This window comes from Primulina tabacum, chromosome 16, assembly GCF_025594145.1.
Source record: "Primulina tabacum isolate GXHZ01 chromosome 16, ASM2559414v2, whole genome shotgun sequence".
Taxonomy (NCBI): domain Eukaryota; kingdom Viridiplantae; phylum Streptophyta; class Magnoliopsida; order Lamiales; family Gesneriaceae; genus Primulina; species Primulina tabacum.
The window spans coordinates 31,403,062-31,456,659 of record NC_134565.1 but is presented as its reverse complement, the minus strand read 5'-3'; the positions used below and the strand labels follow the sequence as shown (position 1 = coordinate 31,456,659).

At 36.3% G+C, this 53,598-nt stretch overlaps 3 protein-coding genes across 10 annotated transcripts; 2 read left to right on the top strand and 1 right to left on the bottom strand.

Moving 5' to 3' along the window:
• Positions 1-8,823: 8,823 nt before the first annotated feature.
• Positions 8,824-10,667, bottom strand: LOC142529799 (putative receptor-like protein kinase At5g20050). Its single transcript, XM_075635440.1, has one exon. It carries the CDS (start codon positions 10,561-10,563, stop codon positions 9,196-9,198), a length of 1,368 nt encoding a protein of 455 aa, XP_075491555.1. The 5' UTR covers positions 10,564-10,667; the 3' UTR covers positions 8,824-9,195.
• Positions 10,668-21,964: 11,297 nt separating this feature from the next.
• On the top strand, positions 21,965-44,593 carry LOC142530056 (golgin candidate 1-like). 8 transcript variants are annotated; one of them, XM_075635811.1, is made up of 21 exons: positions 21,965-22,238; positions 22,566-22,643; positions 23,712-23,761; positions 23,850-24,446; positions 24,550-24,612; positions 29,364-29,441; positions 29,553-29,756; positions 30,232-30,288; positions 30,368-30,442; positions 30,571-30,642; positions 31,154-31,216; positions 31,362-31,460; positions 32,473-32,544; positions 32,746-32,814; positions 40,393-40,440; positions 40,532-40,627; positions 40,734-40,810; positions 42,969-43,014; positions 43,087-43,191; positions 43,538-43,582; positions 44,244-44,593. In XM_075635811.1, exons 1-21 carry the CDS (start codon positions 22,211-22,213, stop codon positions 44,313-44,315), a joined length of 2,094 nt encoding a protein of 697 aa, XP_075491926.1. In that variant the 5' UTR covers positions 21,965-22,210; the 3' UTR covers positions 44,316-44,593. The 8 variants fall into 8 exon arrangements, with proteins under 8 accessions (XP_075491926.1, XP_075491927.1, XP_075491932.1 ...); XM_075635812.1 differs by having other exon boundaries at positions 32,467-32,544; positions 40,532-40,621; XM_075635814.1 differs by having other exon boundaries at positions 21,966-22,238; positions 32,467-32,544; positions 40,532-40,621; positions 43,093-43,191.
• Positions 44,594-48,541: 3,948 nt separating this feature from the next.
• LOC142528494 (uncharacterized) lies at positions 48,542-51,793 on the top strand. Its single transcript, XM_075633541.1, has 5 exons — positions 48,542-48,896; positions 49,155-49,580; positions 49,767-50,434; positions 50,771-51,061; positions 51,671-51,793. Exons 1-5 carry the CDS (start codon positions 48,542-48,544, stop codon positions 51,791-51,793), a joined length of 1,863 nt encoding a protein of 620 aa, XP_075489656.1.
• The last annotated feature ends 1,805 nt before the right edge of the window (positions 51,794-53,598 follow it).

The window sequence follows — 53,598 nt, the reverse complement described above, 5'->3', positions numbered from 1 at the left end:
ATGACAATTTATATATTAAAAATAAATGAAAAAATTCATTCTTCATACCCAATAAATTGATGTCACCCAACAGTTATGGCCCCGCCCCATACCCATAGCATTCTTGTGAACAGCTGAGCTAAGGTCGGAAAGGTAGAATTATTCGGCTTACAAGCTACGTATTTCCTCAGTCGATAAGAGATTTTGTCTTCAGTACACATCGAGCCTTGAAGTATCTATCCAACGGCAACAACTCCACCCATGACAAAAAGAGAAGAATCATGCTCACGTAGGTACCCACAAGTTGGTAAAAATTTGTGAGACGGTCTTATGGTTCGTATTTTGTGAGACGGATCTCTTATTTGTGTCATCCAACAATTTTTTGTTCTATGAGTATTACTTTTATCGTGAATATCAGTAGGTTTAACTCGTCTCACATATAAAGATTCGTAAGAATGTACAAGAGACATACTCCCACCAATGGATGTCTAGAAGATGAAAAATCTATATATTAAATGTATGTATGTGTACGTATGCTTTAAAGATGGAAAGAGACGAGCCTTCCGTTTTTTGATATCCCGCATGATGCGTAGCACCAAACACAAAGATTGAGTTTGACTTTGCCAGATTTTACAGATATACAGTAGTGTACGTATTTATATAACTTTTTCTTTTAATTTTAAATATGAAACTATGATATTATATAATAAATATTTTATTCAAATTGTGGAAAACTTTCCAAAAAATTCAATTATATCCCTCTCTAAGATGTATAACAAAGTAAAGATACATCTTTTTATTATTATTAAAAACATATAATGAAAATCTATGATGATATACCGCTTAATGTGTTCAACCATTTAAAGAAACAACAAGTTTTATCCTTTGCAAATTTGAAATATTGAACATCATTTATTTTTATTTTTCCCTTTGTTTGTACTTAGATTTTGATATAAGAATATGTAATATATGTTTTATTCTCGTCATATGAGCCACATTATATATGAGAATATTTGGGTCACGTAAGCAATATTTGATGGTTTACTGACTTCTGCTTAAAAAATACCTCAAAAAATAATAATCCAAGTTATCATATTAAAATCAAAATTTGAGAAGTTACATAAATAAAATACAAAATGTCAACTTATAGAACAAAAATTGTTCTAATATCCAATTATCATCAAATTTATTTTCCTACTATTTTTTTTTTCAATTTTCCAATGATATCTAATTTATTTCTCTTTCCCCTCTATCTTTTTCAACATGAATTTCTTTTATCCAAACGTTTTAAAATTTTATTTTTTAAATAAATATAAGAATTTATAAATTATGAAATATTTTGAAATTGCCGAGAACATTTGAGAAATTTAAAATAAATTAAAGTCAAATAAAGCTGTTTATTTTTCTGCCAACCTAATAAAAGGAGTCGATTTTCAGCCGCTACAGCCTACAAATAGAATCAATGAATCGAATGGAGACATTGACTTGTGTGAGTCGATGCACGCAACCATGTCTTTGGCAGCTGGTTGTTAGCCTCATTTATTTCTGTTTACCTTTTTTAATTGTAATGTTTAGTGAGTAGTTCGACTCTCGCTCGGTCAAAATTCGAGTTCGATTTCGATTTTATCAGAGTTGAGTTGAGTTGAGTTGAGTTGAGTTGTACGAACTCGTAATCGAGCTCGAGTATTTGATCGGTCTAATGAGTAGCTCGCGAGCTATTCGACTACACATATACATTTAATTATATATATTTATTTTTATATATTTAATTGATTGAATTGAAACATGTTTTGTGTCATTTTATTTCTCTCAGCTTATCTATAATGGATACGATTATAGATAAATTCCGAATCGAATTGAGTATGATATAATGTGTTTTTTTTAAAAAAAAAAAAAAATCATCCTACATTCATGCCATTTTTAATTTTATTGCAATTCACGAGTTTCGTAAATTATTAAATAAAATGAGAATAATTATCAACTTATCGCTCGAATATGATATATTTAATTTCAGAAAAAATCATATGAGAAATTATCACGTGTCAATTTTGTGAGATATATATTTTATTTGGATCACTCATGAAAAAATGTTACTTTTTATATCAAAAATATTAATTTTTATTGTAAATATAGACAAAATTGATTTGTCACGTGAACAAAGATATGTGTGGAATTTATTTATTTATTTTATTTTTATTTAGATGCCGAAAAGGCTCCTTTTGTCGTTAAGGCATTAATTGGGGTATTTGGGCGAAGACATACAACGAACCCCTTTTTTCCAAGGGGCCCTACCATGTTAATCAGAGGACAAAAGAAATGTTCATGAATCATGTTTGCCTATAAAACTAAAATTCGGCCTGCATGTTTATCTTCTCCTCATTGAATTATTCAATCTTGTTAGGATTTTTGGTTTGGGAAGTGATTCGGTGAGTTGGTGATCCAGTGGAAGGATGTATATATTTTTCCGATATGATCAGATTTTTAAGTATGTGTTTGACTCGATGAATTTGATTTGAAAGAAAATGATTGAATTTTTTTAATGATTTGACGAGTGAATTTCAAAAGACCTGATATTTAGTGGTTTGGAAATCCACTACATTGATAAATAATGAATTTGAAATTACTTGAATGTTGTCATTCAAACAAATCAAGGAATTTAGTGAAATTCATCTTTTAGTGAAGTATCGATCAAAATCTTTAAAAAAAAAAATCCAATGAAATCAAATTAGTCGACCTGTTAAAATGGGTTGGACAAATGAAATCGGTCCGACCCGCTTAATATAACTAAAAATATAACTCGTCTATAGGTGGTTTGGGTCGACAATTTTTTAGACTTGCCTAAATAAAGGACTACGGTAGGTTGCGTGATGGTTCGTCTCACTAACATGTTTTGACCTAAACCTTTGTAAATTTGGACGGCTAGTCCATGGATTTAATATTTAACTTGGCTGTCCAGTTTATGAACTAATTGGACTATCGGGTTTTATCGACGTTTATAAATTAATAATTGGGCTCCAGTATTACAGGTGGCCGGCTATTCTTTTTTTTTTTTTAAATAAAAAAATAGGAATCCGGTAACCCAGTGTGGCATGGGGACGTAATACTAGAGATGACAAAGTGTTCAGTTAACCTAAGTAGAATGGGAACGACCCAAACTCGACCCGAAACCGACCAAAACTCTGCTAGTTTGGGTCGGGTTTGAGTATTATTAATTGGGTATTTATCGGATAATTGGTAATCAATTTTTGTACCTTGATGAGTATGGATCGGATAACGGGTTTGGATCGGGCAACAAGTTTAATAATACCACACCCGTTCAGATTTGAATATATTCATTTATTTTATACATTTCCTTCTACTCTTCAAGATTGTCTTTTATGTGGCCTTTTGTGAAATATATTGGTTGGATTCAATATGTTGGTTGGATTCTTGAGGTGAACAGTTATTAAATTAATTTATTCTAGAAATTAAAAAATAGAAATAAATGTTGGAGAAATTATATAATCAAATATTAATATATGTAAAAGTAAAAAAAATAGAGAAATATAAATTATTCCTTAATATTCCTTCAATAGCTCATTTCCTTGCCCTTCAATAAATTTTTTATTACATTTTATTCAATAATTTAGGTACACATATACCTTGCAAAAACAAAATAATGAAAAGGAAAAAGAAGGAAATTATACACATAGTATTTTAAACATGTTTACATGTGTATATATACCACACTAATTCAATAATTCATATAATGATAAATAAATTTGTTGTATTCTAAAAAATTCAATTTCAATCCCTAAATCCATGAACGTTCTTGTTATCCAATATAATTTAATTTGCTCGTATTTGTAATTAAAGATAAAAGATGATAAATCATAGTAGATGATGAATATATATGGACAAACACCCAACATTAATTTTATATCATAAATGATAACAAAAAGACAAATATATTTATACATCTAATAATTGACACATATGACACAAAATTTAGTAAATTAAAAATGAAGACTCATACTTTTATAATAATAAAAATAATAATAATAGATAAGAAAAATGTACGTGTATTGCACACGTGTAACTAAATGTTGAGAACATGTGTATAAAATTTAGTAATTGAAAGATGTTCGAATAACTTCATGTCTATGAACACTTATCAATTGAAACAAAGTAAACCATAATAAATAAAATCATGACTATTTACAATTCGTATTTTGCTTGATTTTAACAACTTGAGAACTCCTTGTATAGTTTGTTATATTATCCATATTTACCCTTTTGATATAATCACTAAGTATCTCATTGTCAATAAATATATGAGCGTCTTCAACATTTATTATATACTTCTTTCTTCATCATCCTCCGGGAGACATTTTTCTCTCACATGTCCAAAGTTTGCTTCTCTATTACCACATTTTTTGTATGTACACTACAAATTTATGATTTTAGTTAGCATTTTACAGGACATTCATGTGTCACAAAATCATGAAATAATAACATATTCATTATATAACCTTTAAAGATTTAACCTTTAAAGATTTACACATAATTCTTCTTCACTATGCATCATAGAAATTTAAATATGGTTATTCTTGATCTTAATTATCATTTACTTTGATTATGATATCCATGTTTCATATCACTTTCTTAAACATAACTGCAAAGATAAATAAAGAATGCGCTTGAATTATATTACACCCAAATGTGGACCTAGTAACAATAGGTCACAACGTTAAATTGCATTTAACATGACCTTTTTTTGTCAACCATTTAACAAAGAAATTATATAATTCACGAAAACTTATGATTATCTTTTTCGTAGAAATGAAAACCCAATATTTGTGTTTTGGTTGAGATGCTCTCACATCCAGATTCACATACAATAAAACAAGCCATAGAATGTCAAAATCAATTAACAACACCAACCAAATAAATAAAAAGTAGGTCTCTTGTGAGACGGTCTCATGAATCTTTATCTGTTAGACGGGTCAACCCTACCGATATTCACAATAAAAATTAATACTCTTAACATAAAAAATAATATTTTTTCATGGATGACCCAAATAAGAGATCCGTCTCACAAAATATGACTCGTGAGATCATTTCACACAAGTTTTTACTATAAAAAATCATACAATAAGAAGAAAACTTGAAACTCAAAGTTCTAGAATCATTTATTGTGTACAACCACAAAGCAATTGAAGTAGACGGGATCGGAGCAACCAAAAGCAAAGACCACCAAGAAGATCTATAATATTACACGTAATCAACATATTCTTTATGTCAAATAACAACTCTGGTAATTAGGATTTAGTTTTCTGCTACGATTATTTAATTTCATGATGATGAATCATCTTTATTTATAATTTTATATTTTAATTTTTTTAAGGAGAAAACGAAAATTCTTACAACCATCATCATAATTTATTTCATTGCTCGATCATTGATATAATATCATTTAATTATTGAGAAACCGAACTTGAAATATAGTCTTTGTTACATGAATGGCCCCATGGATTACACATGTGTAGTCTTGTGGATTCCAAATGTGTAGTCTTGTAGGACTGTTTACGGTTCGGTTAACCGCTCGAACGGAACCGAAATTGAAGATTTGGGTTTTGGTTTTTAAATTTTTGGTTTTTGGCTCGGTTCGTTTTTTTCGGTTAACCGAATCAAACCGAAAAAAACAGTCCTTTTTTATTTTTCAGACATGAAATTCATGATTATGTATTTTATAAATTTTTTTATTTATTGAATTATTTATAGTAAATTTTATTATGGTATTACTATGAATAATTTGGATTTTTTTGTGCCAAACATTTAATACCATGAATTTCATAATGACAAATAGAGGTTAAGAAAATAAATTCTTATAAATTTTCTTATTATTTATTTATTATTTATAAAAAATTTAAAATTTATTATGTTATTACTTATTACTATGAATAATTTGGAATTTTTTTGCTATGTATTTCATAAATTTTCTTATTATTTATTCTATTATTTATAATAATTTGTTTATATTATTATTATTATCCATTTTGGTGTTATCGAATCTTTCTAGATTGCAAATAATACAAAAAATATCTATTTTAAAATAGATTTATATTATTATTATTATTTATTTTAAAATTTCTTTTTAAATTATTATTATTTATTTTCAATTCAAATTTACGTTGATAAGTTTTATTTTATTTAATATTTAAATCGTATGAGTTGCGCACACAAAAAATCGGTTGTACTATTCTACATGGTTCGTACTGTACACATTGACTTCCAAATTTTACTTACACCAGATACTTTGCACACGCATCGCGTGTGTGTACAGTCTTTTTTATCATTATCGATAGACTAAAGTGAAATTTGACAAATTATGGATGGACTAAATTGATATTTGAATTGTTGATATAAAAATATTAAAAATAAAAGTGTGTGTTGAAATTAAAACAAAAAAAAAAAACAAAAGTGTAATATTAATATCATATAAGGATAAAGTTGAAAGAAAAATTTGGTGTTCCTAGATGATTACTATCATGCTCTCATACTTAATAAAATAGAATAGACATGAGACAGAACAAGTTTTTTAGGTAATTTCCGAAAACTAAGTAAATTAACATAAAAAAATTTCAATGGTACCAAGCAACTTCTTCTCCAATTTGATCAAATCATCAATAGTACGTTGATATCGAAATAAAGCGAATGAATTTTGCCATACAACCAACTATCATAATCAATTCTTTTTCTTTGTCATTAATATCTTCGAGACAAATATGGTCGTCACACTCTGATGGTGTCATAGATCCTTGTACAATTCCTACTCTTATGATTCTTTACCCTTAGGCTAAGTTTGGTTCGAAAGATAGGATAAACTAATGATTAGTACGTAAATGATAAAGAAAATGATTGTGGTAGGAGGGGTTAATATGTGGTAAAATAATATTATGTTTGGTAAGATTTTTAAGTGTAGGATAATTTTGAATTTTTTGATGAAAAGACGAAATTGCCCTTCTCCTTCGCGGCGGCCGGCCGGAAATGGTCCGCCGGAAACGGCTGGCGGGGGCTGCGGCCGGAAACGGCCGACCGGAAATTTCGGCCGGCGCCGGAAAAGGTCGGCGCCGACGGTCGGCCGGTGCTCGGCCGGCGGCGGTCGTTGAGGCGGCGGGCGGCGGCGGGAAGTGGTGGTGAGTTTGAATTTAGGCGGGAAGTGGTGGTGAGTTTGAATTTAGGAGAAGGGTAAAATTGGAAAAATAGGATGGATTAAGAGTAGGATAAATAATCCTAGAGAGTGAGGAGGTATTATTTTAACCTACCTAATATAACCTAATTATTCATAGGAGGGATAAAGTGGGTTAAATAATCACGCGTACCAAACGAGGGATAAAGTAGGTTAAATAATATAAACTTACTTTATCCCTCAAACCAAACGGGGCCTTACAGTACTAGGACCGACTAGTGGTTCCCTCGCGCGATTCAATTCCCAAGATGAATCATTAGTTGAAATGCAACATATAAACTGAAAATTTTGCAATTTCGTAAGGTTCTAATTTTTCGGTTACTTAGACGGAGGAGACCAACATTTTTTTTTATATGAACACATATCATAGATGGTAAATAAAAAAAATACAAAATACACTGGACATATCCAGGGATCACAAAATCAATGTTCAAAAACCATAATCGAAGAAAATTGTTATATCAAAAAAATAGATACATCCGAAGAATGAAATCCAAATACTGGGAGACAAAATATGAACATCATCCAGCAGCCAGCGTTCGATGAACGTGAATTAAAATCTTCCGAAAGATAGCTTCCACAGCCGGCCTCTAACCGTCAAAAAGTGCCCTGTTACGAGCAGTCCAAATGTGATAAACCAATGCATCTATCCCCGAGTTGCACCTCCGTGCACGCATGGTAGTACCTCTGAATCTCCTGCGGAGAAGACGAAGTAAACCTGTCATAGAACGCGCCATACACTGAACTTCCAACCACTCCCACAATCTAACCCAAAGCTGTGTAGAAGCTGTACACTCAAAGAAAACATGATGTGCAATTTCATTTACAGTACCACAAAGACCACAAGACTTGTCTAGGATATACGGCTGTTTGTCCTTTGTCAAGCATTTCCCATGAGCAAAAATCCAAAGGACGAAACGGTGTTTGGGTAAGATGTGTTGTCTCCATATAAATGGTTTCCACGGCCATCTATCTGCCCCTGGTAAGAAACTCCTGTAGGCCTTCGACACACCCCTCGCCGTACCAAACCAAATCGAAAATATGATCTAGCTTCCCCTGGAAAAGTGGGTTCAACTTTACTTCTCTTTGCTCATCATCTCGTTCAGAACAGCCATTCATACACAAAGAGTACACAAAAAGTTTTATGAGATGATCTCACTAGTTAATTTTGTGAAACAGATATGTTAATTGAGTAATATTTGAAAAAATATTATTTTTTATGCCAAAAATATTACTTATTATGGTAAATATAGACATAATTGACTAGTCTCATAGATAAATATATGTTGTATTGTCTTACAAGAGTTCTATATATTTTATGTGATTTACGTTAAAAAATACTTATGAGCAATGATAGGGTCGAATGAGTCGATGATCAGTGCAACGTAAAATGGCCTCGAACGGTTAGATATGGAGTGTCCTTTAGTTTGCATGAAGTTGATGGTTATTCAAAAGTATCTTTGTCTTGTTGTTTCACCTTGGATTTTTGCACGGAAAAAAGCATGGAGTTGGATCGTAGCGGGACTGCCAATCAAGTTCGAGACATTATTTAATCTAACAACAATCGAAAAACAACTCAAATAATTTTTGGCAGACTCCAAGTAAATCCATCATTCTACTACTATAAATATTGACTGGCTTTTACTGCTCTTAAATGTCGATTTGACATGTGTTTGCCAAGTTGACAAGTACACGCTATTTTATGACATTTATCTTCAGCAAAGACAAGGACCCGACGGCCGACACCATACAACAATCGGATCCGCCTACGGTGGATGCTGCTACACCGGGTGATCAAGAATGGTCCATCCCAATAGAAACAGCGAAAAAATTGTGCCCAAACACTCATGTTACACCGCCGGATCGACCGAGTTACATTCCGTGCAACACAAACGTTGGACTGTTAATTATACATCTACAAAAACTACACGAAATGGCGTTACATGATCAAACAATTCAATGGCTTAGCCCAACCTACGTAGCTATTATCGACCCGTGAGTCTGGAGAAAGTAAAAGAGCAACCGATGGATGTAGAGGGATTTTCACGATCCAGTTGAGCAAATCTTGGCCTACGATCATTAGCAGCTGCTCCATCCTCATTTTGACGGATTGTTGAAAGATCAACAAGGAACATTTGTGTGTGCGGAGGCTCTTCGATAGCCATACGGCCTTCGAGCATTTCCACAACTTGTCTCATGCTAGGCCTGATCTTAGGCTTCTCTTGTATGCACCATAATGCTAGGAACACCATTTTCTTCACCTCAAGCTCCTCCATGCTCGGCCCGTTTTCGGTTAACCTTTCATCCACGATCTCCATGATCTTCCCCTCTCTCAATTTCTCCACCACGATCTTTGGAAAATACTGGAATTTTCTCTTCGAATGACCGTTCTTTCCCTCTTCATGCAGCACACAAACACATCTTCTCCCACCAATGATTTCTAACAACACCACTCCGTAGCTGTAAACATCGCACTTCTCGGACACCCCGTTTTCGAGTAGCCATTCGGGAGCCACGTACCCTTGCGTTCCTCGAATGGTCGTCACCACTCTGCTCTCTTCTCTACCTTTGAGCTTCGATAGCCCGAAATCCGACAGAAAGGCCCGGTGATCTGCATCTAACAATATGTTTTCCGGCTTCACATCGAGGTGTAGTATACAGGACCGACAATCATGATGCAGGTATGATAGGGCCTTAGCCACGTCAAGGGTCACTCTACATCTCAAATCCCATGATAAACAGCCACTCGGTATAGTGTAATTATAAGCTCTCGTTATTGGGAAGATCCAACGAGATAAAGACCCGTTGGGGATAAAGTCGTAGACAAGAAAACGAGGGCCTGAGGAGGATACAGAGCAGTAGCCTAAAAGGCGCACCAGATTCACATGCTGCACGCTGGCGATTGCCATGACTTCAGCCTTGAACACCTTCTCGCCGCCACGATCCTCGCTATCGATTCGCTTCACAGCTACTTCGGTTCTGTCGGATAGCGTCCCTTTATATACAGAACCCGAACCTCCTCGGCCTATAACGGATCGGAAACCGTCCGTCGCTTCTTCCAGTTCCCGTTGCCTGAACTTGGTTGGAACCATAGCAACTTTCCTCAGAAAGCTGTACTCGATACGAAGTTCGCGGCCCTCGGAATCGATCTGGTTCTCGAGCTGTTTTCTTCGAGTGTTGAACCGACTCCGAATGATGATGACCGTGAATACAGCGAATATGGCCGCTAATGAAGCTCCCAGCACCAGGAAAAAAGATTTCGACAGCTTGAGAGAGACCCGAGAAACGATGATCAAGATGATGAGAACTATGGTTGTGGAGAGGCCAACCAAGTTCGCTCTTTTGTCCTCCATTAAAATTTCATAGCTGTCTCTGAGATTGGAAGGAAGAGAAGATGATTATGGCTAATTGTTTATTGGCATATTTTTAATTGACTTTCGCAAGTGGAAAGCGATGTTGACTATGTCAATACTTTATTCACTGCCCCAGAATACATAAACTTTTATCTTATGATTGTTATGTGAGAGGGAGATGATATTGCACACATCATGTTGAAATATTAATTATTTATGTTGAAATATTATTTTTTTAATTTCATTAAATATATTAGTATTTAAACACAAATTAAAATTACATATAATTGAAGAGATAGTAGGTCTTTTGTGAGACGATCTCACGAATTTTTATCTGTGAGACAGGTCAATCCTACCGATATTCACAATAAAAAGTAATAATTTTTCATGAAAAACCCAAATAAAAGATCCGTCGCACAATTTTTTACTTTGAAATAAAATTGAATTAAATATTATTAAAATTAAAAAGCTTACACATAATCTAAAAATATAATCAAAAAAGCAACACACATAATTAAAAACACACAATTTAAGTTTTTATTATTAGTTTTAATAATTTAAAACGACCAAATTTTGTACACCCCTCTATCTCAACTACTAAATTTATCATCTATTTTAATATATGATTTTTTTTTTCAAAACCATGCTATTTTGTTCAAATATAAATAAATAAATAATGGATATGATATAGTCAACCCGGTTAGTTAAATTCAACATCATATACCTCACCACGATTCAGTCTCCTGCATTATATTAGTGATTATGAGTAGACTTTGTTTGTATTGAAAATTGGTGAAGTTTGTTTATATTTTGAAAAGGTTTGAATTTGACACTTGTGTTTTCATAATAGATACATTATAACGTCCCGAAAATTTGAAAGTCCACGTAGATCATATGTATAAAAATTATTAAATTACTAAAATATTTTATTTAAATGATTTTTCAAAGATTTATATGTTTAATTATTTTAAGCAAATTAAAATGTTTTCTAGAGTTTTAGTTTTTCAGACGAATATTCAATGTCGACCTGGAGAAAGGAGATCTGAGACGACTAATGTGCTAAGATTAAAAGTTATATTTTTATTTTAAGTCAATAAATTATTTATTTTAAATGATTTATGAACTTTATCATTTTAAAGTCTCATTAGATGATTTAAAAGATTTTAAACATTAAAGTGTAAATATTTGAAAATTAAGGATTTAATCATTCAAATTTTTGTGAAATATTTTACAATGATTAATATGCCTTAATTAATTTACTTAATTAGTATTTAAGTTGAATCTAAGATTTTTATTATTTTAAATGACAATTTTTGAAAATAGAAATCTTAATATTTTAAATTGGAGTTTATCTTTATCCTGGTATTTAAATTTTAAATAAATGTTTCGGGTTAATTTAATTACCTAGCTATTGTTTTAATTATATATTAAAGGTTTATTTAACCCTAAACTAACCTAAACTAATCACCTACAAACCTACGCCACTTTCACTCCCGTAACACACACTTATAAACACACGTGGTCGTGAGCTTCAAGGAACCTTTTTTTTTTTTTCCTAATATTTTCTTGACTCTACCTTCACCGATCCCTTACCCCAAATTAAATTTCCTCAAGATTTTTACGTCCTTCGGAAACAAGAAAATTCAGCCTCAAATGCCTCTCCGATCAACTCCCGTGTTCACCGCTTCGGTATTCGTATTTCGAGCGTTTTAAAAGCAAGGCACGCCTTAATCTTCTTTCACTCATCTTTCACACTATATTATATGTTTGATACATATTTACATGAAAACATGATACACTTTTTTTATTTCGTTTTTATGGCATAAACATGATAAAACTAGAGTTTTCATCTTTTAAAGATCTTGCTTATTATGCACAAAGGAGCTGCCATGGACGTTTTTCGAAATATTCAAGGGTCCTTAGGTGCACGTTTAAGGGCTGTACAGGTAGGGCAAAAATATTGAACGGAAATTTGGGTTCTAAGGAACTACGGTTTTCGAATTGGAGTTCTAGAAAGGCACGGCTGTGGGCTACTGTTGGGGCATATTTAGGGATCCTAATAAGGTCTAGTCATGGCCCTAGATCGCTTGTGGGAAGGCTGGTATGAAGAGAAAGGGGCTATAGCATGAGGCATGGGCGCGCAAGGCTTCTAGGGTCGGGTTTGAGGGGCTGTGGGTTCTAGGTCCTTTAAGCTCGGTCCAGCAGGGTCTCAAGGGGGTCATTCATGGTCCTAAGAGGGTTGGTTATGGTCTGGACATGATGATTAGGGCTAGGATCGAAGGACATGAGGGTTGGTTAGGGCTAGGGCTTGATAAATTGATGCAGAAAAATTCAGTAGGCTGTTAGAGTTGTTCAAGGGTTCTAAATGGCCTGAATTGGGTGGAAAAGGGTATGGTTAGGTGTTAATAAGCTATGGTTCAAGTTTGGTAAAGTTTCCAATCAATCCGGGTTAAAACTGAGATGTACGTCTAAGTTTTAAATACGAATTGGGAAATTAGTCGAGAATCTTAAGTTTACGTCTAAGAAATATATCGTCGTTTTGAGGTCTAAGGATAAATTGGGAAATTTAGGGTTTCAGGGGCAAAACGATCATTTTATACCTAAAAATGTGTGAGGAAATTATTGTGTTCCTTGAACTTCTAGCATGTTCTTTATTTGTGGAGGAAATTATTGTGTTCACTTAGTTATGAAAGTAATGAAAGCTTCATGTACATATATATGTATACATATATATTTGTGTGTGGTGTATCTATGCTATACTACAGTTTACTGGGCACTTCATGTATTCTTTGGTCTATTTTGTGCGTAACCAATTAAATTAAATCTATCAAAATGACCACCTTTTTAATAAAATCATCTAGATGAAGTTTTAGTTTAGATCTTAATTTTTATATTTTATTATTCGAATTCGATAAAAGATTCTATTTTTTTATAAAAACTTTTCCTAGTTTATTGATGACAGATATAAACGATAAAAATTTAAAACGGTGACTAGAGATCCACACAAGATAAGGTAAAAGCCGAGTCATCTTAGGGGGATACAAGGATGTGGGTGTCAAATGCATAAAATGCAAGAGAGGTGCTTATACGTATGTATGTTCACAGCATTTTGCAGTCTTATAAAAAGTCTGCAGCTCGAGCTGTTGACATGCTATAGCTTCACAAAACTTGTGCGATGTATATTTTACCATCATAACATAGATTACAAGTCTGGATGAATCTGAAATTTTATGCCGACTATCATCTATTCATTCAACTATTTTGTGACGATACATAACATTACGCTACCCTCTGTAGGTTCTCACCGGTTACAGCTGATGTGGAAGAGAGATCTGTCATTATTGGCGAGAGAAACAGAGCCGCTACCCAAGCACTTGATAGAGAAATTAATGCCGGGCACAAAAAGATTGCAATACTATATGGGGGTGGACACATGCCAGATTTGGGACGACGCCTGCGAAAAGAATTCAACCTTGTTCCTTCCCAGGTGCATTGGGTAACAGCTTGGTCGATCAGAAATAAAAATCTTGGTAGTGATTCTTTTCCTTTCTTGAGAACATTAGCTGAAATCTCTGGTTGGCCTTTAAACCGATACCAGACTCTTGCATTGCTCATCTTTTCTTCTGTCCTTGCATTGGATCTCTGGTTCTGGAAACTCCTTTTTGGTACTGCAGTAAGTTGGATTTCACAAGTTGCTACAGACTTTATTCAATATGTGGACGCCACTCCATCAATCTAATGTCGTATGTTTCCGAAAATGCCTTCATGTTAGTTCTTGGTACAAAATTATTGGGCTGGTCATATGCCTTGGCGAATTGATACTTCTATATGACTCTTCCTGTGTAGTCCGAAGATGCAAGATTTTTTAGAACTTCAATTCTCCTAAGTTGTATGAACATGAAGGATGGTGTACGTTCTTCTGATTTTATAATTCTATCACAACTTATGATTAAGGCACAAGAGTAGCAGCCGTGGGTTAGTTTTCGAATCCTAACGATGTGGTTCGAGCCCAATTTTTTTTTTTTTAATTTTTTTAAAATTGTTTTAAGTGTAAATCTATAAAACTTTTCTGCAAATCCATTGTTCTATTTAATTTGCTGATTTTATCTTCTATTACAAATATAGACTAGTGCTAATGGGAGTATGAGAATATAATTATAATGCACGAGTATTTATTAAAATTTTTAATTCGATTAAACATTGGATTTTTATGCATCGTGTTTGTAATTACATGTGATATTGTTAATATAAATTAATTTAATTACATATGAGGTTGAAATGTTTTCGCGGATATTTATATTGTGAGCGGATCAATATTATTTTCACACGAACTTTTGTGAGATTGTATAACATATCAGTTTTGTCCAACAAATAATAAATTCATTGAGGGTTCGAGGGATTTGAAGCCACATATTTCAATATACTATAATCTTGAAAATATTTCAAAAAGGAAAGAAAAAAAATCTTGAAGACGAGAAATGTACGTATGAATTAAGTTTGAAAAAGTCAAAAGAAATGAAAATCAGATGATTTTTAATACAAATTTAAAGCTGCTTGTTTCGAGGATTTTAGGTGGACTGGGATTCCATGCCTATGGATAAGAATCAAAAAAATTTGGTCGTCTGAGCCAAACATGCTTCCATCGCTTGTATGGGAAATTCGATCGAAACTTTCGTTATTGGGTTAGTCATACACTCGCAAGGCTCGTAACCTTGAGGTTGCGGGTTCAAATCCTGTCTCCAATACCTAATCCCCAATGAAAATAAAAAAAACGATCACCCTAGCCGGTGTTCTCTTCTAGACGTAGGGTGCAGCTGGGCCATCCTGGACTTGAACCAGCGACATCGCTCGTGAAGTAAATCATAGCTCCTTGGATTGGTAACGAAAGCTGCTTTTAGCTGTTGTAACGACTCGGTTGCATGAGTTCATTCTGATAAAAGACATTTGTTTATGTTGAATCCCTCTCCATTATAAGTACATTTAACATATATATTCTGTGACTGGTATTAAATATGTTGTGAAAAAGTAAAAATTTATGGTAAAAAGTAAAAATCTCAAAGTCTCAAAATTTACCAAACTACACACTTTATAATATTTTTCTCTCTACTCAATTGTGATTTTCTTCACAAATAAGAGATCTATTTATAGGAAATCTTTACAAATAATCCAAAAATAAAATACATCATTACCTACATCATCACACATTAATTTTCAATATTTACAACTCTTATTTTCAACATTCAAATATTCAATACTCACATTTTAAATATATTTTTCAACACTCCCCCTTGTGATGATGATCATAATGATTGTCTTCATTACGTGTTTTTATACTGCCTCGTTAAAAACCTTACTAGGAAAAACCCATTGGGATAAAAACCATAGTAAGGGAAAAAGAGTGCAGTCACGTAAACTCCCCCCCATGTTGACACGAACAATTCTTCACAAATTTCGTAGATTGCGCATCCCAATATTATATATGTGCTTTCTGAATATTGACGTAGGAAGTGCCTTTGTGAAGAGATCTGATGAGTTTTCACTTGATTGAATGTGACGAACATCAATATATTTATTCTTCTCTAGCTCCTTAGTGAATGCGAAGAACTTAGGAGGAATATGTTTAGTTCTGTCGCTTTTTATGTATCCTTCTTTCATTTGAGCAACACATGCAGCATTATCTTCATATAGTATCACAGGCTTCTCATCAGATGATAATCCGCATGAAATTTGGATATGTTGGGTCATTGATTTTAACCACACACATTCACGACTTGCTTCATGTAGTGCAATAATCTCGGCATGATTTGATGAAGTTGTTACGAGCGTTTGTTTCTGAGAACGCCAAGATATTGCAGTGCCTCCACGAGTAAATACATATCCAGTTTGGGAACGTGCCTTGTGTGGATCAGATAAGTATCCAGCATCAGCATAACCAATTATACTTGGATTAGCATCTTTTGAATACAAAAGTCCCAAGTCTGTCGTTTCTCGTAGATAACGGAATATATGTTTAATTCCGTTCCAGTGTCTCTTTGTTGGATATGTGCTAAATCTTGCCAACAGATTCACGGCAAAAGATATATCAGGCCTTGTACAATTTGTAAGGTACATAAGGGCACCGATGGCACTTAGATATGGTACTTCTGGACCAAGAATATATTCATCATCTTCACATGGACGGAATGGATCCTTTTCTATGTTTAATGATCTAACAACCATTGGAGTACTTAAAGGATTTGCTTTATCCATATTAAAACGTTTAAGGATCTTTTCTGTATAATTTGTCTGGTGAACAAACATTCCACATTCTTTTTGTTCAATTTGTAAACCCAGACAATACTTGGTTTTTCCAAGATCCTTCATTTCAAATTCTTCCTTCAAGTATGACACAACTTCTTGAATTTCTTAATTCGTTCCAATGATGTTTAAATCATCAACATATACAGCAATAATTACGCATCCGGATGTTGTTTTCTTAATGAAAACACAAGGGCATATTGAATTATTTACATATCCCTTTTTCATCAAGTGATCACTTAGTCGATTATACCACATTCGACCTGATTGCTTTAACCCATATAATGATCTTTGTAATTTCACAGAATAACATTCCCTGGGTTTTGAACTTTGTGCTTCAGGCATCTTAAATCCTTCAGGGATTTTCATATATATATTACTATCAAGTGATCCATATAAGTAAGCTGTAACAACATCCATAAGACGCATTTCTAAATTTTCAGATACCGCCAAGCTAATCAAATACCGAAACGTAATTGCATCCATCACAGGAGAATACGTTTCTTCATAATCAATTCCAGGCCTTTGAGAAAAACCTTGTGCAACAAGTCGAGCTTTATATCTTACTATTTCATTTTTCTCATTTCGCTTTCGAATAAAAACCCATTTGTATCCAACAGGTTTTACACCTTCAGGTGTAAGGACTATAGGTCCAAAAACATTACGTTTATTTAGCGAATTTAATTCAACCTGGATGGCATCTTTCCATTTTATCCAATCCTGCCGATTTTTACATTCACCAAAAGATTTTGGTTCATGATCTTCGTTATCATTTATGATGTCGATTGCCACATTATAAGAAAATATATCATCAATTTCATCTATATCTTTTCGGTTCCATATTTTTCCAGTATTAATATAATTGATAGAGATTTCATGATTCTCGTCAGTTTGTGGTTCTGACAGAACATTTTCATCATCATGTGTTTCTTCAGGAACACCATTCTCTATTTTGTGATCATCATGTGTTTCTTCAGAAACGTCATTCTTTATTTTGTGATCATCGTGTTTCTCTATGAATTTTCTTTTTCGAGGATTTTTATCCTTGGAACCGACTGGCCTTCCACGCTTCAGGCGTTTAATGACATCATGAGTATCTTCCATTTGTTTCTTTGGAATTTCAATTCGAGCAGGGGCATTTGCAGCATGTATATATGATTTAGTTACCCCTTTTGTGTCTGCAAATGCATCTGGTATTTGATTTGCTATTCTTTGCAAGTGTACAATTTGTTGTACATCTTTTTCACATTGTTTTGTTCTTGGATCCAGATGTAACAATGATGATACATAACATGTAATTTCTTTTTCGGTATGTTTATGTTCTCCCCCTAACATTGGGAAGATTTCCTCATTAAAATGACAATCAGCAAAACGTGCTGTGAACACGTCGCCTGTCTGAGGTTCAATATATCGAATGATTGATGGACTATCATAACCGATATAAATTCCAACCTTTCTTTGAGGTCCCATTTTCTTTCGTTGCGGTGGTGCAATAGGCACATACACCATACATCCAAAAATTCTCAGATGAGAAATGTCTGGTTCTTTACCAAATGCAAGCTGCAATGGGGAGTATTTATGATATGCACTTGGTCTGATGCGAATTAATGAAGCAGCGTGTAAAATTGCATGTCCCCATATAGAAATAGGGAGCTTTGTTTTCATTATCATTGGTCTAGCAATCATTTGCAGACGTTTAATCAATGATTCAGCCAATCCATTCTGTGTATGTACATGAGCAACATGATGCTCAACAATGATTCCCATAGACATACAATAATCATTGAAAGTTTGGGAAGTAAATTCACCAGCATTATCAAGTCTAATTTTCTTGATTGTATAATCGGGAAATTGATTCCTCAATTTTATTATTTGAGCAAGTAATCTTGCAAATGCAACATTTCGAGTTGATAATAAACATACATGTGACCATCTGCTGGAGGCATCAATCAATACCATAAAGTATCTGAATGGTCCACATGGTGGATGGATTGGTCCACAAATATCACCCTGAATACTTTCAAGAAACATTGGTGATTCAGTTTGGATTTTGACTGGTGATGGTCTTATAATAAGTTTTCCAAGAGAACATGCTTTACATTGAAACTTATTATTCTGAAAGATCTTCTGGTCTTTCAGTGGATGACCATGTGTATTTTCTATAATTCTTCGCATCATTGTTGAACCAGGATGTCCCAATCGATCATGCCAATTGGTTAATATCGAAGAATTATCAACTACCATGTTTGATTCAATGGGACTTATATGTGTATAATGCAATCCAGTAGGGAGCATTGGTAGTTTTTCAATCACATATTTCTTTCCTGATTTATATGTGATAAGACACATATATTTCTCATTCCCTTCATTCATTGTTTGAGTATCATACCCATGGGAATATATATCATTAAAACTCAACAAATTTCTTTTCGATTGTGGTGAATATAAAGCATCATTGATCAAAAATTTTGTACCATTAGGTAACAAAAATTGTGCTTTACCACATCCTTTAATCAAGTCTACAGGACCTGATATTGTATTCACCGTTGTTTTTGTTGGTTTTAGTTCCAAGAAATATCTTTTATCTCGGAGGATAGTGTGCGTTGTACCACTATCGGGTATGCAAATTTCAGCTTTGCTCATAGCATTTTCCATATTTGAACTTCAAAAAAATATGCAATGAAATAAATTACTTGCAATATATATTTAAATATAACACAAATCATAATTATACAATAAAACATTATTCTATGAATACATGAAAAATAGATTATTGTACATTTATATTCTACCATTATATTGTTCATTTTCAGAGAAATCGTTGAGAAAATCTGCAGCATCAATATTGTTCATTTTTATCCCACCAACATATTGATCATTTCCAGAGAAATCATTCATAAAATCACCAGCATCAAAATGAGTTGAATCACTCAAACGGTCACTGCGTTCAGTGAAGTTGGTCTCCTTTTCTTTCCCCTTTAATGATTCTTTATAAAGTTTACAAAGGTGCTCAGGGGCTCGACAAACTTTGGACCAATGTCCTGGAGTACCACATCTGTAACAAGAACTTTCATATCTTTTTGAGTGCTTCTCATTAACACTTGTATTCTCATGATGCCTTTTCTGTGGATGGTTTGGGACGTTCTTTTGAGATGAGTTATAAAAATAACTATCTCGATTATTTTCAAAACCACGGCCTTGACCACGACCACGGCCAATTCCACGTCCACGTCCACGTCCACGTCCACGACCTCGACCTCGACCTCGACCAAAACCTTGTCTTTGAATTTGATTTTGGTTTCCAGGTTTAAATTCATTTTTACTTACAGCATTTACTTCTGGAAATGCTGTTGATCCAGTGGGTCGGGACTGATGATTTCTCATTAATAGCTCGTTGTTTTTTTTCCGCCACAAGAAGACAGGCGATGAGTTCAGAATATCTCGCGAATCCACGTACTCTATATTGTTGCTGTAGAGTAATATTTGATGCATGAAACGTGGAAAATGTTTTTTCAAGCATCTCAGATTCTGTGACCTCATGTCCACAAAATTTTAATTGCGAGATTATTCTATACATCGCCGAATTGTAATCACTGACTTTTTTAAAGTCTTGGAATCTCAATGTATTCCATTCATCCCGGGCGGTCGGAAGTATAACTTCTCTTATATGTTCGAATCTTTCTTTTAATCCCTTCCACAAAGCCATGGGATTTTTTTCAGTCAGATATTCACATTTCAATCCATCGTCGAGATGTCGACGCAAAAATATCATGGCTCTTGCCTTTTCTTGTGACGTGCATATGCCATTTTCTTTAATGGTCTCGCTTAGACCCAATGACTTAAGATGCATTTCTACATCTAGAGTCCATGTCATATAATTCTTTCCCGTGATGTCGAGCGCAACAAATTCGAGCTTTGTTAAATTTGACATGGTGGTACTAAAAAATTACGATGCATTTTATTAGTTAATAATTATTGCAATACAAAGTAACGGATAAACAACAAGTACAAGTATTTGTAAAAATAAAGAAAACACACGAGGAGGATATTCTCCGATAAATAAAAGACTCGTGAGTATGATAACCAAAATAATTAAAAATAACCTTGAGAAAGCCATCTTCTTTTTTCTTCGAAAAATTTGATGATGAGTAATTTTTAGAGAAGAAGAGAAAGTTGGAGTGATGGAATGTGTTTGTGAGATCATATTTATAGGGCAAAAAATAGCCGTTGTTTACCATTTATGACCGTTGGGGTACAAAAAAAAAATAAAGGTATGTATTTGTATAATTTTATGATAATAATATGATATATATAATATTAGACATGTTTAAATAATTATGTATATCATATCATAATATTATAATGAGTGTCATAATTTATTTTGTTTAAAAACCTTATAGGCTTTTATACTTGTCGTATCCCTTACCGGGAGTGTGGGATGTCGTCTTAACATCCTCCCAGGATTTATAACAAGTTTATGAAAAATTTATTTTTATTATTTCTAATAATAACATTATATTGTATATTAAATAAATACACAATAAATAAATAACAGTAAAATAAATATAATTATTTTTGTTACCTTTTTCTTCTGTTTGGAGCTTGGAAAAGTATGTAGGACTTTTAGAGCCTCGTGCTGATAACGTGTTGTGAAAAAGTAAAAATTTATGGTAAAAAGTAAAAATCTCAAACTCTCAAAATTTACCAAACTACACACTTTATAATATTTTTCTCTCTACTCAATTGTGATTTTCTTCACAAATGAGAGATCTATTTATAGGAAATCTTTACAAATAATCCAAAAATAAAATACATCATTACCTACATCATCACACATTAATTTTCAATATTTACAACTCTTATTTTCAACATTCAAATATTCAACATTCAAATATTCAATACTCACATTTTAAATATATTTTTCAACAAAATATATATTATTTTGTTTTTCCTCTATTTATTGGATTGGTCGTTGGAATACATGGACAGGTGACTTTCTTCAAGCCCAGTAGTTTTTTCGAAGAAGGCCCATTTGCGCCATCGACTGTCGGGCCCAAGATCTTCGGAGGCCTCTAAACGACGGCGTATCGTTGTCGTCCCGTTGCTTGTATCACACACAGCTTCTAACCAACAACTGACAGCGATACACTGAACGTTAAATCCACGAGTCATTCTTCATACCATTTCATTTCAACATTAATCCTCAAATTATTTACGGATATCATCTCATTCATCCCCAAAAACTTGCCATGCGATCGTTCATAACAAGATCACATGTTGATTTGATCTGCGTCTTTATTCGATGATTCGAAAGTGCAGGACGTTTACGTTTCAGGAATAAGGTGATTCGATGGCATCGTGGCTGAAAGCGGCTGAAGGTACGATTCTCTTCCTTTGCGCTGTTCTGGAATATGATTTGATCTGATTTTAGCGTTTCTTGCGACTCTGAGCAAGTAAAACTTTGATATACCGTTTGTTTTCCTGTCGTATGATTGTTTGGAAATGTAGACACGTGAACATTATCGCACGCATTTGAACTCGTTCCTAAGGGCTGCGAACTTAGTTTTACTGAAGGGGAAAATTTTGTAGTTTGTTGAATTGTTTATTTGTTAAAATCATGCCGAAGGCTTGTTCATTGAATCAAAATATCGTGATGAACCTTATAATGTTTAGGTTTGATAATTCGTGTAAGAATCTTGTGCTAGATTTATTTGAAGTAGTGGACCGTAGGGCAAAGCTTGTGGTTGGTGAGCAATTGGACGAGCTGCCTGTTACTACCTCAGGTATGTGTTTGAGAATTTACATCTCTCTTTTATGACAGAATTATTACACTGTCTTTGAGAATTTACAACTCTCTTTTATGACATAATTATTACTGGTCAATCACAGACAATTACTTTGAACTAGATTGTCCCTAGTGAAGAAAGTAGTAATTTTAATTCATCTTTCGCCAAAGCCATGACAGATTTTAAGTCCTTACTGTTTCGCAACATCATTATGTGTTCCTATCATTCTAGCAAAGGCCTCTCCAGTTGAAGGTCATGGATTTCTCACAAAGATTCAGCCTCTGACTTTGTACTGATATTGGATTAATCCCTCCAGAAAATCATATAACATTTATTTATCATATAACATCACATAATTTATAATGCAAAATCCCCAACTTCTCAAATTCTAATAAATAATTTCTAAGAAGTTAGAAAATTTAGAGGTAGTGCAGATACATGTAATGAGTTTTCTTATTACTGTTTTCAATACCTGCAGCAAAAGGTTTTACGAAATATCTGGATGTTTGAGTTCATTTTGCTGTCAATATTTTAACTAACTGCGTGAGATTGGGTAGCCATTAATTTGGTTGGTTATTTTTTTGACTTTAAAAAAAGTGAAAAAGATAGATGGGTAGATCAAACAAAATGCAGCAAAAATATAGTGTTACGTCATAGTGCTTCAAATCATGCTTGTGCAAAATAAGAACTGGTAAGCGCTAAACCATAAAGCATAGAACTCCACAAGTGGCCTATTATCTCTGTTTTCTTATGAATTAAAAAGTCACTGTTTAAAAGATAAGCAGAACTTAAAATATCCCAATTTAGAATCGAGGAGAAGTAACAAAGTTTTGTACATACCTATGCAAAATGAGTTACATAGAAATTCAACTCATCAAGACATTGGTAAACAAGCACCTTATCTCTCTTTCTCAAGGGAAGCATCACAGTTATCTTAAATTGATAAGATTCGATATACATAGTTAAATTGAGATTATTAACAAGGAATTTTCTTCTGGAAAAAAAATTATTTGAATCGAGTTGAAAAGGTGCCTCTTGGTGTTTTGTTTCTTTTCCCCTTTACAGGTTCCAATGAACGTGCTTCTCAAGGAAAGAGGACGAGGTCTAAAACACAGGTACTTTCTCCTGCCATTTACCATTAGATTTTTCATAGATCTATCTGTCATCTCAGACACCACAGCTCTTATGTTGATATAATCCCAGAGGAAGCGTTCTGCCAAAGAAGATCCAGCATCTGTAAGTAATTTACAGGAGCAGGCCACCCCTGAAACATCTGAATCACATGCAGAATCTGATGGGAATATTTCCGTGCCTTCTGTTCAAAATCACGGGAGTAATTCATTTATTTCCATTGGCAAAGTTGACAGCAGTGAGCGAAAAACTGTCGATACAGAAAGTCCCATAACTGACACTTCTATATCTGGAATGATATCTAATGATGCAATAAAATCAGTTGATGGTCATTCCGTAGCAGAAAATTCTTCTAATGTGGAATCAGTGGCTTCAAATTCAAATGGCAATCTCAGGATGGAAGATTTTGCAGATATAAGAAATCCATCAAATTCTTCCAAATTTGTTGAGATTGGGAATAGAAAAGCTCCGGTTGACTCCAATCAAAATACGACGGAGGAAAATGAAGGGTCATATAGAAATATTGAATTTTCAGAATCTCAAACTCTAAATGAAAATACCCCTAGTATATCTAATGCTCAGTCAAAGGATGTGGCTTTAGTGACTGAACCTGGTAATCAAGGAAATAATAATCAAGAACAAGAAACTATTACAGAGCAACTAGATGAGGTAAAGTATGCTTGAGCAGGAAATTTTTTGGTCCCTTTTCAACTTTAGGATCTTCTAATTGTTAGAATAGTTGTTTTGTTGAGTAATTTTTTCAGTTCAACAGGCTCAAGGATTACTTGAAACTGCAATTTCAACAGGTCAATCAAAAGAAGCTAGGCTAGCCCGGGTAAGCAGTTTTTATACATTCCCTGCCTGGTCAGATATAATGCATTAGAATGTTAGCATCTTTTGTTTTTTTTTACTTTTTAAAACAAACTCGACAGGTTTTGTCATCTTTTTTCTATTTTCTCATTTCGGAAATCGTAAATATTTTATGAAACACGATGAAACAAGGACGTGCTCTGTATTAAAATTTGCATTTACGACCTGCATCTAGGATAATTATTTAGTAACTGTTGTCTGGTCCTAGGTATATAAAAAAGAGAGATTACAGCTATTATGTTTAAATTGGATGTTACAAGAGGCAAATTTACTGTTTTTTCCCTCTTCTTTTTGAGACAGATGCTTGTGAGGTATGGGTATTAAATAATGAAACCACATATCATATGGAACTAAATAGGTGTGACAGAACCTATATAAAAAAAGGTGCAATATAGCTTTACAAAATGTAGGTTTGAACAGACTGTGCATTGTGCTCAAGGACAAAATTCTCTCAACTATATTCCTAAGCTAAGAGCAGCTGATTGTGAATGTTATCGGGAAGATGCTTAAATACATTTATTTGTCAGATAACTGTGTACAACTTATTATTTTTTTTTTCTAAAGAAAACTAATTTTATTATAATACTTGGATAGTACAATTTGTGCGTGGATGAGCATTCCACGACAACATTACAGCAACATTAACTTGAAAATACACCAGAATTACAAGGAGACAGTTTTCATGACCAAATAAATTTCAAGTCCCTCACTAAATCTGAAATGCATAAATGGTTGAACTTTTGCAAGGCAGTTGTCCAAGATGCGACTCTAAATTTGATGTTTTCCCATACTTGGTCAACAGAGTCCGATTCGTCTTCAAAAATTCTGCGATTTCTCTCCAACCAAATGGACCAATATATGCCGTGAATGATCATGTACCAGAATTCGCTGTATTTTTTGTTGAATGTGCACCCTGAATTCAAATGAAAGAGATCTTTAGCATGCCTCGGCATAACCCATTGTATTCCCAGCTCGTTGCAAACTTCAATCCAAATCCTTGTGGTGAAGGAGCAGTGTAGAAGTATATGATCTTGATTCTCCTCGTGCTCTCGACACAAGCAACACCACTGCAGTCTTAAAACACAATTCTTCCACCTTGTTTGCACTGAATCACACGTAGGCAACTTCCCCAAGGCCACGATCCACGAGAAAATCTTAATCTTTTGTGGGACATGTACTTTCCAAATGGTATTAAAGAAATCGAATAATGGAAAGTTGGAAATAGGGAAGAAAGAGCAATAAAAAGAATTAACAGAGAATAAATCTTTCGTTGACTTCGGCATCACCCAAACCAAACCCAATTATTTCAAAGCTCTAGCTCACAAGCCGTTCGTGAATGCACAATGAATGAGCATATGGTCCTGTGTTTCCCTCTCATTCCGACACAACACACACCAATTTGGGCACATAGCACATGAGAGCCACTTCTTTTGCATCATCTCCGAGGTCGGCAACATACCCAGAATCGATGTCTACGAGAATACCTGGATCTTTGTTGGAACTGGAACCTTCCAAATAACATAGAAATAGGGAAAAACGGGAAAGCTACTGTCGGCAAAGAATGGCGCAAAAAAAGATTTAACTGAGAAAAATCCAGAAGGATCCCCGCTCCACACTCGGATATAATCTATCCCTTCCATCAACCTATTCTATTAACTCACCTAATAACTCAGTCAAACTAATGACTCCTCATCCCTCAAAACCCTTCGAAAATGCAAGTCCCATGATTGGGAAGACGACGAATTGTCAAAGTGAGCAAAATAGGATAGAGGCATATTATGAACTACGGAAAGCTGAAATAAAGACGGGTAAAGATCTCTAAAGGAAGAATCCCCCCGCCATCTATTTATTTTTATCTCATTTACAAAGATATTTGAGGTCCTTCTATTGTACATAATATTTCTTGGGCAAGATGGTTTCATCGATGATTGTACTCGAGTTTGGATTTTGTTCCATGTTAAAAATAAATATGGGGCTCATATAAAGAGAATTGGGTTTGATAATGCCAAGGATTACTTCAATAATGTCTTTACTCATTACTTTGAAAAAGAAGGGATAGTTCACGATCCTTCCGTTTATATACACCACACATCCACAAGAGCCTTGTTATTTCAAAAAGGGCTGCCAAAATCCTTTTGGGGGAAGCCGTTCTTACACATGTTCACCTTATAAATCGTTTACCTACCCGAGTCTTGGGGCTCAAAAATCCAATGGAAACATTCTCAACCTTTTATCCATATCTTCGTATCACAAATAATCTCGTTCCATGAATTTTCGGAAGTGTCTCATTTGTCCATATTCATGGACAAAACAAGGGGGAAATTGGACCCAAGAGCATTGAAATGTGTCTTTGTGGGATATTCTTCAACTCAAAAAGGGTGTAAGTGTTACCAACCCCATCAAAGAAATTTTATGTCTCTCTAGATGTTACTTTCATTGAAGACGAATCTTACTTTACCATACCTTATCTTCAGGGGGAGAATTCAGTACTTGAAGATAAGGATGGGGAACTCTTACTTGAGTTAACACCTGTCCTTTCCACTAGATTATCCGTATTGCCTAATTCCAGCTTAACAGATTCTGAAAAATCAGCCTCTATGCCTGAACCAATCGTGCTTGAAAAATCTAATTTTGAGAATAATAAGTTTGGTAAAGGTAAGGTGTATGCAAGGAAGAAGATGGCTGCTCCTGGATCTCTACACTGTCCAACATCCAGCCTAGATCAATCACATGAGGTAACAACTTTTGACCCTTCATTGCAGGCTGAAACTGAAAATGAAACCCATGAGTGCACTAAACGACCTACGTACCCACTTTCTAATTTTCTATCCTTCAAGCAATTTTCACCTTCCCATAGAGCCTTCCTTGTTAACCTAAATACCATTGATATTCACAAAAATGTATATGAGGTTTTATCCAAAAATGGAAACAAGCTATGAATGAGGAACTTAGCACATTAGAGAAAATGATGGGTTTATATTCTGAAGTATAGGGCTGATGGATTATTGGAAAACTATAGGGAATGGCTTGTACTCAAACTTACGGCATCGATTATTTAGAAAACTTTTGTTCTGGTTGCAAAGATGAATATTGCTAGAATAATATTATCATTAGCAGCTACTTATGGGTGGGAATTGCAACAATTTGATGTAAAAAATTCCTTTTGTTGATACAATGTGTAAGCTTAAGAAAGCTTTGTATGGACTTCAGCAATCACCACGATCTTGGTTTGGCAGATTTGCGAGAGTTATGTTTGCTATTGGGTATAAACAAAGCCAAGGAGAGCATACATTGTATATTAAACACCCATCTTCAGGAAAAATCACAGCCCTCTTGGTATATGTCGATATTATTGTAACAAAAGATGATGATAAAGAGAAAGAAGCTCTAAGGCTGCGATTGACAAAAGAATTTGAAATTAAAGCATTGGGGACAGCTGAAATATTTCTTGGCATTTAAGTAACTCACTCTAGACAGGGTATTTTCATCTCCCAACAAAAGTATGTAACAGATCTTCTCAAAGAAACAGGCCAGGCAACATGCAAACAAGCTAGCACTCCTATTGACCCAAATATAAAGTTAGGAAAGGCAGAAGAAGATGCTGCAATAGATAAGGGAATGTATCAATGACTAGTTGGGAGACTCATTTATTTATCTCATACACGACCGAACATAGCTTATGCAGTGGATATAATTAGCCAGTTCATGCAAGACCCCAAAGAAGTTCATATACCTCAAAGAAATACCAAGAAAAAGGTATATTGTTTAAACGAAGTGACAAATTGTTTCTTGAAGGCTACACAGATGCTGATTATGCCGGATCTATTATTGATAGAAGATCAACTCAAGGTATTGTGCCTTTCTTGGTGAGAATCTATTGACATGGATAAGTAAGAAACAAAGGGTGGTAGCACGATCTAGTGCAGATGTTGAATTTGCAAACGGAGTGTGTGAACTACTGTTGATAAAGATCGTCTTAGATGATTTGAAGATTAAGTGGGATGACCCAATGGATCTTTACTTTAACAATAAAGCTACAATTATCATAGCTCACAATCCAGTTCAACATGGTCAAACAAAACATATCAAAATTGATAGACATTTCATTAAAGAAAAACTAGAAAGTGGGTTCATTTGTACACCATATGTGTCTACGCATGACCAGCTGGCAGATGTACTTAATAAAGGATTGAGTAGTTCAAACTTCCAAAACATTATCTCCAAGGTGGGAATGGAAACATCTATTCCCCAGCTTGAGGAGGAGTGTTCAAAGTTATATATTGGTTTGTATTTTATTGTGTGATTCATAGCGTAAATTAGAAAGATTGTGATCATTATCTAAGATTTCTATATAACCATGTAGTTATATATTTTCTGAAGATAGAAAAGATATATGAAATTTCTATTCTGCATAATAAATTTGACCTTCTGAATACTTCAATTTATTTATCTTGGCCAAGAAAGGGAAGCTTGAATTGATCTCTGTTTTCTTTACAATATTTTTGGCTAATTGTTCATTGATGCATGAATTTGGTTATGCTAACATAGGAAAACCTTGGCATGGATAGATATTCTTCCAGTTCGAAGTACTTCAAACCATTTGTTTGTACCAAATTAATCAAGATCCATTTTTTAAGGCAAAGAGTACCTTTTTCTTTGTAAATTGTGCTCATTCTTTTTTCTGCTTGTCATTAAGCTTAATGTTATTATTACTAGGTTTGCGCTGGACTTTCATCACGCCTTCAAGAGTATAAATCTGAAAATACTCAATTGGAAGAGCTTCTCATGGCAGAGGTGAACAACGAGCTGGCCCTTGTACACGATCTAAATAAAAAATTTAAATAACCTTGGCAAGTATGTCATCGGAAAAATAGGCGTTCATTTGGTTATGCTCTACCGTGACAGAGAGAATTGAGTAAATCATACGAGGCTCGGATAAAACAACTTCAGAAAGATCTATCTGCATCCAAAAGTGAGGTGAGCAGAGCGGGGTCCAACATGGTTGAAGCATTAGCTGCAAAGAATGCTGAAATTGAGGCCCTTGCGAGCTCTGTTGATGCACTGAAGAAGCAAGCTGCTCTATCCGAAGGAAATTCTGCATCACTCCAGGTCATTAGACATTCAGTGGATGCTTATTATCATTATTCACGTTTTTGTTAAAGTAATTGGTTTTAATCGAATTTGGTCTTTGAGCAAGAGATGCATCTTATACTAACTTACCAAAAAAGGTGATAAAGGAAATGAAGGGCATGATTTATTTGGGCTCTCAGGAGGTTTATATCACTCAAAAGCTCATCGTTGATTTGTTTTCAGCTTCCAAAATCAATTACTAAATGTCTCTTGCCAAACAAGCGTTCTAAAAATCTTCTGAAAATGACATTCAGAACTTTTGGATTGGAAATAATGGAGAACCCAAGAAACCTGCACCAATTTTTTTGTGAGATGCTAACTTGATTCCTGAAAATGGCATATTTTCTTTGTTTTTGGTCTTTATAATTTCCTCCTGTAGAGGATGTCCATTGTCCTCGGAAAGATATAGAGAAGCGTTTTTTTCCTTTCTGATTTTACTTATTTAAAATTTCAGGCAAACATGGAGTCGATGATAAGAAATAGAGAACTAACTGAAACAAGGATGATGCAAGTAAGCCCTTTGTTCCTTATTGTGTAAGGATTCTGGTTATAGTAGAATAATAATGTCGTTAAGGTTGGTGCGACATCAGGCTTTGAGGGAGGAACTGGCTGCCGCTGAACGGAGAGCTGAAGAAGAGCATGCTGCCCATAACGCTTTCAAGCAGGTTAGTGTATGGAAATTCATTTAATTTACTTCCTTGGATGTGTGTTTCTTATGAATTCATTTTTTGCTGTCTGGTTTCTTTCTCATTGCTTCCAGATATTATTTGCTTTGATTTCAATGATGATTTAGGCTGCTAGAGAAAGGGAAGTTGAATTGGGACAGAAAGCAATTGAGGCATCCACAGCATTAGCCAAAATCCAGGTAACGAGCGGACGCATATTTTTTAACTCCCTGTAGTTTTTTGTCTTAACCTGCTCCCTATTTCATTCGCTATAATTACATGCTCCCTATTATTCTTAATATTTTATCTGATTAAATAATTGTGTAAATGTTACTTAAACCAATTATTTGTTTGTTATATCTCATTAAATTAATTTATTTATTATTATATCTAAATATGAATTTGTTTATTACTATAATTTGATGAATTATTGGTGATTTTATTTTATTAAAAATGTTATCTAGATAAAGTTAATTCAGTGCCCATTGCGTTATTTTGAAAATCATATACCATGTTCGAGTCTTTATGCTTCTAATCAATAAACCTTTTTAGTTTGAAACAAACATCTATTTGTATTTGGTTTAATGAAAGAACTACTTTAAACACAGAAACAAGAATCAAATAAGTAATAAAAAAAGTCCATTGTTCAAAAGTGGCACTCATTGTACGTGGATAGTTAATCATTAATATTCACATACATTACTTGTGCAGAGAACAGCAGATGATAGAGCTGCAAAGGCAGCAGAGTTTGAGCAGAAGGTTGCACTACTTGAGGTAATACTTTTCTTTCTTGAAAGAGTTGATGTCTCTACCCTTCTGTGTACTCTCCACCAACCCATTCCCATCTCTCTTCAGATTGAAAGAAGAATTGCATGAAGGATATTGATAACATTATTAAATGTTTTCCTTACTTCACCAGGTTGAGTGTGCATCATTAAATGAAGAACTGCAAGATGTGGAAGCTCGTGTTCGCCGTGGTCAAAAGAAGTCCCCTGAAGATGCCAATCAAGCGATCCAGGTGCTAAAATAAAAGAACAAAAAATGAGAATTTTTCTTACTACATAAAATAGAGAAATCAAATATTTGTCTGAGATGCTGTAGTTCAAAATACATGCATCGACCATATTTTTAAAAAAACATTGTTTGCGGTCCCGTTCTCCATTGGAGCCGACCATCATTATTTTCTTGATGCTTCTGTCTCTTTATATATATTCTGTCTGTCTCTATGAGTTGGGCTTTGTAGTTTCATAATTTTTTTTATTTCTCATCCCTCTGTCCCCTTCCTAGCTTTCTTTTGTTGAGATAGGTAATATTAGTTGTCTTTTCTGTTATAACTCCGTGTGTGTGTGTGTGTGTGTGTATAGATATCTTTATTTACATATGCATATCTATGTATTTCTGTGAATGGGCATACCCTGTTGGACCTCAGTTGTTAGGCTCCTTGACTGTGGAACGGAACAGCAAACTATATATATATTTTTAACAGAACAGGAGACAATGTTGTTCAGAAGATTAATTGGTCGGGTCCATTGGATTAGTACCATGGTTGAATGTCAAATAACAGATTGTAGTTTTTGTCGAGCTTCTATAAGATCAATCATGCTGTATGTTGCCAATTATGAGTTTTAAAAAAATCTGTGCATATGAGTTGAATGCAGTTGGCATGATAACATTGGGGTTTATTGTAAAACGAGAATGGATAACAAGAACTTGGCATATTTTTTAGCAACTCAAGGTGGCACCAACTTATAGAATTCAGAACGAAGGTCGGCAATGAGATGCTTTAGACATCCTCAGTGGATGCTGTTAGATACAATGTTTAAGAAAATATATGGAACTGTTAACCTAAAGTAGGCACCCCCGATCACATACATAAGGTTTATCAAAAACAAGTAAAAGCCTTTGTGATGTTTCGAGATGATATGCAAAAGGTGCAGACGTGCAGTGGAAAAATGTGATCTTTGTAGCAAAGCCAAAGTAAGTTATGTATTGCTCCTTCTTGATTTCATGTTTTGAATATGAAGGTGCAGGCATGGCAGGAGGAAGTGGAGCGTGCCCGTTATGGTCAAAGAGAGGCAGAGGGCAAGCTTTCTTCAATGGAGGCAAGTCGATCTTGCTTTTAATTGTTCTCTCTGCGTGAATACACCCTTATACAATGTGTGGAGGTTGTAAGATCTATACAAAAAAGATCATTTGGTGGCATATTGGTTTTATCAAGGACTGAAATCTTGTATCTCACTTAAATGAATAATAATATATAATGTTTCCTATCAAAAAAAAAAAAGAAATCTTGTATCTCACAGGCTGAAGTTCAAAAGATGAGGGTCGAAATGGCTGCAATGAAGAGGGATGCCGAGCACTACTCACGTCAGGTTGCCTCATTTATATCATTTATTTTTGGAAGATTTATTTGCTTAAAGTAATCTCGGATGATGGTTTTTATTTTTTTAAAACTGTAATGTATCTTCTTTGTAATTAAATTTCTGAAATTCTTATAAAAATGACAGCCTACATGTAAAGAAGCGTGCAAAAACTGTAAACATAATGTCCTCTGAATTTCTAACAGGTCAATCTATATAACTGCAGTGATTCATGGGCTTATCTAGTAATATGGTTCTCCTTTTTGGTTGTACTCTTTATAGTTAAATTCTCAATCCAGAATATGTCCAAATCTTTGGATGTGGAAAATCTGTAGTGATTATATTATTTATGATGCATTGTCTTTTGGGATTTGTTCTTAAAAATTGTGTTGGAGGATACGACATGTTCGGCTTTGTTTTCTGAAGTTAATATTTTTTAATTAATTAAGTTATATTATATAAGAATGTATTGGAAATTTTTTATTAGCATATAGAGTATTGAAATACCAAATATATCGTATATTGTATTAGAATGTTATTACAATATATTGTGGGTTATTCTATTGCTAGAGATGGATAATATTAATGTGAAAACTGAACGAGGCAAGGGTCATATCTTAGATATAGGAAATGTCGGTGAAGTTAAATATAGTGCAAAATCTACTGGGACACTAATTTATTTTACTATTCTAATAACTGGCAAAAGTTTGTGGAGGTTTCATGTGTACTTTAGCTGATGTTGATAATCAATGACTTTTTTGTGCAAATCACCATTGATTATGCAGTTTCTGTTATGTTGGTTCACTGATTAGATAGCAAAATAACCGATAACATAGAAGAATCAAAAGAACAGAAGAATTTTTGAAGACAAGGAGGAAACACGAGAACAATGCCGGGAAAGAATAAAGATAGCGGTGGCTTTGTGGATTGGAACTCATGAAGATTTCAAGAATGTTTCCATATTTGATGTATTGAGAGATTGGGCTTTTGTTTATCATTAAAAATTAAAGTCTGGTGTAGTTCTTCATTTGACACTTTATTATTAATAAGATATCGTTTCTTATATATATATATATATATATATTGATAGAAGATAAACCCAGAGAAATCTCCGTAAAATCCCCCTAACCTAGCTAGTGCAAGATGAACTGCCCAACTAACTCCCTCGTTCTCTCCCTCTTATTCCTCCCTTCCCACATGATATGTCATAAGTGGGTGATATGTCCTAAGTGGGCCTGTTGGGCCTTCTGGTGTAAACAAATCTTACGCCGGGCTTTGCATTATCTTCCAGATGTATAGAGCCCTAGATATAGAAATTGAAAAGATATTTGTTCATGGATAGACCATTGATTCTTAGTTTTGGACTGAAAAAGCTCATTGATACAATTGAATCATTCTTTTGGTCTCTCTTCACTCTCCGCCCCGAAACTGACCCGTGACACGGCCTTACCTTAGCTGGATCTCGCTGGTGTCTCCTAAATGGTAGGTAGGCAGCGGATGTGTGACGTTTGGAGTTGTCGTTCGTCCACCTATCCCCAATGGAAGGATGAGTGATTTTTTCCCCTGCATATCATGGCCTTACTACTCGGTCCCCGATGACCAGCGGGGGATTCGGTACCTTCCCCCTCTAAATTAGCCTTGTTCTCAAGACTAAAGTCTGGAAATTGAGTTGAAACTTCCGCTGCATCTTCCCATGTTGCCTCTTCAGTTCTGTTTTTCCGTTCAATGAGTACCTATAACTTCTCCTCATTTCCTGCTTTTGTGTACCTGGTAGATAGCACTTTACCTGATTCTAACCCCTTGAGAAGGACTATTTCTAGTCCTCTTGGTAGCTCCTGTGGTGGCTGACACACTCCCAATGCCTTTTTTAACAATGACTCGTGAAACACGGGGTGTATTCTTGATCTTGTTGGTAGCTGTAACTTGTATGCCACATTGCCCACCTTCTCCAACACTTTGAATGGACCGTAATATCGAGGAGCAATTTCTGAGACACCCATACTGTCCACCATCACCATCAATACCTCATAGCCCTTTGATGTAGGTAACCCCACGATGAAATCCATCGAGATATTATCCCAGATAGCACCGGGTATAGGTAGAGGCTGTAACAATCCTGCTGCTTTAGTTGCTTGGTACTTGTGTTTTTGGCAAATCTCACTCAGCCACCATCTTAACCACATCTTTTTTCATGCCCACCCAATAGAATTTCCCTGACACACCCGCTTCAATGTTCGCAATGCCCCTGAATGATCACCATTGGGGTAAGGTGACGTTCTTCCAACACTGTGTTGACCCGTTTAGATCCCTTTGGTAAGACTAATTTGCCCTTTTGTAATAAACTCCCATTAACCAGTGCATAAGCCCACTTCACAGCAAATTGTTGTAATTTTTTTAGAATTTTCTTTAGTAAAGGATTCTCTCATACATAGTTATTTGGGGCGCAAGGCGCACTAAAGCGCTAGGGTGTCTTGGGGTCTGAGGCGCAAGGCGAAGCGCACGCTTTATCGAAGTAAGGTGCATATGACACAAATTTTAAAATTCAACATATATAAAATATTTTATACGATTTAAATTAAATACTTTGACAAAGATAAAAAAATAATATAAATAAAAATTCATTAGTAGATAATGTAGCATAAATCATAGCAAAAAAAACAAACTCTAATCATCTAAAATTCATTAGTAAGTCGTAAGTGCATCATAATATATTAACCAAAAAACTTCAAAAATCTAAATCATCAAATTCATCTTCATCCTCCCCAAGGCACAAAAAGAATAGAAATAGGTGAAGGCACAAAAAGAACAGAATTAGGTGAAGGATACAGACGTAGAGACTTTGTAATCCACAAGGCAGTAGGCACAAAAAGAACATAATTACGTTAAGGATACAGAGACGTAGAGAGTTTCAGCGTAGATAAAGGCCACTGCTGCGCAGTCCAGAAAGAATTTGAAAGAACAGTAAGAAAAATAACGCACATTAGATTGTAGGGCTTTTTTAAAACACTAAAAAGGGCTTTTATTTGTTATTGGGCTTTAAATTTTATGGGCTTGAGTTATATATAGTTAATTGCAGCGTATAACACCAAAGCGCACAGGCGCGCGCCTTTCTGCCGCGGCGCGCCTGCGCCGAGGCGCACCTTAGGCACGCGCCTGTTTAATGGCTTGCGACCCAGGCGCAACAGGTGCGCCTGGCTGCGCCTGTCGCCTAGGCGCAGCCAAGCGCTCGCCTTTCATAACAATGCTCTCATATAGCTTGATTAACTTCCTCTACCCTAAAAAACCCCTTACCTATGTAGCACGGATACCTTAAAAAAAAATTTTGAAGTATCAGATACGGATGCGACACGGATACAGATACGACACGCGGATACGCATGTTGGATACCTCGAAATCCGTTTCGTTGAATTTGTTTAGGGTTGACCAGACGGATACGTTTTGGACACGGCGAGGACATGCCATGGATACGGTGTGGATACGTTTTTCGGATACATTTGGGCAAAATTGCAAATATTTAAAAGTTAAGGGTTAATTAAAAAAAATTAAAATTTCTAAGGACTAAAAGGAAAATAATTTAAAATAAATTTGGTTGGGCTTTTAAATCCCTAAATACATTTGTCCGTCTCTTTCATTCTATTTCTACTCAAGCGGCTCTCAAGTCTCAATTCAATTGTGTCGCTCTTCTTCTCTCTTTCTGCCGCCGCCGCCGCCTGCAAATGTCGTTGCCGCCTGCCTGCAGCCAAGAGGATAAGAATCTTTTTTGCATCTTTCTTACCATAAACAAATTAACTTTAAATTATTTTTTATTTTTTTGAAAATCTCTTGGCTATACAGAGAGTTTTCCATCTCTTGTTTTACTTTTGGAAAATAATTTTCATGCATCACAAAAGAGTTTAATGTTATAACATTATTTGTAAGAAAGAGGCTTAGAAGTGTTTGCTTCGTTCAGTTGGATTAACTAATTTAAGAACTGTTTGATTAAGTATTTAAGTTCTGTAAAGATTTCTAATATATACTTCATAACAAAATAAATTTTAAAAATGAATTATCCAAAGTTTTTTACTTTTGTGATGTAAATAAAATTTTAATTGCATTCGTATCGTTTAATCGTCTGAGAAAGTAATAATTTTGAAGAGAAACAAATAACACCACAAAGAGCGGAAGATTTGGTGTATGTTCACTACAATCTTCCTCTTTTATCAAAGAGGAGTCCACATTATAGTGAAGGACAAAGTAAGATGTGGGATGTTGGAGCGGATGCATTCGATTCCACGGACATAGAGGGTGTTGCTATCCTTGAAATTGCCAATTTGTCTCTTGATGAACCTGAATTGGAGTCAGTCTTATTTACCGATGAAGGCAGTGTTGGTGATGAAACCGATATGGATGTTTGATTTTTTTTTCCTTGCTTAAGATGGATTTTGCGTTTAATATTTTGTACTTAAAATATTATGATTAATGAAATATTACATCTATCTCTATAATTTTTACTTTTCAATACTAAATTCATATAAATAATATATATAATATTTATATATATTTTAATGATTGTCGTATCCTAGCCGTATAGTGTCTTATATTTTCAAAATTTGACGTGTCGCCGTATCCGTATCGTACTCGATACGGTACTCGTACCCGTATCCATGCAACATAGCCCCTTACTCCCTTGATGTTTATTGGTTTCGGTCATGCTCGTACACTTTCACCTTCCGTTGATCAACAGAAACCCCCGACGCGCATATAATATAGCCCAAATACTCAATTTCTGGGTGCTCTAATCTGCATTTCTTTTTAACAGTAATCCTTCCCCACACATCACCTCTAGGATGATCTGGATATGATTCAAATGTGCTTCCCACCCCTTGCTGTAAATGAGAATGTCATCAAAAAAATTAACACAAACTTCCACAAGTTCATTCATAGTGGCCTGAAACATAGAGGGTGCATTTATCAGCCCGCTCATAATGCCCCATATGTGTTTGAAAGGCTGTTTTGGGGACATATTCGGGCTGTACCCTGATTTGATGGTACCCCGAACGTAGATGCAACTTCGAGAAGTAAACAGCTTCATATAATTCGTCCAATAGCTAATCAATAACAGGAATATGATATTTATCGGGTATTGTAATCTCATTCAATGCCCGATAACCAACGCAAAACCTCCAGCTACCATCTTTTTTCTTAAACAAGATAACAGGACTTGAATATGGACTTTGACTCGGTTGAATCACCCCAACAGCAAGCATCTCCGCTACCAATTTCTCAATTTCATTTTTCTGGCAATGTGCGTATCGATATGGATGAACTTGGACTGGGCCACATCCGGATTTAATCTGAATAGCATGATTCTGGTCTCTATTCAGTGGAAGACCTTGGGGATTTATGAAGGGCTGTTGGCTGCCTTAACTCCTGTTCTTCTCCTCCTTTTCCATATAATTACTCAGAGAGAACATGGCTGCGCAGAATTCAACCTCCGATGTTTTAGCAATTGAACGATTACCATTGACCTTTGCAGTTTTGGATCACCTTAAAACACCGCCTCCTACCTATCCTTCATAAATATCATCTGCATCTTGCCCCAATCTACTCTTACCTCGCCCAACATCCGCAACCAATAGACCCCGAGTATCACATCCACACCCCCAAACTCAAACAAATAGCCCACAATGTCCAACCTACGCACCCCAAGTCTACCCTCAGATTCGGGCAGACCTTTTTGCATGTAACTCGATCTCCATCACCCAAAAATACCCCGAATGTCACTGACTCATCGAACTTCAATCCCTGTTTGTCGACCACCCTTTTCGATACATAATTATGACTAGCACCACTGTCTATCATCACAACCACCTCCTTCGTATCCATTCGTCCCATTAATTTCATGGTTTGGGATTGTGAAAAGCCCGATACTGAAAATAATGGTAATTCGAGCGTACAATTTTGTTTGTTGTGTAAAGTGTCACTTTCCTTGCCGTTACTACCTTGCTCTGCAACCTGTCCCCTTTCATCTTCCGCCATCAACGTCACTCTGAGGGACTTTTGCGTATATTTATGTGGCGCTCTATAGGGCTCATCGCATCGGAAACATAGCCTCTTCTCTCGGCGATGCCTTTACTCCTGATGCGTAACAATTTTGCCATATTTTTGTCTTTGATTTCCCCCCTTATCCATGTTGGAAGATCCCTCGCTGATCACTGATTTTTTCGATCCTGTATACGAATTATGATTAAGGCATCTTTGTTGTACATAAATCCCTGTTCTTTCATGTTTTGGGCAGTCCCCTGAAATGGGCTCATAATGAGGGCATCCCCTTATCTTGATCTCCTCCCCGGCCCTTAGTGATCGATCCATCAACTTGTTTTGACGGAATCTAGGGCGATAGTTGCTCTAATAACCGATCAATTCTTTTTCAATCGCACGGGCTAAATCCATTGCTTGCATTATAGTTCGAGGCTCGTGTATTCCAATTCGTTTGCTTTTCTCCTCCCTCAAACCACAGAGAAAATATCCAGACACCGGTCCTCCAGTAAATCACCTACCTGAGCCAACAACACTTCGAATTGCTCAAACCTAGGGATTTCGATGCGTGGTAGAGCCTAGCACATCTCATCGTCCCATAATTTTCTCATCCCTACAAGACCCTCGACCTTCCTCCTCCTGACCACCCCCTGCTTCATCTTGAATGACTCGCCGGCCCTCTTCAGGACCACCCATCTTCTCTCGACCATCCACTACCTTCCCAAAAACCCATTGTTCCATCTAGGCTTGTGATTCAAACATTTTCTCCTGAGATTCCGCCATGTTAGCCACTGTTTTAGACTTTAGTCAATGAACAAATATCCACCTGCATATCCTAAACGGTTTTCTCCAGAGCCTCGTTCTTTGCTTCTGACTGAGTAAGAGCCATTGCTTCTGAGCGGGAGGTCGGACCAATTTGTTATACTGGTTCACTGATTAATTAGCAAAATAACCAATAAGATGAGAATCAAATGAAACGATATATTGATAGTAGAAAAACTCAGAGAAATCTCTGTAAAATCCCTCTGGCCAAGCTAGTGCAACAACTTGAAAACAAAAATGAACTACCCAACTGACTCCCTCGTTCCCTCCCTCTTATTTCCCCTTTCCCACGTGATATGTCCTAAGTGGGCCTCTTGGGCCTTCTAGTGTAAACAAATCTTATGTTGGGCTTTGGATTATCTTCCAGGCCCCTAACAGTTTCGGAACTGAATCATGGTTACAATTGTATGTTTAATCATGGAAGTTGTACTGCATTTAGCTTTAGTTCTTCCTAAAGTCCTTATTTTCTTGTTCCATAGGCACACTATGAAAGTAATTATGTATGTTTTGCAATGAATTTATCACCCACCTCAGTTAACAATCCACTTTTATGTTATATGTACGGTATGACCAGAAAAATTTATGTGCTCTTTTGATTAATTATAGGTGTTAGACCAAGATGTGGGTAGTAAGTTACTTTTCAATTACTTCGTATTGAGCACTTCTTTCAAATAATGAATTCTTCTATCTGTTGTATTTTCACAATGTATGTTGCATCGTGTTTAAACTCGAAGTTATGTGTTTGAGCAGGAACACATAGAACTCGAGGAACGATACCGCGAGCTAACAGATTTATTGGTATCTGTTTACCATTAATTTTACTGTTAATTCATTTATTCAATCATCCATCATAACTTGTTTGATGTTGAACATTAAAAATGTTTTTCAGTACTACAAGCAAACACAGCTCGAAACTATGGCAAGTGAAAAATCTGCAGCCGAATTTCAGTTGGAAAAGGAAGTAAAGCGTCTACAGGAAGTGCGGGTCTGAACTTGGTTTTTCATTTACTGGATATATTCCATCATTTTAGCCCTCCGTTTCTCATGTAACTGAAATCCCATTTTATCACATAATTTCTTTATCAAATCAGTTAGAAGCTGAAAGAAACAGAACTTCTCGTCGAGCATCGTCCTCTTGGGAAGAAGACACAGACATGAAAGCACTTGAGTATGGTTTACTAAGCTTTTTCTGCGCATCTGAATTATTTGCTTTCTCGTTTAAAGTGATCCTATTCTAAACTTGTAGAATTTTTATCACACCTTCTGTTGTTCTATTATATCGATATGAGTGACAAATAATTTGTTTCTTGACTACATCTCATGTTCGTTTTGTATGAAACATTGTCTTTTGTGTTGATTTGTGAAGGGAGAAAGTTAATAACCATGATTGCTTACTTGATTTCCCTGTGGTGTTTATGAGTGATTCAGGTTTTATCCTCTAATTTGAAAAGATGCAGTTGGGTTTTGCATTACACATATTTCACTTATCTTACATTCATAAGATATGGCATTCTGATAGTGATCCATCCTTCTAAAGTAACTCGCATTAGTGAAATCCCTTAGTGCCCCTTTGAAATGCTCACTGAATGCAGCAACTTATGAAAAAAATGTGTTGAGTCCAAGATGAAAGAATCATTTATTTTTTATTCGTCCTGGAGGGAGAGAGAGCCAACCAATAAGAAAATGTTGACAACTATCTTATTTTTAACTATGCTCACATGATCATTGATCGTTTCTTAGAAAAACTCCTAATTACGACACAATATATTGTTAGATAACCTACACTATGGTCCATTTTTGTTCTCGTCAAACTGTGGAAAAATTATCCATTTCCAGAGTGGCTAAAATTGACTAGATCACCACTGGTTGTCGAGTCCAGCATCAACAAATTACTAGAACACCTGATTGTTGTGCCCAGTGTGGACAAAATTGATTTGAACACCAGTGTGCATAAGGAAACTATCAAGAGTTTCTTCGATGAAATATTCATCCACTTCTATATTTTAATCCTGTTGTAGCGAATAGGACTGTAAGCTTTTTTTTTTCTGATTTCTTGTCATAATATATTCTTATTGATCCATCCCACTTGATATTTGTATCTTTTGACATCATCTTTAACTATGAGAAATCACATTATCCTTGTTGCCATAGTTCTAAATTCATTCTCTGCACTTGCCAGCCACTATGTTTTGTTCTTGCATCTTCTGGTCACAAGATTTTCCTCCTATGAAGATCTTCTATCCATTGAGCTTGCATAACCCAGATATGTGTAAATCTGGAGTAGTAAACCTATCATTTTTCTTGAATAAAATACATTTGCTGTGATTTCCTTTAGTTAGTGTGGTATCTTAGTAATATCTTGCATCATGCATTGATGACTTGCTACACTCACTACAAACTATGTCTGGCCATGGGGAAAATAACTTATTGTTTTGCCTTCAAGCCTTTGGCATCTATTTTTGTTTTTGAGTACATTTTCTTAATCATTCCTGATGCATGCTTGTTTAAACATAAAGACCCTTGTTTAGATTTTGTGCACTGTGAGTTCCACCAGTAGCCTAAACAGTTCCACCAGTAGTCCAAACATTTGTTAACATAATCGGTAGAAATTTTTCCTAGACATGTATCTTGATCATTTCTTTTTTTTTTTCCACATAAAAACAATGACCACTGTAATTCATATCTGAATTCAAGATTTCTTTGTTGTGTTGCAACGCCGCTGTTAATCCCGGATGCTTATGAAGCAATTGAATAATAAAGTGATGATTTGACAAGTCTGAATCAGAAGTCTGTGTCGTGATGCTACTGCATTGTTCTGTCTCACCTTCAGTAGATGAGACTTTGCCTTTGTATCTTTCCCAAAGATCTGTTTGCTCGAACCAGGGTCTTCATAATTTAAACTCTCATGTGATCTTGAAACATTTTATTCTTGTTTTATATTTTGAAACATAAATCAACAACCAGATATTCACCAAAAACTACCAAACATGTTTGGGGTGATAATTTCTTGAGGAAACTTCAGTGCAAAAGTGCAAATGGCATGCAAAACCTGACTCTCCATTACTTGAAACTCTTGGACTTTCAAATTCTGATATAGATACATGTAAAGTCTTCTATCATATTCCTGCTATAAATTATGGGCCTCGATATGAGTTTAAAAGTTAGAGATTATGTTAACTGTTTTTCAATTTAGATTTTCCTTATCTTACAGATCATCAAGTCATAAAATTTTTAAATCTGCATACCAGATCTTTTGTACTTTCTACGCAATTGTGTGTGTGTGTGTGTGTGTGTATTAATTTTTTGGCTGATATTCTTTACTTCAGGTCTCTTCCCTTGCATCATCGCCACATGGCTACGGCCAGTTTACAGGTACACTTAATTTGTTTAATTTCCAACAACTCTTTCTTGTAATACTATATTGTGTGTAACAATACCAATCAGATGCAGTTGCAGAAGGCAGCTAAACTTTTAGATTCTGGAGCTGTCAGGGCCACGAGATTTCTTTGGCGGTATCCAACTGCTCGAATTATCCTGCTTTTCTATCTGGTGAGAACAGGATCAGTTTAATCACAATTTAAGTTGCTTGTCATGTACTTAAACAGGCTATTTATTCCCTTCTGTTGAGGTAATTTTAATTTTTTGTGATATTGATAGATTTTTCAAGTAAGTTTTTGCCTTGATGATCAATATGAGACCAAGGACAGATGTTCTGATGACGATTTGAACTATGTCACTGTACTATATTGTATTCTATTATTGCACTTATTTCTATTGCATAAGCCAGAGGAAGTTGACTTCAAACCTACTCCACATTTACACCCAAGTCCATTTATCGTAGTTCATATTCACCAAATGTCGTTTGGCTAATGGCACTGTATGGTAATGTTGACAGGTATTTGTGCATCTCTTCTTGATGTACCTCTTGCATCGTCTTCAGGTACCAAAATATGTTCATTTTTCAATCATGATGGAATGTTTGATAAGTAGAAAACAAAAATACAATGATCATAAGGTTCTACTGCTTGATTATGAGATTGTGAGAAGGAATGTGATGGCTTTATGTTTTAACTTTCCGAAGATTACAATCTTACAAAACTGATTGAAGGAGAAAATCAACATGATTGGATATAAGAACTCAAATCAACTGTCATGAATAATATTTGTTCTGTGATATTCGTTTTACTGACTAAGGGAATAAAATGTGCATAGCATTTGATGACTGTCACAGCTATTCCACGAGGCACTTATACTTTTTGTTAAGTTAGTATCAGCGATCGTTTCCTATTTGGATGTTGAGGTGATACCATGTTCTTTTCCGCCAGCAATGTGACTTTAGCATAATACAGAAAACACAGTTGTAAATTTATGTATAGTCCTTTTTGTTAAGTTAGTATCAGCGATCGTTTCCTATTTGGATGCTGAGGTGATACCATGTTCTTTTCCACCAGCAATGTGACTTGAGCATAAGACAGAAAACACAGTTGTAAATTTATGTGTAGTCTGGGTTAAAATTGTATTTCAATGTACTTGAATACCATGCATGGAGACATGAATGATTTGTTGTCTCATTTCACCTAACGTGTTCTATATGATGGCAGGAGCAAGCTGATAAGTTTACATCTAAGGAAGTTGCGCAATCTATGGGCTTATCGAACCAGACATTACCTTGAGCTACCTCTCTGGAAGCTGCTACCTTATATTAATTATAGTCATAGCGCATAGAATATTTTCCAGCTAAACAGAGTAATTTTTCAGATTATCATCACCAATTTTGTGTTCGTTCGTTACCGGACATTCTTGCTAGATTATTCCATCATTAATGAGCGTTTGTCAAGGTTAATCAAACAACATTCCTACATTGGATTCAGCTAATCCTACACATATCATCAAGATGTTTAACATGATATTTTCAACGTTGGAGCTAATATATCGTTGATGATTTGTGCTGTTTTTGTAAGTATGATTTATGTTCTTTATATGTATACAAATCTGTAACTAACTGTCGACCGGAAGTTGAAGCCTTTATTTTTCGAGCCCACCTTCCAATTTTAAGCGCTATAAAAGTTGGAAAACTTAAAGGATTGTGCATTTTTATTATGCAAGCATTACGAGGGTCTCCAACCTTTTTACATGTAAAAGATAAAAGATCACAATTATTTACATTGGCATTTTACCTCGAATATTCGGATGTTTGTCGAAGTTGAAGCTTTTCTATCCGTACTTCTCTCTTTAATTCCAATTATCTGCTGTTAACTCACCAATGCCAAAGGGCAAGGATTAGGTAGAAATTTATTTTGATTTGTTTTAAAATTTTCGGGTTTAGAAATGTGAGAACCGATTTTTCCCACCATATGATTAATCATTGTAAGGAAATTTAAGAGCATAGGATTTCTTTGATTATGGTATTAAAATAAGATATGTATATTGGAGAATATTTGATATGGAAATCCTTGATGTCAAGATATTATTACATGCACTTGTACAAGCTTGATTTCGAATTTGGGGAAGAAGATTGGCAAGATTGAGATATCCTACAAGATCTAAAGGATTAAAGCAAGCAATTTTCGAAATTCTATGCCTAAGATATTGTGAGATATGGATACAAGGAAACATACAAGGTAAATTGGAAATAATCATCAACTTGTGCACAAAGAAAAATCTTTACCCCAGCCACCATATTTTCGAAAATATTAGGGTGGAAATCAAGGATTTAAATCCCACGAAATTGGAAAATAAATCAGCAAAAATGGCAAGGAAATTGGAGTCAAATATTGTAAGATTTATGCCAATCTTGAGCATGATTTTTGTGCCATAATTAGCTTCATCCTCCTCCCCTATAAGTAGGCCATTACCCCCCCTCTCCACAACACACCAAAATCTCGAAAATCTTTGCCGAAATTTCGAGAATTTCCAGCAGCTCACCTAGCCAAACTCTGCCCAAATATCGTCCCAAAATTAGCCTAAAAGTCGAACCGAAGCGTTGCCCAGACGAGGAGCGAGGAGCGATCTAAATTCCAAAGCCAAGCATCCACGTTTTCTTAGCATTCGATTACTGTAAGTGGGCTTGTTTTTAAAAATTTAAATTTCGGTTTTATGCCTATGAAGTTTTCGGTTTTTGATTTTAAAGATTTGGTCGAGCTCCGTCTCCCGTCTATACGTTTTATGAAATTTTGGTACGTTATATTTTGCACTGTGAGGACTCCCTGAAAATGGGTGGAATTCCAACATATGGTCATTCACGGTGAGATAGAACCGTTTTATGGCCTCGTCCCCTTAGAGGATTAAAACTTAGGGACTGACGTCAGTAAACCGTTAAAAGGTGAAAAATCGCAGTGTCATTATGTTATGATATGATGTTACGATTACGAAAAGCATGTTGTATTTATATGTTATTTTCGAAAATGATGGAAAATTTTTATGTTGTGTTCAAAACGCCCCCATTTGCTGAGTATTTCCCAAAATGCTCACCCCCCTTACTCTCCCCTCCCCAGATAAGTCCGAGCAACAGTTTGAGGATGAAGAGTCGGAACAATTTTGGGGCTGGTGATTCGCAAGAGTAGTAGTAGTTTATATTTCGAATTTATTGCTCATTACTTTGTAAGACGTTTCCGCATTTATTTATGTCGTTTAGTGATTTTGGTTGTAAAGACAATGTTTCCTTTGGGTTGAAATTATGATATATAAACTGGTTCGGTTTATACTGTGCTACAAAAGGCTTGTTGTTTCGATTGTGTGATTGTTAAACAACGTTGGTGTCAATCCCAAATTTCGGGGCGTGACATTTAAGTGGTATCAGAGCCGCCAGGTTCATAATCCGGTTGGGAAAAAATGAGAAATTTTTACAAAAAAAAAAATCGGTGGAATTTTTGAGTAAAGCCGATGCTATCCCCTCCGAAACGGCCCAACGAGCGATTTTCACCACTTCGTCATGAGGTAGGGGCTGAAATCGCGAAATTCCTCCGTTTAGGCCTCCGAAACGTCGTTTTTGCCATTTTAGGAAATATTCGTAGACCCTATAACTTCTCATAGGAAATTCCGAATTCAATTCCGTCGATTGTTCTGGAATCCTCTCGACATATGCTTCGAACCCATATGTCTAATTCCAAACTTTCCATTTTTGGAAAAAAAATATTTATGTAATTTTCGAAAATTTCATATATATTGCATATTGTCCCTTGTTATATATTGTCTCTTTCGATTCTAAGCATTTCCATTTTTGTTTTCAGGAAATGGCTCCATCTACTCCCATGCGACCCCACACCCGTGCCCAAGCTGCCATTCGTTTGAAGGAGCTTGCCCTTCACCATCAGTCCCGTCAGATTCAGAGACTTAGAGCCAGACTAAGTGAGAGGAGGAGGGAGGTCGAGACTTTAGCCGCTGAGAAAGAGGAGATTCGTGTTCGCCTTAACCAGTTTATCTATCAGGGTGAGCTAGTTAGAGGTGATAACATGGACCTAAGATATGTCATAGAACAGTGCAAGTCTCAACATGGAAAGTTACGAGAGGATACGGAGCGTTATCGCAAGGAGCTGGAGGAAGAGAAACAGTAGAATGCCAACGGTAAGAGGAGATTGGAAAATTCAGGTGAGGCCATGAACAGCCTTGCGTATGTGAACCAACATCTGACTCAACAAGTTGAAGCGCTGAAGGACCAAATCAAGCAGAAGAAACAGTATCATCTGCAGTATCAGCAGCATTGGAATGACTGAGATGGACGCAGCTGATGCGAAGATACAGGGACTTAAGGCACAGGTGGCGCAGCTCATGGAAGAGAACGACCAGCTCACCCATATGGTGGAGATACTGCAAGAGGAAGAGCCAGAGAAGGAATCGGAAGATGAGAAGCCGATAGAGATAGATGAGCCTATAGCAGCAGTTGGCGACGGAGAGATAGATGACTAGGCTGTCTTAGTGACCTTGCTTTATTACTAGGAGTTATTTTATCCTTATTGCTATGTTATTCAGCACGATTGTTTTCATTCAGTACTATTTGTTTCCATTCAGTTGTTCCTCGATATTCAAATTTAATAAAGTTACATTTATTTACTTATCTCAGTTGTTCCAGCATAACTTATTTACTCAATAACGTCGTTATGCTCCGCAAATTCTTAGAAATGTTTAAAAATTGTAGGAAATGGCCGGTAGACCTCCAATACAAAACCGCAACCCTCGCTACGCTAATAACAACAATGCCAACGAAGGCGATAATGGACCGCCACCTGGGTTCAGTCTTAACCAAGCAGACCTGATGGCTATAGCCACGATCGTGGAGACAACACTGCAAGGGTTAGTGAACCCAAACGCCAATCAACCACCACCACCTCCACCACAGCACGGAGTTAAGTTCCATTATGAATCACTGCGCAAGAACAGGTGTCCAACTTTCAGTGGAGCCGCCGACCCTGAAATTAGTCAGAGCTGGCTAAAAAGCGTGGAGACCCAGCTGCGATTGTTGGAAGTCCTTGAGGTACTGAAAGTGGACGTGATTGTGCCTTTCCTGGAGGATAGAGCAGGCAAGTGGTAGGAAGCAGTCTCGCCAGCCATGATAACTGCAGGACCAATCATGTGGCAGCGTTTTCGAGAAGCTTTTCTGAAACAATATTATCCAGCCAAGGTCAGACTGCAGAAACTAAGTGAATTTGAAAACTTCAGTCAAGCTCTAGACATGTCCGTTGTGGAGAACACCTCCTAGTTCAATGCCCTTAGATCATATGCTCCAGCAATCATGGCGGATGAAGTTTTGAAATTGCACCGCTTTAAGAAGGGGTTGAACAGCAGAATCCAATCCGCCCTAGCCGTCTACCAACCGGCGAATTTTTCCGACTTGATGGGCACAGCTATCCGAGCTGAAACTGATATCTAGCGCAGGGAGAATGAATTTAAGAACAAGAGGCCTATGAGTAGTCAATCCCCACGTAACGGTCAAACTTTCAAGAGGCCTAACCAGTCTGGTGGACCATCAAAAGGGCCTTTGCCTGCCACAAACTACCAAGCTATTAAGCCTTGCCCAACGTGCCACTTACGACACCTGGGAGAGTGTCGTAGAGTGAGCGGTGTCTGCTTTGGATGCGGGAAACCAGGACACCGTATGGCAGAATGTCCAGACGCCACCAACAGAACAACTGGACCGGGTAAAGGAGACGGGTCAAACTCAGGGGTGAACGCCAATAAGCCACGGGAGAACAAACCAAATGCCAGGGTGTTTGCAATAACGCAAGAGGAGGCAGACGACGCGAACGATGTCGTGTCAGGTACCATATTTATTCAGCAAGTGCCTGCTTATGTGTTATTTGACTACGGCGCTACACATTCTTTTATGTCTAAGAGATTTGCTAAGAAGTTAGGATGCAAGCTCGAGAAACTAAATGAGCCCTTTCGAATAGCCACACCTACAAGTAAGGCCATTGAAACTCACGAAATTTACAGAGATTGTAAAATCAGTATCAGTAATCAGACTTTTAGCGCCGACTTGATACAGTTGATCATGGTCGATTTCGACGTAATCTTAGGAATGGATTGGTTAGCAAAAAACAGTGCGATGGTAGATTGTAAGGGAAAGAGAGTCAAACTCCGAACCCCAGATCAGGAGGAAGTCGTCTTTCAGGGTAAATCCAAGGAGCAAAAGTCACTGCTTTCCGCCTCTCAAGCTTGGAAAGCCATGAAATCCGGAGAGGACATCTACCTAGCAATGATCAGTGAAGTAAAAGAAAAAGTCGAGTTGAAACTGGAGGACATCCCGATAGTGAGAGAGTTCCCAGATGTTTTTCCAGAAGAGCTCTCGAGGACGGTCCCGAACCGCGAAGTGGTTTTCGAGATCAATCTGGTTCCCGGTGCTGCTCCAATCTCTAAAACACCTTACAGAATGGCACCAGTCGAACTCAAAGAGCTAAAAGAACAACTCCAAGAATTGCTAGATAAGAGGCAAATTCGACCGAGTGTGTCCCCATGGGGAGCTCCAGTACTCTTCGTGAAGAAGAAAGACGGAAGTATGAGATTGTGCATCGATTATAGAGAACTGAACAAGATCACCATCAAGAACATGTACCCTCTACCTCGGATAGACGATTTGTTTGATCAGCTTTAAGGAGCCACCGTCTTTTCTAAACTGGATCTGAGGACAGGTTACCATCAATTGAAGGTCAGGGCTGAAAATATCCCCAAAACAGCCTTTCGAACCAGATATGGGCATTATGAATTCACAGTGATACCTTTTGGTCTGACTAACGCACCGGCAGCATTCATGGACCTGATGAACAGAGTATTAAAGCCATTCTTGTATCAGTTCATAGTGGTATTCATCGACGACATCCTCGTCTATTCCCCTGATGAGACGAGCCACGAAGAGCACCTTCACCTTGCTCTGCAAACTTTAAGAGAGAATAAGCTCTATGCCAAGTTTAGCAAGTGTGAATTCTGGCTAAGGAGTGTGTCATTTCTAGGACACGTGATATCAAAAGAAGGAGTGTCAGTGGATCCAAGGAAAGTAAATTCAATTACAGAATGGCCAAAACCGAAGAACGCCACCGACATCAGAAGCTTTCTTGGATTGACAGGTTACTACCGGAAGTTTGTTGAAGGGTTCTCCTCGATAGCCATGCCACTGACGAAACTCACACAGAAAAATTCTAAATTCATCTGGAATGAAGATTGTGAGAAGAGTTTCCAGACACTGAAAGAGAAACTCGCATCTACGCCAGTATTGATCCTGCCTGCAGAGAATAAAGATTTCACTATTTACAGTGACGCCTCTAAGGACGGTCTAGGATGCGTACTAAAGCAAGAAGGAAGGGTGATCGCCTACGCATCAAGGCAGTTGAAACCGCACGAGCAGAACTACCCTACTCATGATCTGGAACTACCAGCGGTTGTCTTCGCCTTAAAGATTTGGAGACACTACCTCTATGATACTAAATGTGAAATCTTCACAGACCATCAGAGCCTCAAGTACCTGTTCACCCAAAAGGAACTGAATATGAGGCAACGGCGATAGTCCGAACTTCTGAAAGACTATGACTTGACCATAAGCTACCATCCGGGTAAAGCAAACAAAGTGGCTGATGAGCTAAGTCGGAAGGGCCCAGGCAAGGTGACTCTAGCTTCCCTCTCGGCCCATCCATGTCTGCAGGAGACCGTCAAGTTAAACCAAGATCGAGACCCGATACTGGCCAAACTTAAGGAGCAAGTCAGAGAAGGGAAGTCTCAGGATCATCAGATTGATGACAAGGGAACCTTATGGATGAAAGGAAGACTGTGTGTGCCCGACAGCGATAACCTTCGCCAAGAGATAATGGCAGAGGCGCACAAGTCAAAATTCTCAGTCCATCCAGGCAGTACAAAGATGTACAGAGACCTCAAGAATAATTTCTGGTGGAATGGCATGAAAAGAGATGTAGCTGAATTCGTCTCCAGATGTCAGGTATGTCAGCAGGTCAAAGCAGAACACCAGCGACCTGGAGGATTACTGCAAACTCTGGAAATTCCCGAGTGGAAATGGGAGCATATTTCCATGGATTTTGTGGTAGGATTGCCAAGGTCTAGGCAAAGCCACGACGGTATATGGGTGATCGTGGACAGACTCACAAAGACCGCACACTTCCTACCCATCCGCATGAGTTACAATCTCGACAAGTTGGCTTCACTATACGTGGACAACATTGTGAGACTGCATGGAGTGCCAGTGAGCATCCTATCTGATAGAGATCCGAGGTTTGTCTCGCGCTTTTGGAAGAGCTTTCAAGAGGCCATGGGAACAAAAGTGACCCTAAGTACGGCCTATCATCCTCAAACCGATGGGCGAACGGAGAGAACCATCCAAACCTTAGAAGATATGCTGCGAGCATGCGCCCTTGAATTCAGTAGCAACTGGAGCACTCATTTACCCTTAATTGAGTTTGCTTACAACAACAGCTATTACAGCAGTATCGTAATGGCTCCATACGAAGCTCTTTATGGCAGAAAATGTCGGTCACCACTTTATTGGGATGAAGTGGGCGAGAAAGCCTTGATCGGACCCGAGCTATTACAGATGACAGTGGACAAGGTTAGAATTGTCCGGGAGAGGCTCAAGGCAGCTCAAAACCGACAGAAGAGCTGGCAGATCTTAAAAGAAGGCCTCTATAGTTCAACGTGGGCGAGAAGGCTTATGTGAAAGTCTCGCCTATGAGAGGTGTTGTCCGATTCAGTAAGCAGGAGAACTGAACCCTCGATATGTTGGACCCTTTGAAATCTTGGAAAAAGTGGGCACTCTAGCATGCGGACTGGCACTGCCACCAAACATGTCAGGAATCCACAACGTGTTCCACGTATCCCAACTAAGGAGGTACATTCCAGACCCGAGTCACGTTTTGGAAGTAGAACCGCTCTTGACCGAAGGAAACATGGGAGAAAAACTCAGATACGAAGAAGTCCCCATCAGAATCGTGGACACCAAAGAACAAGTTCTTAGACGACGTATCATTCCCTACGTCAAGGTGCAATGGTCCAACCACACAGAGCGGGAAGCAACTTGGGAAGTCGAAGAGAAGATTTGAAAGGAATATCCCTACCTATTTGGTGACCAAGCCAACTCAAATTTCGAGGACGAAACTTCTCATAAGGAGGGAGGGATGTGAGAACCGATTTTTCCCACCATATGATTTATCATTGTAAGAAAATTTAAGAGCATAGGATTTCTTTGATTATGATATTAAAATAAGATATGTATATTGGAGAATATTTGATATGGAAATCCTTGATGTCAAGATATTATTACATGCACTTGTACAAGCTTGATTTCGAATTTGGGGAAGAAGATTGGCAAGATTGAGATATCCTACAAGATCTAAAGGATTAAAGCAAGCAATTTTCGAAATTCTATGCCTAAGATATTGTGAGATATGGATACAAGGAAACATACAAGGTAAATTGGAAATAATCATCAACTTGTGCACAAAGAAAAATCTTTACCCTAGCCACCATATTTTCGAAAATATTAGGGTGGAAATCAAGGATCTAAATCCCACGAAATTGGAAGATAAATCAGCAATAATGGCAAGGAAATTGGAGTCAAATATTGTAAGATTTATGCCAATCTTGAGCATGATTTTTGTGCCATAATTAGCTCCATCCTCCTCCCCTATAAGTAGGCCATTACCCCCCTCTCCACAACACACCAAAATCTCGAAAATCCTTGCCGAAATTTCGAGAATTTCCAGCAGCTCACCTAGCCAAACTCTGCCCAAATATCGTCCCAAAATTAGCCTAAAAGTCGAACCGAAGCGTTGCCCGGACGAGGAGCGATGAGCGATCTAAATTCCAAAGCCAAGCATCCACGTTTTCTTAGCATTCAATTACTGTAAGTGGGCTTGTTTTTAAAATTTAAATTTTGGTTTTATGCATATGAAGTTTTCGGTTTTTGATTTTAAAGATTTGGTCGAGCTCCGTCTCCCGTCTATACGTTTTATGAAATTTTGGTACGTTATATTTTGCACTGTGAGGATTCCCTGAAAATGGGTGGAATTTCAACATATGGCCCTTCACGGTGGGATAGAACCGTTTTATGGCCTCGCCCCCGTAGAGGATTAAAACTTAAGGACTGACGTCAGTAAACTGTTAAAAGGTGAAAAATCGCAGTGTCTTTATGTTATGATATGATGTTACGATTACGAAAAGCATGCTGTATTTATATGTTATTTTCGAAAATGATGGAAAATTTTTATATTGTGTTCAAAACGCCCCCATTTGCTGAGTATTTCCCAAAATACTCACCCCTCTTACTCTCCCTTCCCCAGATAAGTCCGAGAAACAGGTTGAGGATGAAGAGTCGGAACAATTTCAGGGCTGGTGATTCGCAAGAGTAGTAATAGTTTATATTTCGAATTTATTGTTCATTACTTTGTAATACGTTTTCGCATTTATTTATGTTATTTAGTGATTTTGGTTGTAAAGACAATGTTTCCTTTGGGTTGAAATTAT

What these genes read in the sequence shown, in the direction of transcription:
- LOC142529799 (XM_075635440.1), bottom strand. Translation starts at nt 10,563, where the DNA reads ATGGAGGACAAAAGAGCGAACTTGGTTGGCCTCTCCACAACCATAGTT.
- LOC142530056 (XM_075635809.1), top strand. Translation starts at nt 22,211, where the DNA reads ATGGCATCGTGGCTGAAAGCGGCTGAAG. An exon ending in GCAAGCTTTCTTCAATGGAG is followed by an intron (nt 32,545 to 32,745) that starts GCAAGTCGATCT and finishes TGTATCTCACAG; the next exon opens with GCTGAAGTTCAAAAGATGAG. An exon ending in GCGAGCTAACAGATTTATTG is followed by an intron (nt 40,441 to 40,531) that starts GTATCTGTTTAC and finishes AATGTTTTTCAG; the next exon opens with TACTACAAGCAAACACAGCT.
- LOC142528494 (XM_075633541.1), top strand. Translation starts at nt 48,542, where the DNA reads ATGAGTAGTCAATCCCCACGTAACGGTCAAACTTTCAAGAGGCCTAAC. An exon ending in CGCGAACGATGTCGTGTCAG is followed by an intron (nt 48,897 to 49,154) that starts GTACCATATTTA and finishes ACGTAATCTTAG; the next exon opens with GAATGGATTGGTTAGCAAAA. An exon ending in TAAGAGGCAAATTCGACCGA is followed by an intron (nt 49,581 to 49,766) that starts GTGTGTCCCCAT and finishes ATCTGAGGACAG; the next exon opens with GTTACCATCAATTGAAGGTC.